This window comes from Protopterus annectens, chromosome 1.part0, assembly GCF_019279795.1.
Source record: "Protopterus annectens isolate FY-2018-M chromosome 1.part0, PAN1.0, whole genome shotgun sequence".
NCBI lineage: Eukaryota > Metazoa > Chordata > Ceratodontiformes > Protopteridae > Protopterus > Protopterus annectens.
The window spans coordinates 204,926,553-204,998,641 of NC_056725.1; positions in this window are offsets into that span (position 1 = coordinate 204,926,553).

The following is a 72,089-nucleotide window of genomic DNA, read 5'->3' on the forward strand; positions in this document are numbered from 1 at the left end:
CACTTATCAAAGCAAGGCAGTTAGAATCAGTGAGAAAACCTTCACAAAGTCCAGTCACTGTTGGAGTCCCCCATGGATCTCTGCTAGGCCCACTCTTGTTTGTCATTTATTTCTCATATATCAAAGCCAATGTCAAAGGTATCTGTCTAACCAAGTTTGCAGATGATTGCAAACTGGGAGCATTCATTTAATCCCCCCAAAGTTGAGAGCATCCATCAAGAAAGTCTAACTCAGACAACTGCTTGGTGCCAAAGCCATGTCTAAAACTCAATGCCTCAAAATGCATTATAGTATCTTTTGGGAATTTGGCCACCCCGGGTAACTATGCCATCAATACAACACCCTTTAAAGTTGATTCATTAATCAGGGATCTGGGAACCCATGTAGACAGCAACCTAGCCTTCAACCAACATTTGCCCAAGATAGCAAGAAAATCCTTTTATGCTGCTCATCTTATGAGCAAGGGCCTGGTCTCTAGTTCCAGAGAGGTCATCATACCACTGTACTTGGCCCACATCAAACCCATCATACAGTATAATGGCAGCTTTGTTATGTACCTGACCAGACACATGCAGCAACTGGAACATCCACAAATTTCATTACAAAAAAAATAGAGTAAATACAATGTCCTGCACTGGACACCTCAAAGCATTGTCTCTTTAGTCAGTATCATACAGACTTATGAGAGGTGATCTATGCCTGTCATACAAGGCATCTCTGTACCCTGTTTTGATGAACCTTTTGCACATCCTCTAAACAAACAACATCAGAACTACTAGACCTAAATTTTGCTTATGACATAAATAAGACATGTTGGAGAGACAGATATGTTTCTCAGAGAATTCCCATTGTCTGGAACAGTCTTCCCAGCCATTTGAAGCAGAGTTCCTCCCTATCCTTATTTAAGTGCAACTTGAACCAGTGGATGGGTAATTGGAAATTCACCCTGGTCTGGAGTTTATGTCCCCAATGGACAGAGGCATTCAATAAATCCCCCCTGTATAAATCAAATTTCTAGGTAATATTTGAATTATACGTCTAGCCTTATAAGGGTTCTAGTGATCATTAGCCTATTATACATCTATAAATGTATGAACCGATAAAAAGTTGTATAGCCTCACTAATACAACACGATGAAAATTGGCATGTAATACAGTTAGGTGCAAATATTTATCCATGATAGTGCTCTAACAACCATGTTTGTGCACTTAAACATTGGGCAGGAAGAGTGGAATTCAAACACTACATAGCAGTATAACCCTACCAACATTGCTGATACTGTTAGATGGAAAACATTAATTCAACACATGAATAGGTAAAGTATGTACACTATGAATTAAACTGACAGACACTATTTATAGCATACCATATACTCTTAAGATAGCAAAAACAGTAAAAACTATATTTGTATACCAGGAGAAGTAAACACCAATACATCAAAAATACATCACTTACATGTAAACCACACATATAAAAATAATGTACAAGTAGAACACAATGATTGTTATTTTGGTTGTGTCAGCAAACATCGTCTAACCTCAAAATAAACCATTAATTTTGAATGATATGTACAAATGCAGTTTACACAAAAGCATTTGCTGAACAAAAGGTATACACACTACATTAACACTTAGAAGATGTACCTTGTGGATGCATTATGGAAGCTTGTCACCAAATTTGCATGCATGGTTGCCATCTGAATAAAAGTTTCATAATGGAGATAGAGACATGCTAATGGTCTTACATGTGAAAAATAAGGCTGAAGATAATACATATCTTCATATAACTATTGAAATGTGATGTTACTTGACAGCAGTGATTCTGTGTTATGAGGTTAGACAGCAGTTAATGCCATGTTAACTCTGTTCAGAATGTAGTCACAATAAACAAATAAAAAATAAAAAAAAAGTTGCGGTCTTATTAGTAACAATATGTTTTTTAAGGAATTCTACATGAATAAAGCAGCAGTGTGATTTAGTATTACCAGCATCCATGCATCTTTTGTCACAATAAACAAATCATGTGATCAAGCAATGTCATGCAAGCCTAGTTACCAGTTTGCATAAACTGACATTTATATGAGTGTCCAATTGTATCAGACACTAAGGTAATTGATTACCAGAAGCTGGATTCAAATGTGTGGCATTCACCTACACTCATAACAAAGTACAGAACCCTTCCTGCCTAGTTACTGATTATCTGCTATTTGACAAGAAGTTAATGGAATTCATCTTTGATCTGTGACTATGCAGCTGAAGCATGAAATATCATGTGTCCTATAATAATATACATGTTGTATTTTGAATAAGATGTGAGACAGGTCCAACACAACATCAGAATAAAGATGCAACCAGCACTATGCACCTTTTGCATTGATATTAAACAAGGTTAGTGGCATATTCACATTAAGTATTGGTGGATGAGATTTACAATTTCCCACAATAATATACAAGAATTGTAAGAAGTGTCACATAACATGCAGCAAATAAAGGATAGAAGGTCCATAAACAGGAACTTTTATACACCAAAAACTTGTATTAATGCTATCGTAGCTGTATACTGTTGAAAAAGTTAGATGTTTTGAGAAACAGATGAGGACAATTAAATACAAATATAAACAAAGTTAAGTCTATGGTCATGCTTGTGATTATGTAGCCATATATACATTTGCACAGAAATTCATATAAATGCAAAACTAAGTATAGCAATATCTCTATGTATCTTTGTCTCCATATGTATATACATATGCATGGAGATACATATATGCAAATGTATATATATATATACAGACATTAGAGAAAGAGAGATATAGATATCCATATATACAAATTTATATATGTGGATATAACCATAGAAAGATGTGAGATAGAGAGGGATATGTGTGTGTGTGTGTGTGTGTGTGTGTGTGTGTGTGTGTGTGTGTGTGTGTGTGTGTGTGTGTGTGTGTGTGTGTGTGTGTGTGTGTGTGTGTGTGAATATGTGTGTGTGTGTGAATATGTGCATTTCTGGCAAGTAATAAAAATAAATTGCATATGCAGACTGGTGTTGTGTGATGGATGGTCCTTTATTCACATTACAGGCATGTATGAAAAATGTCAATATCCATGGCATAAGTTGGTAAGGTAATACAACAATAAGATTACCTTACATAACTTGCAAGTACAAAAATATGCCTAAATGCCTACCATACACAAAGTTGGGCATTACAAAGATTAAATATATGATATGGAATTTGAAACCACAAACGCAAAAGAAGTTGGACTACAATGATTTGCATTACCAAGAGTGTTAAATTTTCAGTTATACTGCAGTCAAGGGATTAAATATCCATATTTGCTGCAAATCAACTGTGATTACAAAACTCAAAGGGAATGCATGAACCCCCTGCTCTGTTAATATATTTACTTAACACAGACACAAATTAATGTATGTGAATATTTATTAATATTTAACATGGAGCATACATATTTTGTTTTTCAGTAGATGCAATGGAATCACAAGGATATCTCAGGTAATGACATAAATGGTATGGAGCTATCTCAAGAGTTTTGCAGATAATGAATAAATGCATAGTCATCTGTGGCATAAAAGAATCATGTACTGCAACACATAGATTACCTTATATAAGTTACGAGTAACAAACCTGTCTAAATGTTTAACTGGACATTCCAAGAATTAAAGGATTGCTGTGGGATTCAAACCTTCAAAAGCAAAACAAGTAGGAGTGCAGTTACTGACATCACCTAGATTGTGAATCCTTCAGCTATACCACAGTTGAGGGGTTACACAACCACATTTGCTGTAAATCAGGTGTGATTACAACACAGATTCATTGAATGCATGGTGACCTGCATTGCACTTGTATTTTCTAACACAACAAAGATGTAAAGCATGTGACTAGTTATTACTGAGCATAAAAGTCTAATCTTACATATTTTACCTTTCCATAAGCATTGCAAGGGAATCACACCTACATCTGTGTTAAGAAAGTATTTTCTATTGTACATTTTTGAAGAATTGCAGAGTCATCTATGGCCTTTGCTCTGTAGGTGTTAATGCACTCTGACAGTGAAACACTTACATAGATTATTTTATACTTCAGCACACAGCCATGCAACATACATGTATTATATTTAATAAATCAAAACAACTTTGTCCATAACTGCTCTGCATGTCAATGATTTGGTCAAATTTCAACCCACAGACATTCAACTTCCATTACAGTGTTACTTTGCTTTACCAATTGAGCTAATGGACATCACAGCTGCCTTCAGCTTTGACCATCTTCTGTTAATGATTAGCACTCTTAATGGGATGTCTCAAATAAAATAAGTCCTTAATAACACATGCTGTTACTTAGAAATCCTGCACTCCTGCATCTCTGGCCCAGCTTATTTGTGGATATCTTCAGGATGCACAGTTAGGTGACTATCAAAATTTAAATAGTACATTGTATTTTCATTACAGTTACCTTACTGATAATAATTCATATATAAATGAAATATCTATGGACCCCCACGTCATTATCTTACCACATATGTTCAGTAAGTGATAGTAGTAATTATTAGGTGGCAAGGTGTAGATTATGACACTTGCAGGCATCAGGGGGCTGGCATTGAACCTCTGCAGTCCTGTTGTGAAGGTCATCTTGGTCCCTCTGGTGAAGACTGTTATATCTATGCTGGGCCTGCATGTCCAGTTAACAAAAATGGTTTCAGAAAATTGCTCACTGAGGATCCAGTTACATCTTTGGAGCGCCCCCGCAATCCAGTTCCATACACTGACCTGGGTGAAGTTTCTTTGGAATGCCCACATCCTCTGCTTATGTCCCATGTAGACAGTTAGCATCTGGAGGGTCTCTTTGCAGTCCAGTTGGGCACTTTGTCATGCATGCCTTGAGCTCCTGTTGGTCAACATATTCATGAAAGTGGTGGAAACAGTTAACAAAAATGGTTTCAGAAAATTGCTCACTGAGGTTCCACTCAGTTTACAGGGAACGATGGTATGATTAAAAAAAGTATCAATATTATATTTTAAAAGTGATGCACATAGGGTGGCAGCAGTCTACTGGTGGGCAACTGGGCATGTGTTTAACATATCTACATGTAATGATAACTATTGGGCAGTTAGTGCAGAGGGTTGTACAGTTATGCTGAGCTGTTGGTTAATGCTCTGTGATCTTAGAACTTGCAAACACCTTCACTGATGTGATTCCAAAACAATGTATGCTAATGGGGCTCATAGGATCATAGGATCATTGGAAGTTACTAGGCTACTGGCCCTGAGGCCCTTACAAGCCTGTACAAATGGCACTTATAGCTGGTTGCACTGAGCTAAACTCACTATTAGGTTTAACTCTCTGACTGCAACTATCAATAAAGTACATTATCATAAGGTCAGCTGCTTGTATGGCTCTTTAAAATTACAGAGCTTAGTATAGCTCTACTATGTTCATAGTATCCTGTCTGAACCTTCTCAACCATATGTCATGTATTTTGTTTTGAAAGTGTCTGGACATCAATATGTCAGTTACATAAAGCGTGGGGGCAGCCTTCTCCAATATACATGCATATGTATACATATCCAGCATTACCAAGAATGTTTTCCCCATATGCAATTGTAAGGCTACAAGCAAATCAGCCCTAGTGAACTGCTGATAAGGATGGAATCTCCTCATATCCATTGGCAATGTGGTTTCACCTGTACGTCTTTATTACTGTTTGCAGATAATGGCAATTTTATGGAGTGCCCACAAATTGTACATTGGAAGTATGATTTGTGGATATTCACTGATGCTTATTCCTACAGTAGAAGCTTTTATGCCACTCTATGGGAGTGGGGGAACATCAAGATGGCTTAGCGTGTAACTTTGTTGTTTTCACATCTAGCTAATTGCTGCTGAAATTTTCATTTTCATAAGCTGTTCTTTCTCTGCCCTGCTTCTTTAACATATACAGATACATCTATTTCTTAAGATATAAATGACATGTGTGCTGACCTTTCTCACTGACTATATTGACATCTGTGATGTATCCCACATGGTTGATGTTGATTTGGTAGGTGTAGCTGCCTGCACATATAACTGTGATAAAACCATTTTGTTTAACTGAAATTATGGTTCACTGGTTATGTGATTGGCTCTTAGTTGACTTTTCCACCAACCTGGGTTCTAATCATACTTCTGCATGCAGGGCATACCCAAAGATGTGGACTGGATTAATTGTACTGCACGTATAGGCTCAAGAAGTCATGACATATACTCAGCTGTCAAACATGCTGTGTATGTTCCTTATGCTACCTGCACATGATCATAATAAACTTGACACTAATTGTTTTGCTTAGCAGTGAACTGTATATGAAGGGAATTACACTGATATTTACTTTAAAGGTTCATCTGTCAATAAGTGCACCTCCTGCATACCATCTGATATGTGCATATCTCTTTTTTACAGATGTCAAACCATAATCAGCACAACTTTTCTCAAATGGAAAATAAAATTATTATTGAGGCACTGTGGCAGTATAGATGAAATTTGATAGGATGGATGGGCAATACTGTCTATATACATAAGTTTGTAGGTGCATAACCAATATGGTTAATGCTGAAGGTGGAAAGAACTGCTCCAGGGAGGCCTGATGTAGCCATTAACTCATTCACTCCAATGGAGCTCAGGAAGATTGCACTGTAACTTCCAATGAGTGGAGCCTAAGTCTTTTCACAGAATCAAATTATGTCCTCACATTTCAAACAAATGTTCATATCTCTGGAACAATAGGGCTTATGAAATAAGTATAAATGGCAAACCCTTCAGCACAAACTATTTTTATAGTGGTAGTATTCTTTAGGTTCTAGGTTTTAAACTGAACTTTATAAGTCACAGTAAACACAGTAACTATTACATTTGTAATATTTTGCAAGCAATTTACAGTATCTCAGCAACCACTCAAGTTACTCATATACTTTCAGCAGTGTTTTATTCATCTAGCTGAGAGCTTTCATGTGAAGCTAAGGATTTCTGTCTCTGTTACATGGTTGTTGAACTATTTAGAAAAATGTGAAAATTATATCAAAATAAATGAATATCATAAAAACAACTGTTAGTATCTATTTACCTGCACTAGAGATCAAATATTAATGCAGTTGAGTTTGCCATTGTGTAAGTTTTAAGATGAAATCTTTTAAAACCTTGTACATAACATGGCTTTGGAATTATTGATGCAAATATGAACAAGCAATATTTGACACCTAGAGGTGTCAGTAAGTGTTAACTGCAGATGCACCTGGATGTGTCACTCGGATGTAATGAGTTAACAGACTGAGCTACTGAGTCAGTGCTGTAGCAGGTGTATTCGCCAGATATATGTGCAGACATAAAGGCTGTGACATGTTTGCATCCATCAGTATGTGCATGTCTGCCAAAGGCAGTTGTTCTGCAGCAGAGTCTCAGTTGAACATATGTACTGTGCATTGTTGTCTTAGCAGGTATGTTTAAAGATGTTGCAGATAAAAGGGTACATTTACCTGCTATCCTAGGCCTCTTGTACTCCCATTATTATTTATTTGGCTGTCTACTGGTGTATTTTTACATCAGATTCCCAGGTATACTCCCATTTCTCCCATTAGGTTTAAATTTCAGTCTGCCAGTGGCAATCAATATGTTTTGCTGGAAACACCTGCTGTAATTAAGATCTGTATGGCCTAGAGGGTTAATGCAGTAAGCTGTAGTTGACAGGGCCCCAGTTTGAAACATAGCAGAGATGATTAATTTTGTACATGTGCCTAACACTGTGAGAAACACATAAGATTATTAAGGCACATTAAAGCTCATTTGCATGGTGTGCCTCATTGTGCGGCTTCACTTAGCCATGCTCAAACCCACACTAAAAAATTAAAAAGAAAAGGAAAAGGGGGTGATAGGACAGTGGTGAAATGGGGGTAAGTGGGGAGGAACATAGTGAAAGGCAGGTATGGATGTGCAGGAAGGGTGTAGGAAAGAACCATAGCCCTCCATTCCTTGAACAGCAACAGCTGTGCATTTTGACAGATTTTTGTGGATGAATTTGGGCTCTCAAAGTCCAGAGAGATGGGTGATGACAACATAAATGTGTTGTCAAGCTAATTGGACTGAATTTGTTATGTCCAGTGGACATGTGTGTGAAATGGAGTGCTATGTATGGGGCAATATTTTTTGTGGGACCGGTGCCCTTTTTATTTATTTATTTACTTTACATTTGTTGAGTGGGCTAGTCTAACTGGATATATGTCCATTTTAAGTAGAGGTCTGGGGAGATAAGCTCCACGATAAAAAAATAAAATAAAACACAGCAAATAACATATAACAACAGCAGTCATATATACAATGGACATTACTTGTTAACACAGAAATATTCAGTGAGGACAGAAATCATAACAGTGTAAAATGCAGGTACAATACAACATACAGGTACAATACTTAATAACAAAAGAGGAAGTTTAATGCATAATTATATTGATAAAGAGTTCTCCCAATAATAAGTAATGACAGGGGATGGAAATAATGAAATGTAGAGGGAAATGGTAATTGTGGTTAATAGGGAAGTTAGAACAGTTAATGAGAAGTATAGGGTAGGCAGAGCATATTTTGGATAGACAGATAACTAGTCAGGTTTAGTATAGGGGCATAACCAGTGTGTTTTGAGGAAATGTTTCAGTTTGTTTTTGAAGAGTGATATAGAGGAAAGTGAGGAAAGGTCACTGGGAAGAAGATTCCAGGATTTTCCAACAGTATTAGAGAAGAGAGAATCCCCAGCCCTGTTGTTAGATTTAGAGGTGTTTACTAGACGTTTCTGAGATGAACGTAAGGACTTCAGATTATTATAGTGGGTGATGAGGGTAGATAGAATAGGAGTATTGGAAGGTTGATAAAGAGTCTTATGGGCAATGGTAAGTTGGTGGTATTTAAGCAGATTCTGTAGTTCAAGCCATTCTAGCTGCTTTAAATTAAAGCAATGGTGGGTTCTAAATGGGTTGCCTGTTGCAAATCTGGCTATGTTATTGTAGGAGATTTCCATTTTGTTGAGGTTATTCTTAGACAGATTAGTGAAAATGGATGAGGCATAGAGGAGAGTAGAGATTAGATGAGTGTGAGCAATAGTTGTTCTGGCTGTAGGTGAAAGGAAGGGTTTAATCCTGTAAAGAGAGACAAGTTTTTTGTTGATAGTTTTTGCAGTATTGTTGATGTGGATGTCAAAGTTAAGGTTGTTGTCAATGGTGATACTAATAGTTTAGTAGTTGGTCTGGTGATATAATCATACCATTAGTGGATGTAACTGAAAAATCTATAGGAGAGGAATTATGAGTAGGATTGAAAAGGAGGAGTTTAGTTTTTTAGGGGTTCAAGAGAAGGCAACACTGTGTGAACCATTGTTCAACTGTGTTAAATACTTTTTGGGTAAGGAAATGAAGTTCAGAAGTGGGTGTGCCTGGGCATATAAGTGTGGATTCATCTGCGTATTGTATGTATGTAGCTTGGGGGATTGCTAGATGAAGGTTATTGATAAATATGGAGAAAAGGAGAGGTCCTAATATGGACCCTTAAGGGACACCATGGTTAACGGGCAGCTGGGTAGATAGAGTGTTGTGCCAAGGCACAGCCTGTTGTCTTTTATCCAAGTAGGACTGGAACCATTTTAAAGTAAATGCATCTAATGACAGGGATTTGAGGATATTTATGAGAATTTGGTGATTTACCATATCGAATGCTTTGGACAGATCAATAAATAGTGCAGAGGAAAGCATATTAAAGTTTCATGTTTTTGTTAATACAATCAGTAAAGGAAGGGAGGGCAGTGGTAGTGCTGTGGGAAGGTCTGAAACCATGTTGACAGCTGGAAAGTAAATTATTTTGGATTAGGTAGTCTAGCAATTGTCTATGGATGCATTTCTCCATGATCTTTGCCAAAGGAGAAAGAAGGACTATGGAATGGTAGCTGGAGAATTCAGTGGAGTTTCCACCTTTATGAAGGGGGATAATATGGGAGATTTTCCGGATGCTAGGGATGTGACCTTCACTAATAGTTCTATTGATCAGAATGGAAATGGGGTAGGTAATAGCCTTGGCTGATTTCTGCAGATATTCAGCAGGTATTTGGTCTGCTGAAGGAGCACATGGTTTAAGTTTTTGGATAAGGGTAAGAATATATGTTGTTGGGACTGGTTGGAAGAGAAATGGAGGGGTGGGGTTGTGTTATAGGAAGGTAAAGTGAAATTATTAGGTTATAGCTGACTGGCTAGTGTTTGGATAGCATCAGTTAAAAAGGTATTGAAGGCATTGGCAGTATGCATGGGATTTTCCTGGTCTGTGTTTTGTGGGTTTGGTGTAATGGATTGACCTGGATGTAGTAATTGGTTAATGCTTGCCCAGAATTGTTGTGGGTTATTATGGTTAGCCTGCTGAAATTGTAGGTAGTAGTTCCTTTTATCAGACAGTGTAGCTTTCTTAGTGTCATTTCTTAGCTGTCGGAAATTTTGTTGGTCTACAGGGTTTTTAGTCATTCTCCATTTGGCCCAATATTTATTTATGAGATGGATTTTATGTTTGGTTTCTTTTGAAAGCCATGGGGTGGGTTTAGTCTTAATTCTGATCAAGCAGGTTGGTGAATGGTGGTCGAGAATGGCTGGGAAGTTAGAATTAAAGTATTTAAAAGCTTCTTCCAATTGGAGGTATCTTAAGGGAGACCAATTGCATGCTCTTAGCTCCCTTTGGAAGAGATCAGGGTTAAAGTTCTTCTTGGATCTAATATTCCTGATAGTGGTTGGAATGGGAGCATTGGTTTTATGCCTGATGATGTAGGTAAGTGAGTGGTCACTTATGTCATCAGGGAGGGTTCCAGATTCATATATCTGGGGATGGTTATTTATGAGAATCCATTCTAATATGCTTACTTTCTTGTTGGGTTTGCTTATCCTGGTGGGGGAGGTAAGATTTTGAGAAAAAACAAATAGGTTAATGTGGGTGGTAGGGTGGATGCTACTACAGCAATTCCAATCAATGTATATCACCTAGGATTATGGTTTATTGGAGCAGGTGTTGAGATAGCCAGCAAAGGATATGTTCTATGGTGGTATTGTTATTACCAGGAGGTAGATAGATACAGATAATATAGATGGATTTGGCATTGTTAAGTTGAAGTTTGGATATAAGAATTTCTGCATTGGAATCTAGAGGTGGTTTACAGTCATACATGGTTAACTGTAACCCTGATTTAAATAGAATAGCTGCCCCCCCCCACCCTTCTTGGCTACACGGTCAAGTCTCAGGATATTATATCCGAGTGGGATGATTTCATTGTCTTTGGTTACAGGTTTTAGCCATGTTTCTGTTGAACAGAGAATGTCAAAAGAGTTGACTTCCAATAGAGCATGGAGTTGAACAACTTTGTTGTTGATGCTACATATATTGAGATGAGCTAAAAGGAGCGAGTTAGATGGTTTAGTAAGGGAATAAATAATGGATTGATTGGGGTTATGGAATGCAATAGGAGTTGTTGTTGGGCCTGGATTTGGCTGAATGTCTCCATCTTTTATTGAGAGGAGTTGAATTAGAGAGCTTGGATTTGGGAATCTGCTGTTTAGGAGTAGAGATTTCCTGAGATTGAGAGTGTTATATCTAATGTGGAGTATTCTATGATATTTGGTAGTAGATAGCTGAGTGTAGATGTTGTGTTAGCATGGTAACAGAGGATTGGTAGGGAAGGAGAGTTGGTTAGCTTATTTGGGTAGTGAAGGTGTGGACATAATGGGTCTTCATAGGAGGTGAGTAAGTAGGCAAAGGTTTAAGTTGGTAGAAGTATAAAAATGAGTAAGAGCTGTAAATGTGCTGGGGTGGGTAGTTTATACATTTGGATGGATTAGTTATTGGGTGTCTTGTAGGTATGGAAGTATACAAGGTGTGGATGGGGAGAGGTAAAGGGTGTGGTTGGACAGAAGGGGCGTGGTTAGAAAAGGAAGAAATGGGAGACGATGGCCAATGGTAAAGTTCCCTGAGATTAATGGGAAGAGGAAGGGGTGTGGCTAGTTAATATAAGAGTAGGACCCCTGGGGTGCGTGGTAATTGGGGGTAGGGTAGGGGAGCAGAGTGAGCCTGCAGGGCAAGCGGAGAGGGTAGATACAGGTAATAAAGCAGCTAGAGAAGAAACAATCAGCAGTACTGGCTGCAGAAGGTAAGTTGGATAAGTCAGAAGTGAGTAAAAACAGGGATAAGTGAGCCTAGAAAAGGTAGTTGTAGACAGTAGTAGTAAAGGGTGAAGTGAGAGAAATAATAGCAGGTCTGGGACTACAGAAATATTAAGGTAAGTAACTAAGAATAACAGAGGATAAGCAGGAGATGAAGGCTGGGATAAGAGTACCACCTAGTGGACAGGTCTTATATTGAAGGTAGATATGAGGGAGTTAGCTGGATTAAAATTGGGGAGGAGTGAGTGCTAGGAAAAGGGATTACTATGGAGGATAGGGGGGTGTTAAGGTAATAAAAGAGAGGAGGTAGAGGGTGCTGGCTGTTCTGGCTCAGAACGTGCTTTAACACCTGTAGCAATGGTACAATGGTAGAAAGTATTACTGGCAGGAATTAGTCAACAAACAGACTTTTCTTGTTTCCTTGAGAAAGGGTGCAGGGAATTAAGGCACTGAGGTGAAACCGTTGGTAGTTGAAGAGGGTCCTTTAGGTTCCTAGAGACTAGTGCTGGAAGCACAAGAAGAGCAGGGTAACTTAAGGGAGCAAGAGAGACAAAGTAGTGGAGAGAAACAGGAGTTAGCACATGGCAAGGTAAGTATGGTCAAGTTACACAAAACATTCACAGAGACAATAGATAAAGGTAGTAAATATACATTTCCACAACCTTGGTAGCAGCAATAGAAAACACTTTTAAAACAGTTATGTAAACCTAAGCAGAAACAGTATAAATAAAGTTAGCAATAAACATTCCCTCCTACTTTGCAGCAGCATAGAAAACATTTTTAAAACAAGTTCTGTAAAGCTATGCTGTAACAGGACACTATTCGTAGGCTCATTAGGACTGCAATCTACCTTAAGTTAAGCTATTTCCACCTTTGATGTAGTGCAACATACAGAAATTATGTCTAACAGTTCGCAGTACAGCTACTACAGCTAGTCAAGGGGTTCTATGCAGCAGTCATCAGGGACTGTTAGTTGTGCTCATGTCAGTAATTCAGCTCCTGGTACTCTACAGAGCTAGAGAACCACTAGAATTACTCAAATACGAGTAACAAACTTCTAATTAGTGGTAATCAACAGATCTCAGGGGCAACTACCCGAGTGATCCCGTATGTACAATGAGGCTCCTGGGACACTACTGAGCTAGAGGAGCACTTATTGTAGTACTATGAGGGTAAATCAACACAATGAAACAACCTCTGCTACTCCAGTTTGCCCATTAAAGCATTTAAATGCCTGGGGCACTACAGAGCAAGAGATCACTAATAAGTACACAACATGGATAAGGCAAGGAAAATTGTTGTTCTTGTCTCAGCGTTCAACAAGATATTAAAGTAGACTAGAAATATAATGTTTCCATTAATTAACAACATTGAATGAGCCAAATGATACTGAAGGGAGGTACATAGGGAACAGCTAGGCATCAGAGTAAGCTCTAACACCCTTAAAGTGTCTCCACGTGGGTGGCGTAGTTCAAAAAGCCATTTACAGGCTTAAAACATCGGTGTTTGAATCAAAACACTGCTGAAGGGAAGTGTGTAGAGAACAGCTAGGCATCAGATTAAGTTTTAATGTGGCGCAGTTCAAAAAGCCATTTACAAGCTTAAAACATCCAATAGAATGCAGGCACACTCAGAAATGGCTCTGAGTGAGTGGTGTGATACTAATTAGCTGATACTGGCTTACTAAACCACAAATAACATAGATATAAAGCTAAAACAAACAATATGAGAACAAGCACAGCTAGGCATGAGAGTAAGCTCTAATACCCTCAAAGTGTCTCCACGTGGGTGCTGTAGTTCAAAAACCCATTTACAGGCTTAAAAACATACAATAAAGTACAGGCATGCTCAGAAATGGTTCCGTGTGGGTGTGTGATACTAATTAGCTGTTACCAGCTTAATAAACAACAACTAAAATAATGTACTCCTAAAACAAGCAATAAGACAACTAGCACACTACAAAAGGCCCCACAAGTGAGGCAAGAAGCAAAGTAGCCTTTACAGGTTGACATCACAAGCGAACTACAATTATTCCATCAGCAGCAGGTTAGGCGTCATTACAAAACAAGCAAACTAGACATATTTCAGCAGCAGCAGGTCAGGAGATGGTTATTAGGCACACAGTTCTCACATAAACATGCAACATTTGGAATGATGAACAACAGCAAGCAAAAGCACTACATAACACAGGCAATAGACGCTGGGAGAGGAGCAGACAGCAGCCAGGGCTTTTCCCGATTACTAAAGATGGTGCCTCACAAAACCCAGGGTATTTATGGGAGTACAGAGGATAAAGGTGGAGAGGGGAGTAAGGGGAAGAACAGGTACAGGTAGGAGGGACAAGAGACGGACAACCTCAGAGAAGACTGTTGGACATCTTGCAAGATGTGCAAATGGTATATAATGCAAGAGAAGTAGGAATGGCAATGGCTGAAACAGATAGGGACAAGGGGACAGGGAGAAAGACAAGCAGTAGAGAGGTGAGAAGGAGCTAAGTTCTTGAGCAGGAGACAGGTAATGAAGCAGCTAAAGAAGAAAGAACATTTTTTTTTTTTATAAGGAGATAATGGAATATTGGGGAAGGGATATAGTTACATGTGGGGAGGTAAATTGGGTAGGAGAGGATGCAATTGCACAGACAAGACAGCAGACAGGGGCGGTGTGTTACCCATGAGGGGGGTAAACACCTTGGATGGGGAGGTGTTATGGAACATAACACATAAGATGTATATGCTTACAGGCAGCAGCACCGTGACTCTCATCCACACCCATGGGCAGTAGACACTGATCTTTCACTTTCCCACAGGTGGCTGTGTTAGATGCTGGGTGCCAGGGCCAGCCTGCCTCACCAGGTTTTCCAGTGTGCCCTCAATCTGGCACACGTGATGTTCATAGCTCTGATGAACAAACCTGCACACCATGGCTGGTAGTTGATCTTGGGTGACTACCGTCCCTCCACCACCACTCCCAGGGGGGCCTGGCACCATCCCCTGAGGCAGTTCCACCCAAAGGTGGTGCAGGGCATATGGAGGGGGCACCACTGGCCTGAGTCCCAGATGTGCCAGGACCCAGTGCCATGGCCAGCTGAGGTAGGATAGCCAGATCAGCAGGAAATGGCCAACCCTGTTGTGCTGTGGTAATGGAGGTATAGCAATACATATAGGTTAATTATGAACAAAACCCATTGTTAGTAATAACAGCATGCCAGAATATTAGAAATAACTGCATTACATTTCAATGCATATTATGTGAAACACGGCAATAAATAACAGAACAGTCAGTATATTAACATCATGTCAGTAACAGTCATGGCATAAGGCAAACAGAATAGGTAATTCAACAATATATGTTAATATGCAACCCTTTTAATACATAATAATAATAAAGCACATACCCCAAAATAAAGTTTAATATAACAACATATGTTAATAGTAAATAAACCATAACCAATGAATAACAATAATAAATATATGAAGATAAGGGGTGAGGAGAGAGAGAAGTATGGTCCATTAATACCATTATAGGCTACATAGTTGACAAGAGTTTTGCTATCTACTCCACAGTTCTACTCTTTCTTTATGTCTAAAAGTGCCCTATAGCTGCTGTTGCATGTGCATAACTCTCAAGCTATCCATGGGACAGTATGGGTGAAGCAGTAACAACAGCAGGTACACAACTACACAGAACACTTGCACATTAGGTGTACTTATATAACTACCAAGATGTACTGTGGGCTGATGTAGTGGTACTTTGCTATTTATATAATCATGTCAATGATAAATCTGTGACAGAGTGATTGCACACTAGTAATTACATTATGTGACAGCATGACACTTCAGAGACATGTATCTGTACAGTACAGAGAGTAAATAGCTATCATGCCTTGCTTGGCAGGCATGGGGATAGAACCCAATAGCAGTGATTGCAGAGGACATCTGCATTGAATGTATTAACTGACTGCAGCAACCTTTAACAGACAATCCAGGCATGCAGCCATACCAAAGATTATACATTTTATTTCTTTTCTTTTATTTTATTATTATTATACTTAGTTCCTTTATTATATGTTGTATTTTCACATTCCTGGCAATGACTGTAACAGTGTGTGACATCTAAACACACAATTATTCATCATAATATGGGCTACCTTACCCATTTACCTGTAGTTCCTGTGGAGAGAAAATCTGTAATCATTACGTAACTGATATATTTTGTGCTACATAGCATTGGATTTAAACCCTTGTCTATGTGTAGCAAAATTTACTTCATGCAGGGCATTTAGCAAGCAGAGATACTGAGTCACTGCAGGTTACTGACTGACTGATATTTGCCTAGAGCTGACCTGGAACCAAAATATTACCTGGTCATAGTAGTACAGTTTTATACTTGACTGTAGTGACAGTTGAACACACACATGCATGAAATTCAAGTATGACAGAGATACTAGGTAACCTATACATTACAACATAACAGCATATTAAAACTTCAAAAGAGACCACAGCTCTCTCTGTTCTGAGTCAGGCAGAATTTTTCCCCTCCCTCCCACCCATTTAAGTTGTCTTGTTAAATACCACTGTCTTTCTAGTTGCCCGCCTCTTATGTTAATCTGACCATATATCTCATTTCTCTCTACTTTCACTGGCTTATGTGAGTAATTACAAAACCATCACTTTTGAAATCCCACCCCTTCAATTATTTAAATTTATTGGCCATCCTACAGTATTTCATAGTACCAAAATACAAAAGTAACCACCCCTTTCAGTCCATCTTGCTGTTTTAAAAATAGTAACTCTCCACTAAACCTTAACTTTTTAAACAGGTAAAACTCAAGTTACCTACTTTCATATCTAACTTCTCTAGTGCACACTGCAGAGTGCATTCTTTTCAATCTTACCTTTAAGCATCCCTGTTACTAGCACTTTCTCTAATACCTAAAAGATCATCTCTACTTGACTCCAAGTAGACTTTTCTCTATCTGTTAAACCTAGCACTTGCTCCTACAGTACTTATTACCTTGATACGGCACTCTTATAGATAGCACCCCAAAAGGCAAACCCCATTTCTCGGTCACCACGTCCCCGGAATCTCTTTTAAAGTTTTTGTCTAGTCCTTCTAGCATGTCGAGGGATCAGTTGCTAGTGTCCTCTCCTGCTCAGCTGGTGAACCTGGGAATATTGAGGCAATGTTACAATTGCCTCATGTACACAGACAACCCTCTCCTCCTCCCACAAAACACAAATACATGCGAGAGATGCAACTATACGGCCAAACTGGAGGCTGAGCTCTCTCAACATAGGACTGGCAAGACCAGTCAGGAGGAAAAGGTTACCACATACACTATAGACCCAGTCTCACATAGTACCATCACAACCTCAAATCATACACATAAACACACAAAGACATACTCGGCGGCTCTGATCAAAAATCTACCAAAACAGCAGAGGCCACCAAAGCAGACACCCAAACAACCACCACCTCAGAACACAACACCTGCAACACATAGACCTCACAGTCAGAGTGTCAAACAGAAACAGCCCTTAAGGCCAAACACAATGCCAGACACACTAGTCATTGGTGACTCCATAGTCAGACACACTGACGTCCCGCTCACCAGACTGAGTAAGGAGAAGGTCACAGTAAGCTGCCTGTCGGGCGCTAGAATCCGCCACATAACGCAAGCACTCAGGTCTCTCAACAGCAGGTACAAATATGACTCAGTCATTGTCCACACTGGTGTAAACGACCTGAGACGTACCTCCTTGGACTACATGAAAAGAGACATTGAGGAGCTCTCTGATTATGTAGCCCAGGCAGGTATGACCCTGACCTTGAGCAGTATCCTACCTTCACCAAGAATGATGCCACAATACAGAGATAAGATGATCAGCTTTAACAATTGGCTTAAACTCTGGTGTCATTCAAAGGGGATCCAATGTCTGTCTGCCTGGGATGACATGCTGGACAAGCCACGCTGCTTCGCAAGGGACGGCTTGCACCTGTCACCCCTGGGATTCCGGATATTGGCAAAGGCTCTTGCCACCCCCATAGTGCCTTTTTTAGGCAAGGCTCAAATTCTAAATCTACCACCCTAGAACACAAAAAAGGAAAAAACTAAGGGTAATGCTGCTCAATGCCAGAAGTCTAAATCTCAAAATGCACGCACTCGAGGCCCTTCTCAGTATGGAGAACATTGATGTCTGTGCAGTGACAGAAACCTGGTTCAAGGCTCCTGAGAGCACCCCAGCACTATCAGGTTTTACCTCTTATCATGCGTTCCGCCCCAAAATCCGGACAATACCAAGAAAGGAGGGGTATCCATATTCATCAAAGACACCCACACCTCAAGACTGGTGGCAACGCACGATGCATCGGAGACCATCCAGGTGCAATTAACCATAGGCAAGACTGCTCTGCAAATTGTAGCATGTTACAGGCCACCCTCACAAACTCAGGAACCTCACATGGCCTTCCTGAAAACACTAGAGGGATAAATGTATCACCAAACACCATCATACTAGGTGACTTCAATTACCCTAATATAGACTGGGAACACTACTCAAGCCCAAACACCCTAGCCCAAAAGTTCCTGGAATTCATAAACTCAAATGCCATGGAACAACTAGTCACCATCCCCACAAGAGGAGAAAACATACTTGATCTCATCATCACGAACATGGGAGCACAATGTTCAACACCGGAAGTATACCCCTCACTGGTGAGATCAGATCACAAACTAATCTCGCTGGAGGTCCTCATCCCACCCCACCTGAAATAAAAGACCACAGTAAAGAACTTCTCGAAAGCCGACTTCACACTTCTAAGGACTAGTGTGGTCTCCTTTAAGGCCCCGAGCCGACGGAAAACAGTACTCAAGCCGCTGAATCACTTACAAATGCCTTCTACCAGCACCTGCAGGACTGCATGGATAAGGCAATCCCAAGCAAAACAAAGACTCTTTGTACCAAAGGCAAGCGTCCACTCTGGTGGACCCCAGCCATAAACAAACTCTACAACAAAAGGAGGAAGCTACTACAAGATAGAGCAAAATCCTTAAAAGGTAAGACACCCTTGATCACTATAAGTAAAAAACTAAGAGCTCTCATAAAATCATCCAAAGCAAATTTTGAGAGAGAAATAGCTAAAGACTCAAAAGACAATCATAAGGCCTTCTTTAGCTATGTTAGAAACCTGGGAGGAAACTCCCAGATATGCTCAGAACTAGTTCAAAATGATGTGAAGATTACTGATCCTACAGACATTGCTAACATACTGGCTGACAGGTTCAGTGCAAACTTCTCCCCCCCTCCCCCCCAAAAGGAGAGATATCTATACCAAGCGATTGCAGCCCCCAAAACATCTCCAACGCCCAAGTGAGAACTGCTCTCTCCAAAGCAAAAAACACAGCATCCATGGGACCTGATGGTGTCCCCGGCTGTGTGCTCCACGAACTCAACGAGGAATTAAACCCACAGCTAGGACAGCTGTTTAATCATAGTCTTACCTCTGGATACGTACCCAGAGAGTGGCGCACTGCAACTGTGGTCCCACTTCACAAAGGCGGTGCCTCCACCGACCCTGGAAATTACCGGCCCATTAGCTTGACAAGCCTTATCTGCAAAGCCATGGAGAGGATCATAATGGACCTCATAAATAAAGACATAGGAATTTGCAGACTTTGGATCCATCCCAGTTTGGCTTTGTCAAAGGCAGATCATGCCTTCTAAACTTGGCTGACTTTTTGAAACAGTCACCAAAGCCATTGATGAGGAAAGGCAGTCCATACAGCCTACCTCGATCTGGCGAAGGCCTTTGATACAATACCCCACTCGGGTATCATTGAAAAACTCATCAGCTTAAATGTTAACCCATACATCACAAGATGGGTTGCAAACTGGCTGAGTGACAGAACCCACAGGGTCAGAGTTGCTGGCGCCATGTCAGACTCAAAGCCTGTCACAAGTGGTGTACCACAGGGCTCAGTCGTGGGCCCACTCTTGTTTGGCATCTACTTTTCCAAGTACAAGCAAACACAGGAGGGTTATGGCTGACAAAGTTTGCAGATGACTGCAAACTGGGCGCCATAGTAGAAAACACATCTGACACAGATATCCTTCAGAAGGGTCTCACAGAAACGGATAACTGGTGCCAGAGCCATGGCCTAAAGTTAAATGCCAAAAATGCATAGTCATACCCTTCGGGAAAAACAAGGTTACCCCTAGCTACCAAATAGGTGGCAATCCACTGAGTACAGAAGAAGTTATCAGGGACCTGGGGACCCAGGTTGATAGTAGTCTGTCATTCGACACCCATGTAGCTAAAGTAGTTAGGAAGACCTTCTACATTGCCCACCTTATCATGAAGGGATTCTCATCTAGATCAAGGGAGGTCATAGTCTCCCTATACTCATCACTCATCAGACCAATGATTGAGTACAATGCCCCATTCGGAATGTATCTGACCCGACACTTGCAGCAGCTGGAGAGGCCACAAAAGTTCCTCACCAAAAGGATAAAGGGTCTCAAACATCTGTCCTATGCTGCCCGACTGAAAGAACTCCAGCTCTATTCAGTCGCTTACCGCTTGCTCGGTGGTGACCTTTGCCTAACATACAAGGCCATGTCAAACCCAGATTTGATGAATATGCTTCACCTCAAAAAATCTAGATCCGTCAGAGCCACAAGGGCGGGAGACTTAAACCTCGACACGGCTATTAATAGGACGTGCTGGAGGGATAGATTCATCACCCAAAGACTCCCTATGCTGTGGAATAAAATCCCGGTATATGTGAGGCAGAGCACCTCGCTGGCCTTGTTCAAGAGAAATCTTGACCAATGGATGGGAGATCGCAGATATACCCCAGGGATTACCTCAGTGTCACTGCTCAACAGAGGCACTGCAAAATAATGGGTATAGTTCCCCATACTAAAGGGGTGGCGTAAGCCACAAAACTATGGGCTAGGCTTGTAAATGCCCTCGGGCAGATAGCCTAGTATGAACCTATGAACCTATGAACCTATAAAATGAAAATGTAAACAATATATTGTTAGTGTGTTGAAATATCTGTGAAGTCAACAAACAATATCTGAGTATGGGTTATTTGCAGTCTACAACTATTACCTTGTGATATCTGACTGCAGCACCGTACTTCACAGCCTGAATGCATGTAGCTGACATGCACTGGTGAAAACAAGACTATCCTGATGTACACAATTTACCTTGGTGTTGTTATTGATATTGATTCATGTGTTGTTGCAGAACAGTTTTCACAATTAATTTCTTACAAAACAGCTCTGAATCTACACTTATTGCACAACAGACTTTATTAGATATACCTTCATGCAGGTACTGATATTGTTTCATGTTTTTATTGCAGAACAGTTGTCATAATTGATTTTTTGCAAAACAGCCCTAATTTCACACTTATTGCACAACAGACTTTATTAGAGATACCTTCATGCAGTTACTGGTATAGTTTTGAGTTTTTATTGCATAACAGTTGTCATTATGCAGCTGTTGCAATACAGCTGTAATTCCACAGTTATTGCACTACAAACTTTATTGCATATACTTTATTACGGTTGATGCTTTACTCTCCCCTGCTTATGGCACTGCAGTTGGCAGTATTCACGTATTGCAGTATAGCTATAAGTCCACATTCATTGCAATATCATCTTGACTGTATATACCTAATTGCAGTTAATGCCTTACTCTTTCTTGCTTATTTGACTATAGACAGCAAAATACATCTGCACTCACCACATTCACAGCACAACCTGGCCAAGTGCCCAGCATGCACCTTGATGTTGCAAGCCCTCTCCTCTGCAGCTGTTGGGAAAGAAGCACACCAGTTTATCAGACATTCAGATTGAGTATTGGTGAAACAAAGGTAAAATTACTTACAGACTTGTGGGGCATTCCCTGCCTGTGCTTCTCGGACCCAGGTGTCCAAGAGATCACCCTTTCTACACTTCAGGTCATCATGGTGGTGATGACCCTGCTCACCTGTGTGGGGGATACATGTCACACTGGTGAGTTCACATGCCAGCCAGTCCCAGGCCTCGGCCTTGCACTTGAGCCATGGAACCCTCCCTAGAGCAGCCAGTCATCATTGTTTTTCACTCGGATTCCAACCATGACCCTGGACTCATGAATGTCCCACCGCTGTGCCCGGAAGTGCACATCCTCTCCAATGCCAGCCATAGTCACTACACAGGTAGAACTCCAACAGATTATGCTGTATTGCTGTATTCCCACCTAGTGGGCTTAATATAGCTTGTTTTCCCACCATAAATGCCATTTAGCAACATTTAAAAATACCACATGTTGCTTAGCAGCACGCAAACTAGCTCAGCTCAGTCAAGCGGTGATTCATGGTGTGCAAACCAGCTAAGTGGTGCCAATCAATGCATAAACATCATCAGTCATTATTTTGTTTATGCAGTGCTTAGAAGGTCTTAACAGGTCTTAGCAGAGCTTAGATGAGTGCAGCAGGCCACTGTTTAAAAATAATTTGCATGATTTGTATTTCGAACATAAATGCTTACTTGCCCTTCCATGTACTCAAGCCCTGCACCTACTGCACATGAGGCTGTACCTCTACCCATTTACCTATGTAGATAACTTTAATTTTGTATTACCTTTACATATACCTCTGAGCTACCTTTAAGAAGGGCTGAGCACCATACAGCACTGCAAAAACATGCTCATCTATGCTTAAACTTGACCTTTACATAAATAATTGAATACATATGGTTTTTATTTTAGATGTCTGGCAGGTGTCTCAGCACTGCTTAGCATTGCTGCACTCTGCGCCATGCCACACAAACATACCTTTCAAAAAATATTTTAAAAAATTAAATTACATTGATATAATACAATTGGATGGTGCAGGGAGTGTGTTACTCATCTGTGGACACAGCTAACAACACACTTCCTACACTGATTCAATAATTGTGTTCCATGGCTCTCCCTTGTCAGTGTGCCATGTTTAAAATGCATGGTGCGCTGCCAAGTGGGAACTGTGTATACGGACACTATAGCATTTCATGTAGGCTCTACACTATGCCTACATGGATTTTATTAAATCTAAGGGAGTAACTATTATCTTTGTAATATTTTGTAAACAACTTACAATATCTCAGCAATCACTCAAGTAGCACACATAATGTCAGCAGCATTTTATTCATCTAGCTGAGAGCTTTCATATGAGGCTAAGGAGTTCTGTCTGTGACACTTGGTTGTTGAGTTATTTATACTGTGAAAATTGTATCTATATAAATTAATATCATAAAAACAACAGTTAATATCTCTTTATAATAGACAGAGGTCAAATATTAATACAGCTGAGTTTGCCATTGTGTAAGCTTTAAGATGAAACCTTGTAAAACCTTGTGCATAGCATAGCATGGCTTTGGAAACTACTGCTGCATATATGAACAAGCAATATTTAATGCCTAGATGTGTTAATAGAAGTTAACTGCAGATGCACCTGGAGGCATCACTCAGATGTAATGAGTTAATCTGAAATGTTCCTTCATGCATTCAACAGACTCTACCACTATTAAAGGGAGTGGAATGCCACTGGAGGTGGGCAAGCATTGCTTCCCCTGATGTGATGATGATCTTCCTGGTCTTCCAGCATAACACCTGGCAGGATTGTCATATACCCAAGGAAGGAATTGAAGGAAGAATTGAGGCAGGTGTTCCAAGATGTACAATCATGTCCACCATTCACAAACACAACATATTGTCATTCAAGGATAATCATACACAAATCTTTCCTTTTTATGAATGTCACACTGGTAGAACTATATCATGTGCCCAGGAATATTCCAGATGCAGAAAGACATGATAAGTCTAATGGCATGTTATACTACCTAAGCAATACTCAGATAATGTCAGCACCATGTGTTCTTTTGTGTTTTTCACTTGAACAGGCCCATCAACATCAGTATACCAATGTCACACATCAGGTACGTGTCTCTGTACTCACTTGCCTGCCTCTGCCTGCTGTCACCTGCTGTTTGTGTTCCACTTTAACTTACAGCTCGGCATTACACAGGATGATTTATTCCCCATCTGGTGAGCACAGACCTGGTAAAGCCTATATGATTGGTATAGTGCAATATTGTTTAGGATAGCTGTTATCTTTATGACTAAATTGATCTTGTTCACTTTTACAGGACACTTGCAGTCCACAAAATGCCACCAGTCATCCAGTATGGTTATATCGTATTTGTCATCATTATACATCATTTTCAATGTGATTCTGTGTATGTGCTTACTACTAATTTGTTGTGTATGTGTCGCTTTTTACATGACAGTAGCATTTCATCCCTTCCCACCAGTGGTGGAGTCAGATGATGACTTGTCAGGTGTGTGATCATGTATGTTTGTTTTAACATTGTCCTTCATATTTGCTTGATATGTAACTTACATGGCTAGTCTCTGCTCTACAGGGCCCCTGCACCACCCACAACCATGCCGACGCAGTAAACTCATATCAACATAATTAGTCAGTGTAGTTAGATACTTGTCCACTTATGTCCATCATATCCTGTCTCTTTTGAATTCTGTAAATGTATACAACATGCCTCATCTGTCTTTATTTACAGCACATCTACTTCCTGCTTCCTCCATTAGCCCATCCACTAATCCTGAGTTGAGATGTGATGCCTCGCTCTAATAGTATGGCCAATGGCACATGGGGCACTGCATTGGGTTCATTGTCCAACCCGGAAGAAGACAGTCAAGTGTTTCATTGTATAGCCTCCTATCAGGGAGGATAGTGTGGCTGGCCATTCTGATGATGTAGGACCATCAGATATTGGACATGATGATGACTGTGACCAGCTCTCCCATGTTTAGTTTGACAGTGATTGTGATGCTTCCCCACCATGGACTGATACTGTCCATTGGACTACACATGGGAATGTAGCTGATATGCATGGATGCTTGTGAGAGGGTGTATGCTTACTGTTACAGGTGCATGAACATTCACAGGAATGTCATGCCACAGACCTGCATGCACTTACCCATGCTACTGATTATATAGCAAACCAGCTGCATGTGTTACATGAAGGTCGGGAGTGCAGACATGGAAAGGTCATGGCAGCAATGGCTTCACAGCATGATAGTATACATACATACAAATATTTCAAGCATGGGCATTAATGCCCTTCTAGCTTGCTAATATACCAAAACACTTGTTCCCATAAGTGTCTAGGCTGTTCTTAAAAATATCTAAACTAGTAATTGCTTTAATGTAATTTGACAGTCTGTTCCATGCACCAGCTATTCTGTCTGAGAACCAATTAGTACATTTCTCATTCCTATGGAATCTTCTACAGAGGTTGTCCGATGATGCTCTAGTACTTTTTGATAACCCCAAACATTCCTAGAAGTAGTTGTTACTAAATGCCCTAAATACCTGAATAAGATCTCCTCTTAGATATCTGTAAGAGACACTGTAGAAGTTCAGCTATTTTAGTCTATCATAATAAGTTAAATGTTCATATCCATGGAGACTCTTGGTATATTTCTGCTGTATGTTTTCCAGTTTACTTATGCTTGTTTTCTTATAGGGTTTCCATATTGTTATTCCATACTCAAGTTTGGGTCTAATGTAACTAATAAACAATGACTTCATCATTTTTAATTTCCTAGACTTTATAAATCTTTTTATACAACCTATAGTTCTATAGCTATCATTGACCAATTGGTTGATATGATTAGAAAAACTCATAGCTGAATCTACCCTTATGCCCAGGTCCTTAAATGAGTCTACGGTTTCAATCACTGTGTGCTGTATTAAATATTAACTTTTCAATTTATGTCTCCCAAATCTCATATGCTTATTTTTTATGTATTTATCAGCATATTATTCTCCTGTGTCCAAATGTTATTTTGCAGAGATGCCTTCTCTGTAACACATGTAATCAGTTTACCCAAGTTCAGGTCATATGCATATAGACTATAGAACACCTCAGATGAAAAAGTTAGGTCTGAAAGATACAATCTAAACAAATAAGGGCTTAGGACAGAGCCCTGTGGGACACCCTGATTGTAACCAAGGATTTCAGCTGTCCAGTTGCTGTATGATACTTGCCATGTCCTATTTGTAAGCCATGCAGCTATCCATCTTATCAAGAGGACATCAATACCTAGTTGTACTAATTTGTTGATCAGTGTTTTGTGTATGACCCTGTCAAATGCTGAAGTTAAATCTATATAAATTACTTCACAACACAATTTTTCATTCATAGCTGTTATTATATTGTTATAGAACATCATGTTACAGGTGGTAATAGATCTATTTTCAACATATGCTTGCTGTTATATAGTTTCAAGTCCCAACCTATCCAATTCTGACAATAACTTATCCAATATTACCTTCTCCATTATTTTTCCACAACATAAAAGTAGACTTAAGGGTCTGTATGATTGGGTTTACCTCACTCCACTTTCCCTTAAAGACAGGTTTAATAAGAAGTGCATGTCTCCAATCTTGAGGAATCTTCCCATATTAATATGACCTAGTGAATAATAGATATAATATTACCATAAGTTCTTGCTGAAGTGTTCTCAGGTCATTGTTACTAATTTCTTCTCCTCCCTGTGCTTTGTTGGGATCCAGTTTGTACAGTTCTTTTTCAATATAATCTAATTTGATTGCAGTATCTGGGGTTACCTGAATGTCACTAGGACAACTTATGACCCCTTTTGGGGAGCCAAACTGTTTTACATAAGATTTTGTAAATATATCTATAATCTGTTGTGTCTGTGAATATATTTTTAAATCTGCACACAGTTTATCAATTTCTCTGTCTTTACACCTTCCACATCTTATGTATCTATAAAAAGATTTCTTATTATGCTCAATATCTATTGCATGCTCTGTTGAAAGCATTGTTACAGCAGTGCTGGGAAACTGCCAAAGTCCAAACTAGATGTCATGTGCCCTAACCCTCATAAAATTATTATTTCCAGTCAGGACAGGCAGGCCACCTCTCAGTAAACCCACACATGGCCCTCAGACATCATTGCCTGTGCTGCAATGTGCACACACATCTGCTGTTTGTGGACCTATTCATAACACAGCAGTCAAATCTATATATGCCTCTGTTGCTCTACCCCTTAAAATGCTGCATGTTCCATGGCTGATATATACTGCCTGTTATTGATGCTCTGCAGAACTGAACATATATTTTCATCTGACTGACTGATGTAGTTGCACACACCTGTACATTATAGTGTTGCCTTAAGTGTGACATTCCATGTCAGGCATGTCCCATAATATTTGTTTGTGACATGTCAGGTATGTTGTATTTAGCAAGTCCTTAGCATATCAGTATTTCCACTGTTGCTGTATGCTGCATAGTGTGTTGTATGACACTGTTACAATTCCCTATGACATGTGTGATGCATCTCAATGTTATTGTACCACTCCTACTTGTAGGTTCTGTTAGTTGTGATACATACTCAAACAATGAACAATCCTAATTTACTGTGATAATGGCAGTTTAACTGCTACCTTCCCACACTAATTTTATGCATGATGAAATCCTACCTAGACAGCGACACTTTCTCTTGTGTGTATCTCAGGCATACCACACACATGCCAGTGTGCTCATTTTTGATAATGTACCTTGCATAAAGTGGTCCTGTGGTGAACATTCCTATGTAGACACCCAGATGTGTTTCTTGCTGTTATGTATAGGTGAATATTGTGGTTATGATATGTATAATGTTCAGTCGGGATATCTGCTGGGCTGTTTCCATTAGTATTGTTTTGTGCTGCTGTAGAGTGACAACACTATGTGAACATCATAGTTTTGTCTGTGTACTTTTATACATGTAGCTTGTTATGACTCAAAAGTGTAAGTAAGACACTGTCCTGTTGCCTGAGCTAGAACATATGGTCACAACCACCTACACTTATGTCAATTTCTCCCCACCCCTGTGTCCTCCTGACCATCCTGTTTCAGCTCTGATAGCTCCATGTTAGACATCTGAGGTTCTTGAGGTAGGTCACCCAAACCTGTGGCTGACAGGCCACTGTGCTTTGATATTAGCATGTTGTGCAGCATGGCACACATGGTGAACATCTCTGGTGCCTTTTCTAGGGTATTGGAGCACTCCCATGAATGTGTCCAAACATCTGAATATTGCTTTCAGCACAGCAAACACATGCTCAGTGGTGTTCCATGTCACACTGCACACTCTGTTGTATGCATCTCAACAAACATTGATGGGGCTCTGTATGGCATCATAACTGCTGTCACCCATTTGTAGGAGGTTGAAAACGCATATTTAGTCCATATGCTGACTGTTGACATATATTGATAAGGCTTACATTATAGCAATGATCTTGTACTTACTGTGTTGGAGCCCCTGCAGGATTTCACCATGTTAGAAAGCAGCTCTCAAACTGCTTTCCCTCCAAATTGCTGCAACATGCATAATGCTGGGCTGCGTTGCTGTGATATAGGTAATGCAGACCACATGACCTGACGATTGAGTGATGGGCACCCATTTCAAGTGATATACCAATTCATCATTAGGTAATTCTATGGGTGCAGTCAATTGCACTAAGGACACAGGTGAAGTTGGTAGTGGCATAGAATTGTTGCAAGACAGTTCTGTGCTCCATGATTGTTGTTGGGCAGCGGTTGTATGCACCTACTTTACTGCACATTACTTCCAGGAACTGTCCTAGAATGTGACTTGTGACTGTCTGGGATGGCATCAACCATATGCCACTGAAATGTCCCAGACACCAGTATACTGAGACACATCCTACACACAGCTTGCACCAGCTCTCTAACCTGTATCTATCAACCAGCTACTGTTCAGAGAGCTGTCTAACTGTAGCCTGGTTCAGCCCCTTGCTGGCTGCTTTCTGGGATGCACTGGCAAATTATCCTCTATTATAGCTTGCTGTACCCCTGCCTGCTCTAATGCATTAAATACAGCTTGCATTATTTCTGGGGGTTATTTTTTCAGAATCCAAAAGATTATTTAGAAAATTGTAGGACATTCTAAGGCAAAGAGTAAATGGCCTTCACAAAGTGCTTTCATAAAGTTGCTTGTGCACTAGTCTGTCATATTTTATTGTCGTTAGGCACACACATTGTGTTTTGGAATCTGGCAGGCATGTGTGGAGTCCACAATTATATTATCCTTTGCTAAATAAGTAATTATTTGCTTTTGTTTTACCATCTGTTATGGAATCTTGTCTGCTGCTGATTAGTTGACATCTTCCTTTGGTAAGCTGTGTTGTCCTCAACTTTCTTTTGGAATCCGGCCCAAGGTGTTTCCCTTGTATGTAATTTTGGAGTTAGTATATATATATATATATATATATATATATATATATATATATATATATATATATATATATATGTGTGTAAGGATGATATAGGGGTGGCTTTCCTTCATGCAAAAACATTGTTTTTTGCTTTTATGTACTTTTCTTTGAAAGTGGCTTTCAGTGTTATTATTCTGTGACAGCAGTGATTTAAGTAAAGGTGGCTTCAGTGATACGACAAGGGCCATTCAGGATGACTATAGATAAAGGTCTGAAAAAGAAGTAGAAAAGGGCAAAAGTGAAAAAAAACAATATGGCTACATAGGAATGTGTGGTTAGCAATCAAGGTATGTACAATGTATACAAGTGTTGAAAGGGAAAATATGGGTAGGTGGTGTAGGTACAATTTAAAGATGCTAGTAGGAAGGTAAGGAATTTAGTCAGGGCAGCAAAAGTATTAGATGAAAGGAGGTTGGCAGAATTAGTCAAGAAGTCTAACAAGAGATTTTTTACATGTATATAGTAGAAAGGAAGAAAAGAAGTGAAGGACTGACCTCCCAGACCAAGCAGACATGAATGGGAGGTTATAGAAGAATGGGGAAAAAAGCAAAAGTTCTGAGTTTATATTTTGCTTCAGTCTTCACAGTGAAAAACAAAGAAGGAATGACATGCTAGAATATAGGTAGATCAGAGGGGGAAGAGCAGTGAAACAATGCCAGGATAGAGACAGAGGAGGTAGCTATAGAATTGACTGCTCTTAGGGATGATAAAGGCAGTGACTTGGTCTAGTATTTCTCAGAATCCCCTTGAGTCTTATGATAAAGGCAGTGACTTAGTCTAGTATTTCTCAGAATCCCCTTGAGTCTTGTCATTTAGCTGGCAGATCCCCAGACAGAGACTGGCAAGAGATCATTGGCCATCCTTTGCAGAAACACTTGGGAAATGGAGGACTGCAAATGTGGTACAGGAATTTTAGGCACAGAAAGTCATTAACATAGTTCTAAGGAACAGTTTATGGCTGTCCTAGATACAAGAATCTTTCAGACAAAAGTATTAATGTGTCATGGCAAGAAGGTGTTATCAGTCAAATCTGATCCAGGTTTATGGCTGGTTTACAGTTGAACAACACACTATAGTATCCAAAAATGTAGGCAACATGAAATTCATCAAGGCCTTTGACTCAGACTCACACAGACAGCTGATAGAAAGTCTGATGAAGCTGGATGTAGAGTTAAGACTGAAAAACTTGATTGCAGCAAGATTGAAGAACATGGTACAGAGGATTATAGCGAGAGTGGTGATGTCTGGAATAATAAAAGTGACAAAGGAAGTACTTCTGGCTTTAGTATTTGGCCCAGTACTCTTCAATGCATCCTTATCAGACATGTCTAAGTTAAAATAAAACAAGATCATCTTCTTCGTAGATGATTGAAAGATGGGAGCATCGATGAAGGATGTGGGAAGAGTCTAGGGAAGCATTTGGATATATTGACCATATGGCCAGAAGGTTTGCAGATGATATTCAGTGCAAATAAATACAAACTAGTAGACTTGGACCAGAAAGCCCCTGATGCAAAGATCCATTCATGTGTATTGGAACTGATAGAAAAGATTAGTAAAATAATCTGGAAGTATTGATTAAACCCAGATTGGACCCCTAGCAGCAGAGGAGGAAGTCATTGGCTGCAGTAAACAGAATACCAGAAAGTATAAGGTGATAAATCTCAAAATAAAAGTAGCAATGTTTCTGCCTTGCAATGCCTCAATAAGGCCTTACCCTGAGTATTGTGTGCAGCTCTGCAAGCCATGCAAGGAGAGAGTCATGAGATTGCTGGTAAAAGTAAAGAAAAAGAGAAAAAAATCAGAAAGATAACTGGGATAGAGAAAAGTGGAGAAGTGCGGCATGATATAGTTGCACAAGATTGCATCACAAAGAAGTAGAGGGGTCATCTTGAACACCAAGGTCTTGTGGTGCAGGAGAAGGCTATAGCACAGGCAACAGACTTTAGGGACTATAAACTCCCTGCATCTCTGAAAGTACTTCTTAGAGACTGAAGTAGACACATAGAACTGCCCATAGTAATGGATGAAAAATAAGGAATTCAGAGATATATTCAAGAAGATAAGGTACCTAATCATAGACCATCCCAACCAGTACAAATTACTTTAATGCATCTCAAGTCATTCCCAAAATTCAAATGGAATTATATCTGTCTGACACAATACAATTTGCTTCTTCTCAAATTAACATATTTACCTATTACACACCTAGACATAAATCATGGTCAAGTACTGCTTACTTTCTAATTTCTATTGCTCTTCCTAAATATGTAGATAAATTTATCACTGAACCTCACACAATTTCTTATCATACCAAGATGCAACTCTCTCTAAACGTCTATAGTAACCCAAATACAATTTTCAAAAAGAATAATAAGACACTTAACCCTCCATCTTAATCAAACAAGAGATAATAAATTATATAAACTCCTCTGTTAAAAGAATTCTTACAAAATATTTCTTTAGGTACCTCTAAAGTTGATATTCAGTTGGCCTCCTATGTTATTTCCCAGTGGTTAATTGTTAGGTAGCTTCTTTTATTTGTTTTACAAGCAAGAGGATATTTCATTAATAAAGCAGCATATTAAATGAGGAGCTTACAAATTTGGAACAGCAATTATTACAAAATTATAACCCAGTTATAGATGATAAGATCTAAGAATGTAGCAAGCAATTAAAACTAATATATTGTTCTCAGTTATCATGGTATGAATGTTTATATCTTGTTAAAATATTCAGAATGGGTTCAGCCTCCATCCAAATTAATAGCAAAATTAATAATGTATAAGAAATACATTCTCATGTTTCAGGAAATAGTATATAATAACTCTGATTATAGTGATACTTTGGAATTAAACTCCATTTTCAAAAATACCATTTCCAACTACAAGAGAGAGAAAGACTCAGATACATCTATTCTACAACAACTAGATTTATGCCTTAATCATTTGAAATTCCTTCAACTAAATGCCTGCAATAAAGAAATTTTGGAAAAGCCACAACATTTATCTGAGATAAAAGAAGCTATCAAAAAGTTAATAACTGTTAAAGAGCCTGGTCATGAAGGTTAGTCTTCAGAATAACATAAACAAATTGAATATCAATTACCAATGTTTTATTAATAGTATTTAATGTCATAAGTTCAAATGGTATGCAAGATCTTTATACAGACAGGTTGAAAACTATAAGATAATAATCTGGTTTCTAACTATATACACCCATACCTTTAATAAACCTAGAAATAAAATATATGCAATTGATTTTTCTAAGAATTCTAAAATCTCCCCATTTCAATCTGTTTTTCAACTTGTAGACAAACCTCAGATCAAACAATGACATTTGAATCTCTACAACTGTTAAAGTTAAATTAACAGGCTAATATCTGTGGTTTTGCAACTGATGCACTGAAAGCTTTTGACACAATCAACATGTGTTTCTTTTTTCAGGCTCATCAAAAATTTAGATGCCCCACTGTTTTTATTCAAAATATTAAGGTATAATATGATAATCCATCAGTTCAGTTATTTATAAATAAGTATTTTTCAAAACTTTTTTTTTTAAATGAAGTAGACAGGATTGTCTGCTTTCTCCCTATTTGTTTAACTTCTATATTGAAGTCTTATGTTTAGAGCTAAACCAATCAATCATTTACGTTGTTTCTTCTCCTTTAAATATTAAAATACCATTAACTCCTTTTGTGGCTGATATAAATATATATTTAACTTGTCCGATTATGGATTTTCTAAAACTACTTCCCGTGATATATAAATTTTCAAAATTTGCAAATTGTAGATTAAACTTACAAAAATCATGTTTTTTTTTTACTCTTCATAAATCCAGACTGCATAATATTGGCTTCAGCAAAATTGAAGGCCAAACTGTATATTAGTCAGTTAAATATTTAAGTATCAATGTTGCTATTTCAACCCATGCTAATTTTCTTCATAGTGCAAATAAAACAATCAAAATATTGTCTCAGATATGCAGAATTTGCAGTTTACATTCTTCTCTTTCTTATCTAAAATTGCTATTATTAAAATGAATATTTTTCTAATGATTTTATTTTACTTCATGTTTACTGTACAGACCATTCTCAAAAAATATTTAGTCATCTAACCAGCAAATTATCCAAATTCTTATAGCACTCAAAGAGTATTAGAATATTCAATTCAAAATTATTTCATTTTAAGTAGCAAGGTGGTATGAGCTTTATGTGTACTATCTGATAATGAGATATTTCAGCCTTATAGCATTTCAATGGTTAAGTATTTAAATGTCAATTCAGCAACATGGAATGCAACATGGGTACATATTGGTATAGCTATATTAAAACATTAACTTGCAATCCAAAAGCAGTTCCCTAGTTTACATTAAAGTCTATTAAAAGATTAAAACTTAGTTTAGTTATTAAACAACACATTGACCATTTTCAAAGGTTACCAAAAACTTTAAATTTAGATCATATAGCTTTGCTATTTCAACTCATTCACAAGAATCCTTATATCTTAATAAACAATCAGATGGTTGATTTCACATAGTTTCAACTGCTGATGGACTCTACTGTTCATTTTATAGATGATAAGCTTAACTCCCCTAATCAAATAATTTCTAAACTAAATTTATCCAAAGGCTATTCATCTACAGTAACGTTGCTTTTAAACAAATTAAAAGCTTCTATATATCATAAAAATTGAAAATTCTTTAAAAAATCAGATCTATTTATTTTCCTTACTAATATGTCCCAAGATCTTTAATGTGGGTGTTGCTTCTTATAATATGGCTGTGTATTTTGTAATCATAATTTATGCTGTTTTAAACAAAATAACATGGTTCTAAACCATTATGCACCACATATAATATTTATGTACAAGAAAAAAATCATGATTCCTACCTTTATGGAAATTCATGGAACTCTTACAAGTTTGTACTCTTTACAAATCAAAATAAAAATTATATGATCTCCTTGAATCTAAAGTATATATTCTTCAAAAACTCTATTATACTGACTTTATGACAAATAATGTATATATTATGCCAGTTCATAAAGCTAAATACAATATTGATTTTTCTGATGTCTGTACCTGAAGTAGATGTATTCCATATTTTATGGGAATGCAAATAAATACATCAATTGTGGCTAAAAATGTTTCAAAGAAAGTAAAAAAGTTCTGGTATAAAATCATTTCCTTGGCAATTTGTATTACTGCATTTACCACACTAGAATATAAAGTCTAGCATTTTGAGAATGTTAATAGTTCTTTTCAGCATGACAAAATTCTACATAACTAAAACCTGGTGCTCTGTTTCTACTATATTATGATCTAAATTTATAACATCATTACTCAAATATCATAAAGCTATTAAATTAATTTATGTTAAAATAAAATAAAAACACTCTCAAATCTGTTTTCCAAGAATGGGGATAAGTTCTATACACTTTGAATTATGACATCTGGGAAACTTTCCTTCTGTCTTAATGTTGGAAATCTATATGCATTAATGATTTCATATAACTCAGTTTGATGTTGAGTGTATATAGGTTCTATATAGTATAAATAAATGTTATAAAGTTTATTGTATGCTTTCATTTAATTTTATTCAGAATCTACATTTGTTATAAAAGTCATGTTATATGTGTGTTTACTATTTTTGTATGATGACATGAATAAAAAATATTTTTGAGAAAGAAATGTTAAGTGTTCCACCTGCAAGTACTAGTTGACCCCCAGGTTTCAATAAACTCCGTGAAGGAAAAGTGTTATTCCTACATGAAGAAAATGGTGTTCACATCCACATACCCTTCTCAGCAGTGTGCCTTTCATATTAATGAAGGGGCGCTACTGAGATGGATCTGGGACACAAACACTGAATGAGTGCAGGGGGTATGTTGCAGTAGTCCTCACAGATCCAACATGCCACCTGCACTTTACAATACACTGAAAGCAGGATTGTCAATGGGAAGCAATGCAGGGTGTGTGTGACAGATACTGTCACACACCCCCTGCATTGTGAAAGTGCCATACAGCATTTTACTATGCTTTCAGTGTCAGCGGACACTGAAAGCATGATTATCAATGGGAAGTAATGCATGGGGTGTGTGACAGTAACTGTAACACACCTCCTGCACTGTGAAAGTGCCATATGGCACTTTACAATGCTTTCAGTGTCCACAGACACTGAAAGCCAGGAGTGTGAATGGAAAACAATGCAGGAGGTGTGTGACAGGAACTGTAACACAGCCCCTGTATTGCCAAAGTGCCATATGGCACTTTACAGTATTAGTGTGCTCTCAGACACACAGCCATACCTGTAAACCTCTTAGTGCCAAAAATCCAGACAAAGGGCAACAAAATGGGGGAACAAAGGTCTAAAAATAAGAGTATATCTTAAGTACAGTTATTATACACTTAGAACATTGATACAGTAACAGGGTTTGTTTTAACATACATTTTCTGAAGGATTAAAAGTCTGAAACTCAAATGTATGCCATTATGTAGGGACATCAATACTGAGATCATCTCATTGATTTGCAGAAAACCACAGATTTTATGAGGAACAAAACAAAAATATGAGCCAAACATCTGAACAGTCTGGGAAAATCTGGACAGTTAAGAGATATGCATGCAGCTCAACCTCTTCCACCAAGAAATCCGAATAAGGCCATGACATAAACATGGGACAAAAGTCCCAAAATAGGGCAAATCTAAAACAAAACATATTGCACATACAGACTTAGAAAGTTGATTGAATGACAGGTAGTGCATTACCAAATATGAATCAACATTAGTATTAATATATGTAATTAAAGTGGTTGTATTCATTTTTTTCTATTATAAGTGAAGTTTAAGTGTAGCTGAGTGGGTTTGTGCATCACGTCATGGCACTTTGCTCAGCATTGCTTAAACATCTTATAGGAGCTAAATACAAATGTATAGCTAAAATCCTCAATGGTGTGATAGCGTAGTGGTTAGAGTTCTGGCTTTGCATGCGGCGGTTCATAAATTGTGTACCAAGACAGGCCCTTCATTTTTACATGGGAAAGCACTGTTATTTTGTTTTTTTCTTAAATGATGTAGTAATTGATATTTGTTCCTCATGGTAGTGTAGCTGGTCCAAAATTGAAGTGTCAGTGGATATAACATGTGAAATCACCCATGTATACACAAGTGTCCTATGCAGTATATTCACACCCCCAAGGTAATGTAAGGAAAGCACATAGGGAGATGTCATGTAAAGTAAATTATACACACTTAATAATATATTAGTAATGATTAATTTGCAATTCTGAAATATTTTTTTAAAATGTAAACTGAGCAACGCTTAGCAGTGCTCAGCTCTGCTTAGCTGGCATGAGCATTGCTTAGAAGTCTCATTCTAAGCAGTATTCAGCCCAGCTGAGCGGATTTGCACACCACTAAGCACTGCTCAGCATTTTCCCCTTTAAGCACTGCTCAACTCAGCTTAGCAGGTTTGCACACCCCTGAGCTATGCTCAGCATTTTCAAAAATAGTCCAGTGACAGCAAAGGGCAGAAATATGACCTTATTTAAACCACACAGGAAGGAATACAACCTGTTGTAGTTTGATCTCTGCAAGAACTATGTCTAGCATTGGAGAGGGAGCACGCTTTTGGGCCCAGCACTGGGATATCTTGTAGTCCAGGGTCATGGCTGGGCTCCTTGTTAAAAACCATGACCATCCACTGCTGCAGGACCAGTACCAGGGCTCACAGTACAAAGCGGAGGCCTGGGACTATTTGGCACATGATCTAACCAGTGCTACTGGAATCCCCTGAACTAGTGAGCAGGTACAGCATCATTATGTCAACCTAAAGCACAGGAAGGGGGCACTCTGGGCCCGATGGATCCAAGAAGCTCGATATGAGGTTGCCCCAGTAGTGAGTAAGTATCTCACCCATATCAGTACCAAAATCTAGCCTGAGTATGTGATAGACATGTATGCTTAAAATGCTTTTTCCCCCCTACAGATGCAAAAGAGAGAGCTAGCAATCTTGAGGCCTGTGCTGACAGATTGGAGAGGTTGCAACAAGAGTCTGGTGAGTACAGATTTATCTTGCAGTATATAGTGTAATAAATAAGGAGGAGTGCATTGTTTACTGCCAGTAGGTATAGTGTGTTCTGTGTGTGCTGAATAAATAAAAAAAGTTTGTCAGACTAATAGCAATCTACAAGATATGCAGTAGTACTGAATGTAGAATATCAACTGTAAGAAAGCACTGTATCATGCTAATCAAATAACTGTTGTGTTTAATCTGGTTTGTTATTGAAGAAATAGAATGTGTAAAACAAGATATAAATGAAATATGAAATATAGGTTCATAGGTTCATAGTTGTGTAATAGGCTAATGGCCCTGGAGCCATTACAAGCCTAGCCCATAGGATTACCCTGGCCTGTATGTCCTGTACTAACATCTAAACCTTGATTAGTAATGTGTAATGGATTACAGTGTGTCCCCTGCAGCACTGTCTTGTGTTAACCTTTGCTTTTCAGATCAATGTAGTCCTGAATGTGGGTATGCCGAAGCAGGCAAGTATGAGAGTGTAATAGGTGGGAATTGCAAATATATGATGTCCAAATGTATACGGGTTGGGTATGCGACCCAACACACTGCTTTACTCCATACATATCACACATGTTCACATCTACTAGGAGTTAAATGTGTACACCTGCTTTCAAAGGATTAATACAGAGTACAAGAACTATCTGTCAGGCATGTATGCTGAACTGTCACTACAGTCTTTGGTGACACTTCACTTAGATTACAAGGTCAGACTGTCTAACCAAGTGAATATTAGTCAAAAATCAGTCAAGCAAGCAACAGCAGCTCCTCAGTAGCTTACTGTGTTGAGAAATAGAGATGTTTTTCATTTTTGCAGACACAGACCACTGTTTGAATCCAGGGAGTGGAACTAAGATGTGTGAATATTTACAGACAAGTAATCCTGAATATGTCTTCAAGTAGTCAGGTAGTGTTAACAGATATTTTCTCCACAGGTTTTACATGTAAAGAAATTATTGTAGTAGCTGTATGATGGGTATACTAATAAACTGTGTGTCCAAATGTTCCAGTGTCCAACCCCATGCCTGCAAAAGACAGCACAATAGGAACATACACCATGCACTCTTCCTGATACATGTCTCTGAAATGTCACGCTGTCACGGCTGGTGATCACTGTTGTCAATAACCTTGGACATAGATATGAATCTAGTTGAAGAATATCAGTACAGTACAGTTTAACAATTATGTATGTGTTACAGAAGCTATGGACCACAGGTAGATGTAAAGAGAGGGCAGATTTGTAAAGTATTGAGCAGTAATGTTGTGAAAAATAGAAGCCTATGCAGTTGTTAATAGACTTTTCTTCTCTCCCCCATGCCTTATTTGCAGCAATAATTATTATCCATATACTATGGGTATGTTGTTCTCAAAATCTAATGTTGGGACTTATGTTCTATTATTGATCATACATTTAATTGTTTACATATTAACATACCTTGTTCAAATACCATTGTTGGTAACCTGTTCACACACATTTAACTGGCATGCTGTTAAAATTTGGACTGTTATTCCATATATGTATGTGTTCTTTTTGCTAAGCAATTGTGTGAATGCCACTGTTCTAGGTTAATTGGAACACCCATGCATGCTGTTTTTTGAAATGTTTTGTTCATGACTAACCAATACATTTTGTAAAACCTCAACATCATAGCATGTTTGGGAAGGCTGATCCCGGCAGATCCATCTGTGCCACCTCATCTGGCCATGGAACTGGGCACTAGCACTTCTGGGACCCAACCTGGAACTGCCCCCTCCGTTGGTCCTGCACCACCCTCGGGTGGAACCACCTCATGGGACGGGACCTGTTGCCCAACTGGGTGCGGGCATGGAGAGGAACTGGTCACCCACAAGATGTTCTGGGGTATGGTGCACAGTGTCATCCACTCTGGGTTGGATGGATGGCTGAGCCAGATTGAGGGCAGAGCGATGCACCTCAAGGAGCAGCCTGATTCTGTTGTCCAGCCCCCAGCACAGCCACCTTTGGCCATGAAGGTGCAGTGGTGACTGCCCATTGTTGGGGATCTCAGTCCCACTGTATCTATTTGGGGGCTCATGGACCTCTGTTTCCCAACCACCCTCCCCATCCAAGGTGTTTGTCCCCCTCATGTGTCATATACCACCCCTGTCTGCTGTCTTGTGTGTCTTGCCTGTCTGCGAATGCAACTTATCCTACCCAACTGACCTCCACAAACATACTTACAGCCCTTCCCCCACATCCCACTCTCACCTAAAAAAAGGGCATCTGTCCCACAAAAAAAAAATCATTGCCCCATACATAGCTCTACAATTCGCCCCCATGTACAGTGATGTAAATCAATCAAACTCAAATTACTCTACAAATGTATGTTGCCAACACCTCTCCCTGTGGAGTGTGAGGCTGTAAATTCCAAATTTCCCACAGCATTCACAGCTGTTGCTGCAGAAGAAATGTAGAACTGTGGTCCTTTTCTACACCCATCCTGCACATCTCTAGCTGCTTTTCCTAATGTTTTACCCCCTGCTTGCCCCCATTTCACCACTTTCCTATCACCCTCTTTTCTTTTTTTGAAATTAGTGCTGGTTTAAGTGGGAATAAGCAGTGTTAAGTGAAGCCAAGCAGGACTAAGCGCCTTTGGCATCGCTTAGCATCACGCAAACCCATGCAAACTCAATTAAAACTAATTTAATCATTCTATCTCAATAAGCCACTGTTTTACCCAGCAACAAAATAACCAGCCCTGTCAGATCTCAAACCCAGGACCCTGTGAGCTACAGTTCAGAACAATGTACCACTACACCTAATAAGCTGTGGGAATTTGTAATGCTTTTACATACATCTCATGCATTATAGTCATTTAACATAAGGGAAAAAATACACATCCCTGGCAAGTGTTAAACCCAGGACCCTGTACACTCCAGTCACAGCAGCTACCACTACTCCACATGACCTGTGCAAATTAGTAATGCTTCAGTAAATATATCATTCAGGATGGTCATTCAACATTAGGAAAAAAAATCAGTGGAATTAGTACTGTTTTATATATATATATATATATATATATATATATATATATATATATATATGTTTATATATATATATATATATATATATATATATATATATATATATATATATATATATATATCTACATACACTCAACCTCTTAGTGCACTGGAGCTGGGCAAAGCCTGACAAAGTGGGGGGATAAATGCCCAGAAATAGGAGCATATTTTAATTATTGATTTTATAAGCTTAGGAAGTTGCTATAGTAACATGGTTTGTTTTAACATATATTTTCTGAAATATGTCAAGTCTGAGACCCAAATGCTTCTCATTATTTAGTGACTTCAATCATCACATTATACCACTGGTTTGTCATAAATCCACAACAGTTATGGGGAATAGACCAAAGATATGACCCAAACATCTCAACATTCTATGAAAATCTGGATAGTTGAGAGGTATGAGTGCAGTCATATAACATTAGGGAAAAACATTGAGCTGTCAAGCATTTCATCCAGCACTTTCTGAACTAAAGTCAGAGGAACACAACACTGCACCAAATTAGCTCTGGGGAATTGCCGACACATTTGCAAATATATCATGCACTACAGGGATGTAACTGCAGGGAAAAACAGACATAGTTGAGAAATTGTCTACCCAGAACCATTTGCACTACAGTCAAAGCAATATACCAATAAACCAACTGACCACTACAGTATATCAAATGTTTCAACCAACATATCCTGATTGCCAGTCATACACATACTGCCCCAAATCACACTGTACTTGGAATCCTGAGGTTCTAAGGGACACATCTCAGTCTGTCCCTACAAACATACACAGCTGATAGACCACCATCAACTGTAGCAGCATGCACAGTCAGATAGAAATGGATCTATAACACTCACATTTGCCCTTCTTCCTACTCAGCCCAACAAACATTTACATACTACACTGCTACACAGACTTGAAAATCTGTTAACAATGGCCAGACATACAAAACTCTCAACTGTACACATTTTCACAGAATGTCCAGGTTTTGGTCTCATATTTATGGTCTCTTCCTCATAACATTTCTGGGATTCTGCTAAATCTCTGGGATGATGTCAGGAATGAAGTCAATAAATAATGATATACAATACTTCTCAACCTCTTAGTGCAAGAAATCTGGACAAAGCCTGACATAACTGGAGGACAGAAGCCCCAAAATATGGACATATTTAAATATTGGTGTTATGAATGTAAACATTTGCTGGAGTGACAGGGTTTGTTCTAACATATACATTTTCTGAAAGATATTATGTCTGAAACACAAATGGATGTCATTATTTAGTGACTTCAATCCTCAGAAGATCCTAGTGATTTGCCAAAAAAAAGTTGTATGAGGAACATACCAAAAATAAGAGCCAAACTTCTGGACATTCTGTGAAAATCTGGACAGTTGAGAGGTATGTCATATGCATATCACTTTCAGACATCACATCACTCAGAAAATGCATGCCCAAAAATCCTGTTACTCTAGCAAGTTTCTAACTGTAACAGCAATACTTACAAGCTGTCCCTAATGTTAGAATATTGTCCCCCATTTTGTTGAGCTTTCTCCACATTTCTTGTGCTAATAGGTTGATGGGTATGCAGATAAAGCATGCAAAACTGTGGACAGAGCACATCAACCCAAACAGTGGACAGTATGTCTACCTACACTCTGTGATGCTGTAGTTCCCTCACCTTCAAAATGTCCCCATCACGAGCAAGAAAAAGGGGCAAGGCCCACATGAAAGACTTAATTATAGAACTGTGTTGCCATGCTACTGGCTAATGAAAAGACAACACAGCTGTTCTGGATGCAGTTAGCAAGTGGGACACACCGATTGGTGCACAGGCCATCACCTGTTCATGAGCATTACCTACACAATGCAAGCTTCTGCCTATGCAAAACAGGTCTGAACCTTTGTATGAAAAGACAGACTGGAACTACAGAAACCTCTACCTCTGGAGTACTCTCAGAAAACACTACAGCACTACAACAGGTATTTCAAACAATTAAGCATGCAATGGAATGCAGATGGGGATGCAATCATGGGAAATAGGAAGTTAAACAATAGGTCTCAACAAGACTTGCTGGACTGACATATTGCTGTCCATCACCCATGCCCATTCCTGATAGCCCTGTCTGCAGTGACATAGATCATATCTCTGGCCCTTGAGTCACCCCAGCAAAGGTCAACTCACACATGACTACTACTGGAGTGTCTCTTGTACAGTACTGACTGTGACACTGCCAGACCAGCTACCTGAGATGTTGTAAATATTCATATGTCACTTGTGAATACAACTATGATACATATGCTTGTCTTACAAATGTAAGAGACCTATATAGGTTATGTGCATAGTAAACCACTGGTGCAGAGGTGTGTGTTGAACTGCATGTTATATACTGAGCTCATACCCTACTGCATTGATAGAGTATTCTCTTGTTCCTTTAGTAGTTATTATCACATATCGTTAAACCATGTCGTTGTGTCTGGTCTGTATAGCACTAAGCTCTTAGAGTACTTCATATGCACATAGTGATACTGTATAGCTCACTCCAATAGCCTTGGTCTTGCTCACACTTACCATTTTGCTAATAGTCAGACTACACAGTAGTCTTTGTCACCCTTTGTTCAGGGCCTTACAGTAGCTGTTAAAGAGCTGGATTGTGGCAGTCAGAGCTACCTTAAAGTCTGGGCTGAAATGCCCATAGGTAGCAAAGTTGTGCCAGACTTTACCAGGAGAGTGTGTGTGTGTGTGTGTGTGTGTGTGTGTGTGTGTGTGTGTGTGTGTGTGTGTGTGTGTGTGTGTGTGTGTGTGCGTGCGTGTGTGTGCGTGTGTGCGCGTGTGTGTGTGTGTGTGTGTGTGTGTGTGTGTGTGTGTGTGTGTGTGTGTGTGTGTGTGTGTGTGTGCGTGTGTTTGTGTGTGTGATTCAAAGCTCTAATAGCAAAGTGTGTGTGTCAGCTACTTGGACAGGGACCTGAAGTACTGGTTAGGCAGAGAGGCTAACAGATGTTTTGGATTGACTGCTTTGCTGGGATGTTAACCTCATCAGTGTGACAGTGGGGAGTGTTATTGGGGATGTGGAGAAAGAGGGAGAGAGGATCCCCACACTGACTGTGACTTCTGTGTGCTCTGAAGGGTAATTGCACTTTACTGTGCATGCACTTGTCATCCTGCCATTGTGTACATCCCTCACTGGTCGTAGTGGCAAGTATTTAGGCTCCCTGATGATTGGGCCTGTGCAGGGGCGTCACACTGACAGTACGTACTAGTGGATACATATGGCATATCACAGTATGTACCATCATTGAGCCCCTCTCAGTCTGAGAATGAAATACAGGGTTATTTCACAGATTGTTCAGTTCTCCTTGACCATTCCTGACATACTCTGCCTAGGTGAGTGTGTACTCCACACCTGTATCTGATTGCCTCATGCCTATGGCTAGCATACTTGGTGACCCCTGCAGCAGGACAGCAAGTCATAGGTAGTAGTAGTGGGTGGATGCTGGCATTGAGTCAGCAGAAGTGCATACATTCTGAGCATACAATGTAAGGGAATGGATACAGTACCAGATACCCAGGTACCATCACTGTGCCCCCAGGCATCTGGCATACTAAAGACACATTCCCCAAACTATATGGACAAATCATTTATTGTTCATTTGGTGTTCAGTAATACACATTTGTCTGGCAGGGGCTCTACATCTTTCAAGCACATGTACACATTCCACAAACATCTGGGTGCTGAAGATGTACGACACCTATGAGGAGGTCAGCCTACAACACATATACTCTGATCTCAGTTATTGTGTAGCTCAGATATTCCTGGAATTTCCACATGCAGCTGTAAGAGCACTCACCTATTTGTGGGATGTAGGCTTGAAGACATGGTATTGTAATGCTGCCCATATGGGACACACAGCAGTCGATGGCACTGATGTGTGTGGACACATAACAACACAGTCTGTCACAGCAGACAGGCCACTTATGGTATTCCACGTACCATACCAGGTAACTAGGCTGTGGGCCCTGAGCAGCCATATCCTTAAGCCATATGTTAGCCTATGTGTATGCAAGGCAGCAGCTGATGTCCCCATCCAACAGGGACACAGGTGATATCCCAAGGGTGTATGTGACATTAACCATCCAGTTGACCATGTTCCGCTTGCAAAGGTGTAGGTAGCTACTGTGCCTGATCTGGACAGGGTGCTCATTCCCTCACAGGGTGAATGTGTGTGACACACATCCAAGCTATCAACAACACCAGTGCAGGTTACTCACCAGATGGAGGCTGTTTATGTGCGTGTGTGTGTGTGTGTGTGTGTGTGTGTGTGTGTGTGTGTGTGTGTGTGTGTGTGCGTGTGTGTTGTGTGTTAACAGAGTGGATCATGACATGCACTCATGCAGCAGACCCAGCAATGTAAAGTGTGTGATTGCCTGGCATGACAGAGTGAGGTAACTCTTGAGGGGTATGTATGACACTGGGTAGAGGTTTGGCCTCATAGCCTATAGGTGTACAGTACATGTCTGATGGGCTGGTATGCCCTGATAGGGACCTTCTGTGATATCTCCAGCTACTGCATGTGCGATTTGATGTGACTGGTGAATGGAGGATTATGTACATTAATGATCCTCATTGGGGGGGACATGAAACATCAGGATCAGGAGTGCAATGGATGCTGTAATGCTGTTATGGTGAAATTACCTACACACATACTATGCTGATAGATGGTAGGGGTATGATGTGGGTGTTGGCGGTGGATAGTGCTAGCAAACGTGGATGTTCAGGATCTGTACATAACAGTGGCCAATGTATGAGGTCCTGTGATGTGTTTCCCTGTTCATGTCTTTCAGGTGAAATGTCTCAACAGTGGCAGCAAACATTTTCAGACGCTGAGACTGCAGCAATCATATATGCCATAACACTGCATCACACAGTCATGTTTGGGAGAGGGAGACATCAGCTGCAATAGCGGATTGCCCTGTGGTCAGACCTAGTGGCCACTGTGAACAATCTAGGGCAACATGTCTGAACCTATGCACAGGTCAGGCACAGGGCCACTGACCTAATCAACCATGCCCACCAAAGAGCTGCAGCTGTGGCCAGGGACCAGACAGTCACAGGTGGGTGGTCCTGCTGTGCAACCTCCACTTACACCAGCAGAGAAGTTATTCGCCAACCTTGGACCAGCAACTGCACCCCAGGAAACCATGCAATCCTATGCCATGGAGGTGGGTAGCACACAGCCAACAGGCAAGGAGTGTCCAGGTAAGGCTCCAGTGGACATCACTTCAATACTTTATCATTCATACTGGGATCCTTGGAGTATCTTGATGCATATGTCAGGTCAAACTGCATTTGCGGGTGGGGTTTTGTAATGCACACAAGTGCACATCTATTGTGAATGACAGCAAATGGTGTAGTATCAGAGCTTGTATTGTACATGCTCAGAAATGCATAATTTATCCTGTACCAATGCCACATGTGAGTGTGCTAACAATACCTCTCCCCCACAACTACATAGATCTCTCTGGTCTGGCTGGACAACAGCTGCCTGAAACTGGAGAGTATGGAAATGTCTTGTTGTGGCTCACCAATACTCTAGGGATGTTAAGGGCATACTGTTACTCTTAGCAATATTGTGATATGTTCACTTGTGGTGGGGTTAACTGCAGTGCATCACAGTGGTCATCACAGGATCCTATTTGCAAGAGTTGTAACATATTGGCACATACATTTCTGTAGGTGTTGTCACTGTGCTATACAGGGGTACATCAATATTGTATACATGGGTGCAGTGTGTGTTAGGTGAAGGTCCATCACATACTACCACTCCTTATGTATTTCAGAGGTGTATATTAGTAGCAACATTAAGTGGACATAGTTGCAATGCATGTTGCTGAGGGCCTGTCCAGAGTGTTGTGCATGTCATCATTCAGAAATTGTGTGATCTGTATAATGCCTTTGTGCCACCTTACCTGTATATATCTGTGAGTGTGTGTGTGTGTGTGTGTGTGTGTGTGTGTGTGTGTGTGTGTGTGTGTGTGTGTGTGTGTGTGTCTGTGTATCAGCAAACATTATAGAACAGGTATTAATTTACATATGCTGTCTTCCCCTCACAGGTGAACATGGGGGTTGGGGTCTATCCCCCTCACAACCTGATATCAGTGTCTTAGCAAACTCTGATAATGATGGTGGTCATAGTGAAGCACAGGTGGGGTTGTCAGGGGCTGAATCTGTGCCATTGGTTGGCATTTCACTTTCACCCTCAATGTTCGCACACACAGTCAACATGCCTCCACATAACCAGTCCCCACAGCCACAGATAATGGACAGTTGGAGGGGGTGGCACGGAACAGGCTAGTGTGGTGACTATGGCAAGTGTGAGTGTAGACACTAGCTATAGCCAAAGAGCAGATGAGGTCCCACACAGGCAGATGGACAGGGTGCTCAAAGGAAGACTGCTGTCCATCAAGCCCCTGTTGCAAGTGTCAAAGCAGGTGTCACCAGACGCATGTTTCAGTTCATCATGGAGGCACAGGCACTTCTGAATGCAACACCAGACAGAGGTCAGGGTCATGAGTGCAACACTTCCTGCCATGTGTGACGACCTCCACAGCCTTGGTGATGCCATACGTTATTATGCTGATGTCAAGAATTGATGGTGGGGTGAGACATTGTCATTACTTGACTATGCAATGTCAGTGTTTGAGCATATGATGGGAGCAGGGCATTGCCCACATGGATGTAGGTCAGCAACAAGATCAGCTGAGAGTCCATTTGGCCATGCACATTCACACTCTTGTAGTGGCAGTACCACCAGCACTACTGAAGAGAGGGTGCTGTCCACAACACAATGGATCAGGTCATGGGCACGTTGTCCTGGCCAGTCTCATTAGGGACACAGATCCAGCAGACAGCAGTCACCATCAGGAAGTAGTACTGCATCTAGCCTTGGGCCTGGTGGTGCCATTGAGACTCCTGGCAGAACCATTTCCTGTGTCCATGGCCAGATTTGGTGAACTGTACATCCTGCCATGTACGGTCCATAGCTGTCCAACACACCCCTGTGTAGGGCAAACACATGGCTTGACTGTGTGCATACAAACACTCACACATCTCTATCATAGGCAGGTCACCATCAGACACACACAGCTCCTCTGAATGGTCCAGTTTAACACCACCCTTCCAGACACACACACACACACACACACACACACACACACACACACACACACACACACACACACACACACACAATATCAACCGTATGGCCCAGCCTAGGCTTCTGGTAAACCCACACCACACCCTGTGCATGTGATGATACTTGTGCCATATCCCTGTTATCTATACCATCAATGCAGGGACATGCTAATATGGGTCTAATGCACAGGGTGAATACAAAACAATGTAGTAATGTAATGCTGTGTAAGGTGCTGTCTGCTGGCAGTTGTTATGGGTACACTTCAAAGTGTATGTACCTTTTTAGCCAAGATGCATTATTGCTGTTAGCACTGCTGACTGACTGTAGTCTCACATACTGTATTCTGTTTGTGTTCCAGGTGTCTGTGTGTCTCTAAGCTGTGGGCCTGCTGACATTACCAACAATGAGTCTGGTGGAGTGGAAACACAGGAAACACAGTAACCTTTTAATAGCCAAGGTACAGCTGTATATGTACATGTTTACCAGATGTGTATGCATGCAACAGTGTGTGAGGGACAATGGGGGCAGACTGTGTGACCTTGCATACATACCTCTTGACACTTACAGCTAGCCTTCATACATGTCACCTGGGTGTTTTGTAGTACCACAGACTCATACATACAGAGGAGGTTACTTGAGTACTGGCAATAGGTCCCTCAGAAGCCTAGCCATTACTTTAACTGCAACATATTCACCTATCAGCACCTGTTCCCCTGTTATTTCTTTCCCATCCACTGAACCTTGATGCAGGTGATGAGGGTATGCATGGTACTGTGTTTTACAGGTTTGGGGAGTGTATTCCTGACACAGGTCAGCCTGTGTTTGCCTAACCCGACAGTCACCAGCATGTATGTCTGCTATCTCATATGCGAGTCTGGCCTCTTGTGCTGGTAGTGCATACAGAGTCATAGTATTGTACATGGGGTGGCTGTTGAATGGCTGAGCACAATCTTTACAAATGATAGTGCTAGATACACAACACAAACACCACAGTGGTAATGTAGAGTTGCAGTGTCTGCCACTACTATTCAGGTGGGTGACAATTGCAGGGGCTTTTAGGATTGCCAGTGGCGGGTTCAGAGGCCCTTAACATGGTTGAGCCATCTGAAGCACACACACTGCTGCATGGGGACATGCATTGAAACACACATGCACACAGAGTTGACACTTCTCATATTAGATGACTTACCTATCTATTTATGTACAATACACAGTGATATGACTATGGCATGCACCACAGTGCCTTTGTGTTTGAAACTGTGTAACTGTGCATGTAAGGTGTATGACATCTGTAGGGCTGAAACTAGATTGGCAATGGGGGACTTAACAGGGTGGAAAAGGCACACAAAACAGTAGAACCATCGCATACACACAGTAAAGATAGCCACAGGGGATATGTATACAGAAACACATACACAGTTGCCAATAGGCAGATTAGTAACCATACATATCCACTTGTATGTACTATAGTGCTACGGACACATTACAAGCACCACAGAGCTTATATGCCTGGGACATAACTTACTACCTCTTACAAAAAGTAATCTTGAGAATGCCTTCATGGATCATGGGATAAACCACCCAAAATAGTGCCTTGTCTCATATATTGCTCTTTCAAACATGGACAAGTGCTAGAGTAACATCCTTTCTATCGGCATGTTGTTTCAGACAGGTACAAAGTCTGATGCTGATATGTCTGTCACTACAGTAACTGTGACATATTTGGCAATGATTTCTTATAAATGACCATTGTTAGGAGACACAGACAACATATAGATTGCAAACATCTAGATATTCCATATACATCTGTACAGATAACTGGTATGGGCGGTATAGTTTAACATGGTACATGCAAGGCAGATGCCATTCACTGTCTCTTTAAAGTAATGCCATGGGGAGGGGGTCAACAGGTCTTAAAATGGTAATACCAACATACACAGGGGATATGCTTCACACAGAAACACACAGAAACACACACAGTACTATAGTTGTCAGTATTGAGATTAGAACCCCTACCTATCTAATTATTTGTATTACACAGGTATTGCACACACCACATAGCTTATAGAGCTGAAGAGTGTATACAGGTACTTCTAAGGTGAATGACATCAGTGGGCCTTGTAAAGTAGGGCAATGGAAAATGTACTGGGTGGGACACGCCTCAAAATGGTATAACCCACACTCCAACGGATATGGTACCCACCCAAACACACACACACACACACACACACACACACACACACACACACACACACACACACACACACACACACACACACACACACACACACACACACACACACACAGAGCATATAGTTCTCACATGCATACACACTATCACAGTTGCCGGTATTGAGTTAAGAACCCCTCACTATCTAGTTATTTGTACTACAGTGTTATGCAGTTATCAAATGCACCATGGAGCTTAGAGCTGTCCAAAGGTACTTCTAAGGTGAATGACATCAGCAGCCCTTGTAAATAGGGCAATGGAAAGTCCACTGGGTGGGAAAGGCCTCAAAAAACTTTAATCTACGAGCATACACACAGTTACATGCACACACACATTAGCCAGAACTGAGATTAGAACCCCTATCTATAAAGGTATTTGTATTACAGTGACACAGTTATTGCATGCACCATGGAGCTTATAGGGCTGAAGGATGTCCAAAGGTACTTCTAAGATGAATAACATCAGCAGCCCTCATAAAGTAGGGCAATGGGAAATGTACTGGGTGGGAATGGCCTAAAAATCTTTACCCTACAAACACACATACACACTTACATTTGGCAGGACTGAGATTCGAACCCCTACCTATCTAGGTATTTGTACTATAGTGTTACACAGTTATTGCATGCACCATAGAGCTTAAAGGGCTGACAAGTGTCCAAAGGTACTTTTAAGGTACATGACATCAGCAGATATTGTACATTGGGACCTTTGGATGTGTATTGAGTGGGAAAGGCCTCATAATACTTTAACCTACAAACACACACACACACACACACACACACACACACACACACACACAAAGGCGGGTAATGTAATATTACAACTACCTACCTCAGTACTATTACACAATGGGGCTCACCTTCATGCTGGCACATGCTACTGGTTACAAATAGTATGCAACTGTCCACAGCACATTACTCTATGCCTTTCAGGGTATCCCTGTCTATGACTCACTCTTTGTGTGTGTCTCCCTGTGTCTCTGACTCTATCACTATCTGTCTCTCTCTTCTTCATGTCTATGTGCGTGTGTGCTTGAAATATTGTTATATATTGCCCATGTATATGTCTGTGTATCACATGCAACAGATGCAGATATATCACATATGGGCCACCTACAGCTAGCTGAAGGTAACCGTGTCTGATGGGTGTGGGTAAAGACAGTTAAGGTGTACATCTGTCTGTATGCAAAGACATATATGCAGAATACAGTTATATACTCCAGTGTGGGTTTAGACATGGGCTGTAATTATTGTAGTGTATGAGCATGCCCAGTATGACCTTCTATAGTAAGAGTGCAGCTCCATTCCAGAGATAGTTGTACTCCTGTCCAGGGTTTTGTGTGCTACAGCCATACCTGTCAACCTGTTAGTGCAAGATATCTGGAGCTAGCCTGCCAAAATGGAGGATCAATGGTCCAAACATAGGGAGATACTGTAAATATTGCTCTTATTAATGTATAAGGATGCTAGAGTAACAGGGTTTGTTTTAGCAGATATCTTCTGACATAGATGACATCTGACACTGAAATGTTTTGTGTCATTACTTACTTACTTACTGCACAGACCACAATTGTGAGCCAAACTATAGACATTCTTGCCCAATCCGGCTGATTGTGACTTGTGGCTACAGCTGATTGGCTGATGAAGCTGTGTAAGCAGTCTAGCACCTCAGTAATATACTGGCTGGGGATCTCCTGCTTGTGTGGTATTCTTCTTAACTGAAAAGCCATATCCTGGTGTGGGTACAGAGTGCATTTTACTGAGCAGAGATGTCCATTATATGTGTGGTACATTCCACATAGTACTGTGATTTCCAGCTATGTCAGTGGCAGAGCAGTACAGAGTAATGTGGTGAACCACTGACAGACATTTGTTTATAGGTTGATAAGTTGATATGAGGTTACTGGGCTATTAGCCCTGAAGCTCTTATAACCCTTGCAGATGAGAGTGTAGCCCATGTTAACACATGTCAGCACCCACAGCCCCTGTCTAGCAAGGGCACAGGTGGAATCACAGGACTGTAATTTCTGTTTCTCATGCACTTATACAGGGAACACTACACAAGGGGTATTGAGGCACGCGGCTTAATGTGGACAAGAAGTGTAGTCCACAGATGGGGGAGTCTGTGGGACACATATCTGTTACACCAACAAGCCCTATTGATATTACAGACCAGGTTGATGGTGTGCCTACAGGTTTTTTGAGTGGGCCTTGCCTTCCAGATGTGCAACAGTCCCATCAAGACAAGGTCCGGATTGCTTTGTATGCCAGACAGAGTTCATCTCTGAGGAGTCTGTATGAAAATGAGTAGAGAGACAGTGTTGTTATACTACCTGTGTATGATAGGTGTTTCAGGTCTTGGAATCTCCTGGTGAGGAACCTCTGTGGTCTCTCCAGCTGCTGCATGTGCTTTGTGAGGTACATGCCGAAGGTGGTGTTGTACAAAATAATTGGCCATATAAGCTTAGAATACATGGATCTTATGACCTCTTTGTCCCTGGATGAGATACCCTTACTTTTGAGTTGACCCATCTATGAAGCTTTCTGTACAATGGAAGCAACATAGTGCTCAGAATTCAGGTTGCTACCAACCTGGGTGGCCAAATGCCTCAGTACCAATTGTGTATGTAGGACATTGTTGTTAATGTGATAATATGTGGGGACATCAGTCTTCCTGAAGAGGCAGATGATGCATCTGCAGGCATTCAGCTTGAGCCATGTTTCTGGCAGCAGTCATTTGTTTTGATGGACCCTGTTGTAGGATGTCCACATCACTTCGGGTATTGATGACTGTTCCCAGCTTGCAGTCATCTGCCAACTTGGTCAGCCATAGGCCAGTGTTTTTAGCCTGCACCTCAGGGAAGTATATCCCATATATCAGAGGCCCCCAGACAGATCCCCATGGTATGCCATCCATTATGGGTGTACTGCTTGAATTGGCTACCCATATTTTGATCATGTGGGTTCTATCAATGAACCAGTTTGCTACCCATCTGGTAACATATGGATTGCTGCCCAGTTGACAGAGTTTATGTACTATGGCCAAGTGGGGAATAGTGTATAAGGCTTTGGCCAAGTCAAGATGGCCAGAGTGCACAATTTATTCCTCATCCATGCCTTTGTTGGCTGTCTCAGGGAAGTCATCCAGAGTTCACTGACATACCTCCCCTTGAGAAAGGCAGACTGTGTGGGGTCACATATTTGGAGTTTGTCAGTGTCCCCATTAATGAGGTCCATAATGATCCATTGCATGGCCTTGCAGATCAGGCTACTTAGGCTGATGGGCCTTTAATTTCCCAGATCGGTGAATATTCCACCTTGGTGTACAGGGGTGACAGTGGCTGTCCATCACTCAGCTGTGACAAAGGCAGTACTCAGGCTTGGGTTGTGTAGGATGCATAATGATGCTGCCAGTTCATGCCTGGGTTCATGTAAGTTGCAACTTACATGATCCCAGGTACATCTGATATCATTCACACCACCATGGACTAGGCCAGAGTGATAACAGTACCTGTTGTGGAGTGACCTGAGTGCATGCATGATATGTCAGATTCTGGCACCAGACAGACAAGTAAGCATGACTTTCTCCTTATCCAGCCTGGTGAGAAGCACATCTGTGTGTCTCACAATGGAGTCTCCTATAAGTAATATGTTGGGTTTATGGTAAGGCTTTAGTGGTTGCGGGACACTGGTGTGTGGACTATGCATGTTCTGTGGTGTGTAGGTTTGTGGAGTTCTCATGTGTTTTTGTCTCTGAGATGTCCTTTGTTTGCAGTTTTGTTTGTTGAGGGCCTCCACTTACGTGGGTGTATGTTGTGTGTTTGTGGGTGATGTTTACTGACTCCATACCCTGCAGGGTACCTATGTTACTGCACAATTTGTTCTGGCATGCACATTTTCCATTTGTCTGGCCAATGGTTCCCCTTCCCCTTATGTGTGTCTCTTTGTCCTTTTGTAGTCCAGTCCCAGGCTTTGCCCACAGTGGCTGCTGTTATGCATTTGTATTTCTAGTGTGAGTGGGGTAGACACCGTAACATCACACACAGAGTTATGGGCTTCACACCTCTGAGTGTACCTGTTTAGCAGATTGTCCATCATTGCACCACTACATCTGCTGTGGTCCTCAGATGGTTTGTGTTGCTATGTTATTATGAGGCTACATGTTGGTCCTAGCTGTCAACCTGTCACAGACTGACATCTGGACAAGCCTTTATATGACAGTCAGGCACAGGCCCACACATGGGGACAGGTGTTAATAATGCTCTGCCAAACATAGACAGTTGGGAGACTGGTTTGGTATTTGCTTGCTTTTTCTTATGGATATGATGTCTGCTTCCCCACTGTCTGCCATTGCTGTTTTGACTTGACCCTTTCTTGTTTTGCAAATAGTTGGCAGGCAAATGCAATGTTAGTGCAAGCAGAACATATATAGGTGGCATACCTGTAGTCCTTCTGTGACAGCCTGTCATTCCATGGGTATGGATGGTGGCCAGTGACTTGTCAGTGCTGACACAGTAAGGTGGCAGCCATTTATAACCTGGCAGTACATTAAGTTTCAGGCACCTGCTGTCCTACTAGGCACCATACCTGTCAATCTGTTAGAGCCAGAAATCTGGAGAAAGCCATAAGTAATTGAAGGACAAATTGCCAAAAATAGGGACAGGTTTTAAATATTGCCCTTACAAACTTAGATAGTTGCTACAATAACAAGTTTTGCATTAGCATGCATTTTTCTAAAGGGTATGAAATATGAAACTAAAATATGGTCATTATTTTCTGACTTTAGTCTTTAATGATTTGCTAATGATTTGCCAGAAAACCACAATTTCATGAAAAATAGGACAATTATGATACAAAACTCTGGACATTCTGCAAAAATCTGTACAGTTGAGAGGTATGCTGGTCACTATGCAGGTTATTCTGAGCTGTGTACTGTCCATATGAGTGGCCCCCTGTCCCTGACTTGTCCATCTTTCCTGCAGTAACAGATATTGACTTCTTGACAGTGTGTACAGATCCTACTGTAGGTGTAGCTGACATGCAAAATAATTGGTGCAGAAAGTCTTGCAACATGGACCCTGTCAACCACAGTACTGTACCTAGGCCACTAAACAACAACAGCAAGAGTAAGGGCTGCCCAATTCCTGACAGTATTAACCACGCATATAAATAGCTCATTGACCCCTGCATATTGTGGATGTGCAACAAGTTATCAAGTTGATTAGGACAGCCCTGGGAATGTGTGCTCTGTTGCTATTACCCTACAAAAATACATGTTACTGCATTTATATGGAGACGCAAGTGTGTTGGGGGCATACCTTTCAACTGTACACATTTGCACAGACTGTGCAGATGTTGACTTACTTTTTGATTACATTTAGCTTAGTGTTGTGCCTGTCTTTGAGAATACTGGCATATCACTAAACACCAAAGGTTGGAATGTAATGGTATACATTTGAGTTTCAGACTTCTTACCCTTCAGAGACTTCATGCAACTGCAAGACCTGCTGTGACATCACTGTGTAAGTCTGTAAGAAGACTACTTCATCATTGTCCCTATTCGTGGGTCTTTGCCAGACATTTCTTTATGGTTTTCTATGGCTGACTTGCTGAGAAAGGCTGAGGGGTGAGTATGGGACCCCAACATTGACATCCATGCATGTGACCTATCTATGACCCTTTTCCCAGTTTATTTGTCCCCTACATACACTGCAGTGAGTTTTGTCACCTAGGGGACTACTGCATACTCTGTGGAAGCCAGTATTGGGCAGACATTTCCTGTTATCCTACATAGCTGTCAGTTGTCTGCTGCTACCCAGTAGAGCACACCATTCCATTGCATACATGCAGCAATACCTGAGATATGCAACCAAAACGCACTACTCCATTCATATATTGTTAAGAAGAGTGACTTACCTTGTGCCTGCAGCAGTTGTGAGGATGGTGCTTGAGGTCCTCCTCCGAGTCCCTCTGTGCCTGTGGAGACCTTGGCAATGGCGGGGGGGGGGGGTTGTGTGCCCCTTCCCTGTGATGTTCCTGCTGCAGCTGTTTCTGCAATATCATATTGTGTAGCATGGCACGTACTATGAACAAGTGTGCACATGTGGCTAGAGAATACTGCAAGGCTCCACCAGATATGTCAAGACAGCAGAACCATGGCTTGAACATCCCAAACACATGCTCTATAATGTTTCTAGTTTGTGCGTGTGGCTGATTATGGCATTCTTCAGTGTGTGTGTGAGTGTGTGTGTGTGTGTGTGTGTGTGTGTGTGTGTGTGTGTGTGTGTGTGTGTGTGTGTGTGTGTGTGTGTGTGCGCATTTCTAATGGGTGTCATCATCCAAGGTTCCAGAGCATAGCCAGCATCCCTCACATGATATCCATATGGGATGTCCCTCTAGGAGTCATGATAGCTGCCAGGGCTGCCAGCACACATTCATGATAATACCCTTGGCATTGCACATGGCCTGGCAGTTGATGGATTGATAGCCCTTGCAGTTGACATACACTCTACCATCGGGTTCCTATCACGTAGTCAAACTTTTACAAGTTTGAAACTCATATGGTCGAGACTATAAGTTCGAATTTGTAAAAGTTCGAGTGTTTGAATGGAAATCTCCATAAGTGGAGGTTTCCATTTTGTTCAATGGGGTGTGATCTCAGAGTTGGTATATATAAGTAGCAGGGGGTGTGGGGGCTGCAGCCCCCCACTTGATGGATGCAGGGGTCTTGCCTCCCTGCTTAAAACAGTTTATTTTGTTTTCTGTTGTTTTTTTTTTTTTATCCATGGCCAAAGTTTTGTAACTTTGAACATAATGGTTTGAACATTAAGTATTCAAAGTTATAAGACTTTGACTATGTGATATAAACCCTTTACTGTCTTCAATGGGTGGTGCTTTGATGTGGATGCGAGTGCAGTCTATGGCACCCAGTACCTCTGGGTAGCCTGCTACATGCTGGAAGAGACACATATTGCTGGTTCACTCCTCAGGGCTGCTGGAGAAATAAATGTGCTCACTGGCATGTGGTAGCATGGCATCAAGGATGCCTGTGAGACCCCCATGATTTCCCCAGTAGGTCTTTTGAAAGTACCTGTCGCTAGTATTCTTAAGGTTACACATACCTGGGTTTCAACTGGGATGGGTTCCCTTCTGTTAGCTCTGGGTCTGAGGTGGGGCTGCAGTGCTCGGTGAGTTGTTGAAGTATGTCCCTGTCCACCCCATAGTGCTCTAGTATCTCCAGATCATGTAGCCCCTGGAAGGTTACCTTGGGTCTGAACACTCTTCTCCTCCTCAGTCTGGGCTGGTTGTCAGCATTATCCTCATCACAGCCCTCAGTCTGTAGCAAATACAGATGTAACAAAGCAGCAGCAGCCCCTATCATTTCGTCAGTTAAAATTCCCAAGTGAGTAGACCAATGGTGCAGAGTTTGTGGGAAAAAACAGACTGAAAGATGTTTGCATACTTTATACTGGTGTGCTGCAGATGCTGCCTGTGTGATTGGCTGACTATGATACATTCCACCTACCAGCTATATTACTGAGGGGTTTGAATGGAGTCGGTATTAGTGATTTGTAGTTCATTTCCTTTATTCTGCTATTTCCTTTTTTCTTTTTCTATTTCCACTGTGTTTAAGCCTCATGGCATACCATGCAAACTGTTTTAGCTAGTGTAAATATTGCTGAGCAGAAAAGGCCCTCCCCTGGACATGAGCATGCTCATCATTTCTTGAACCAGCTAAGAACAGCTAAGTAGCCTCAGACACACCCCTTGCTTTGCTGTGCTTAGCTGAGCGCAAATAGGAGCCGTGGAGCTCCAATGTGCTTACACCAAGCATGACACACCCCCTTTTCATGTCAACTGCTACTTCTGCTTACACCATCGCATTATAGCTCCTACACGGTTAGGTACCCACAGACACGGTCTCCTATTTTGCTATTCAATAAATTTAGCTCATTTACATACCCTACTGCCTTAATCCGTAGTTACACCACTACACCGGAGCCTATGTCCTTAGTAACCACTGTTATCTGTCAATGGTATGAGTCTGCATGCTGCCCAGTATAATGGCAAAATTCATGTTTTATATTTAAGTGACTTTTTACTTTTTTTTATTTTCTGCACGATCGTGTTTGCGCACCTCTGCACTTCACTTAAATGGTCGAAATCAGCCAAAAAAAAAAAAAAAACTTTTGATTTTTGCAATTCTAAAACACTTAGCCATAGTTTTAGCCATTGGTATGCTTAATAAACATAATAAATGCTTTACTTTGAGCTGTTATGCCCCTGTTTTGATTTTTGCAGAAATGTACATAGTTACTAACCGCCGCATGCATTTCTGCTGCAGACACGGCTCCAACACAGATGCCTGTCTGCTTGCTGGATCACAAATTCACTTCATTTGCATGGTTTTCACCAGCAAATGAGGTGATTTGCATTATTCTGTCGCGTCCATGCTAGAATAGTGCTGGAAGGCCTGTGCATGCCCCCAGCCTTGTTTACTGGATTGCACAGGCTCCGAACTCCATGTTCGAGTCATGCCACTATGCTTCCATGAAGATTTGCTCCATGTAAGCTTTATTAAATCCCAGGGGTCATCTTTTATTTCTAGGAACTAAGAAACTACTAATACTGCATTTAACATGGAAAACAGTAGCGTATACACTAATTTAGGTAGTGAGGCATTGTGGTTTCATTCCTTTCATGTCACAGTTGGGGTTTTCAGCTCTGAGAAAAAATGTAGGGGCCCTCATTATTAACAAAATAAAATACAAAAACAACACAATTTTTACATCAAAAATGCATCATTTGGTATTGTTTATAGTAAGGACCCTATATCGAACCACAAAGGTTTGCTATTTACACTTGCTTCAGAACATGACCAATGCACGTTAAATTGTTTCTGCTGCTTTCTCAAAATATTTAATATGAGTGTTGCTTCTTATAACATGACTATGTAGTTTGTAATCATAATTCATAATGATTTTAACAAGTAACATGAGGATACTTTTGCTGATATTATTGGTGAGGTCATTACTACTGTAAGCTATATTATATTTGTTACAAACTATCCTAGATAATTTCAGCATCTTTTATTGAAGTAACTATGCTACCTAATTTGTAATCATCTATTTTATCATTCAAACCACATTTCCCAATTTTATATTTAAAGAGAATGGTCTAAAAATAGGTTGCCCCAGTTCTGAGTCCTGCTGCAGAACACCACTATTTAACTTCCATTAAGGTAAGACAGATACCCATATCCTGACCCATTATACCCTGTTGTTTATCTGGTGATCTACTGACTAAACTACATAAACACTGACATTTAGTGCAGTTATTTTTTTTTTTTACTAATTCCCTTTCCTTATGAAGTACAATGTCAGAGTCCTTAGCAAAGTCCAGATAAGCAGAATGCATTGATATTTCTTCATCAGGTACTGCTGATTCCTCTGAAGAAAACCACAAGATTCAAAAGACTAATCTTCATTAATACTGAAACAGGTGCAAAGCTGTAGATGGGGAAATTGGTGCCCCTGTCATTCCCCCACTGGAGCCTCTTACTCCTACTAGGTGTCTTTATTAATTTCCTTTACAAAACAATCCGTTGATAACATGCATAGCACCCAGGCTGCTACAATGTTAACCATCTCTGCTTAAATAATTAACAACATTGGTACTCAGTGCCACTGATTTACATGGAATGATTTGACACCTACTTTATGGTACTAGTCCTGCTTTCTAAAAGTCTGCTCCTGGAGCAGCTATTCCTTTACTCAAGCTATGGCTCTGAGTAGATCTGTAGGCCTTCCTTGCTACTTTGTAGAAGCTCCACTCTTGTTGTCTCCATGTTTTTATGTAGAATACGGGTTAGGTTGATGCATCTAATATTATTTGTGACTGAAATAAACCCCATTTTTGTATTGTCACCAACACAGCCGAGCACCATAGCTCGGGTTCATCACCACACACAAGCACTCTGTTTATCGTATATTCTTACACTTTCCATAACAAATGCAAATGACTAATCATTAATGATGGGAGTAATCTATTTATTATATACCCATATCAATTTTTTCAGAATATGGTGCAAAACGTGTTATTTTAGCAATTAATTTTGTTGATAAGCATCCCCCTTGAAACTGTTTTTTTTTAAACTGAAAATGTCTGACATTACACAAATGAAAGACTGAATCCCAAATGCCCGTCTGCTACATTAATGTATAAGCAACTATTTCTTCCATGCAAAGTGCAATGACAGTCGTGTATTATATCCTAGTAAGACAATTTGTCAACTAGCTACATCTAACAGAAGGAATACCCAATATTTTAAATTAACTCGTGATGGTCTAGCAGTGCAACCATAATGTAAGCAAGTAGGTATTCATCTAAAGAAGTATGTTGTGTTGGATTACCCGGACTGCTTTTCTAATTTATGCAAATCATTGACTCTAAGTTCACATAATTTTATGGGTATGGTTATAAAGAAAAACTGAGTTGATAGTGAAATTAAAACATAGAAAAATGTCATAAACCACTTGCAAATTTACCACCAGGAATGTATAGAAAAATTAAATTAACTATAAAACACTCACACACACATACACACACACACACACACACGTATATATATATATATATATATATATATATATATATAGCATGAGGACTGTGTCTGCAGAAGAACAGACTCTAAGAGAAGGAATAGAGTAGAAAGGTGCACATTGAAAATACAACAGGAGTCTGTCTATGCCAGTTTAAATTGTGAGCACCACTGCTGGGTTAAGGTGCCTGTATTCGGATAGGGTGAACCAAATTACATCACATGATTATCACAAGGTACTTTAAAAGTCAAGGAGGGGGGAACTGGAAATGGTAAAACAGATGTAATTGGACAAGGATGCACAACTGAGGACGTAAAGGTTGTCTCACAAAGTGACACAAGTAATTTATATAACTATCCATACAAATGAACAAAAGAAAGCCATTGAGGGATAATAAAGAAAAGACAAGATATAAACAAAATCAAAGTGCTTAACAGAATTGAAGAGGCAGAGTCAAACAGGAATAGAAATAAGCATAAAAAAGTCAATGAGTAGTCCTGAAAATATAATGTGAGAAAAGTGCAAGACATGAATGAATTAGGAGACATAAGTGGTTATCAGAAAATAGGCACAGCAAGCTAAAGTAGGTCAGTAGTGGACAAGGACACATGGATGTTGAAGAACTAAAAGGTAAATAAGAAAGAAGGAAAAATCAGAACGAAGGGAAAAAGAGGGGGAAGACAACCATGTAGTGTAAGCACCAGCACAGAACTGGCAAATACAAAATAAGAAAAGGAACAAGAGCAAGACAAAGGGACATTTTGTAAACAGAACAGGAAACAAGTAGTTGAAAGGCCAGAGTCCAGAATACACTTTCAGTTCTGAAGGATAAGTCAGGCGGCATGGGTAGTTCAGCAGCAGTGATGGGGTAGGAAGGAAAGGACCACAAGGGCAGAACAAATATGAAAGGGATTGGCTGAGCAGAGTGACATGGAGTACTTGAGGGTGGTCTTCCAAAGCAATAAGGCCGAAAAGCATAAGACTGTATAAACACTGGGGAGATACAAGAAACAGCACAGAAAGTACATGAAAGTGAGAAGATACTGAACTCACAATGACTGGAGAATTCGACCACAAACTTGGGGGAGAGGACTGTCACATTTTAAAAACAGGTTGAAAGTACTAACAGGTGGGAGGCTTTTAAGATGAAATGTTCAAGTACTGGCAGCAGGTGAGTAGAAATGGCATAGAGATAAAGGGGAGGGATTTTAGTGTAGCAGCTAAAACAGTGCAAGATAGATAATTTAGAAGGAGAAGGTACAGTCAGATGATGAAGTAAGACTTGGAGGAGAATAAATGGAATTGAGGATGGAGAGATATTTGGAGGGAGATGTATCCAGAGATAAGTGAATGCACACTCATTAGAAAGATTTACCCCAGACCAGCAGATAAAACAGAAAAGTAGATCATAATGTTACTTTGCAGCAGCTAGAAAGGATAGAAATATCAGACAAAAATACAAATCAGACAATGCAACAAGAGTAATGAAGGTTAGATTATAAAAACCAAACCAGAGAGGCACTGAAAAGAGATGGACCAGTTACAAATGGAAGGAGCAGGGAGCAAGAAAGGATGTTCATGGCATGGCAAATTAGCCACTCATGAAATTTACAAAAAAGAGAAAGTTGGTGTGAAGGGGTGAAAGCTACCATCAAGAAGATAATTTTGGTGGAAGGATAGAAAGAAAGAAAAATGAATAATCTGGGCATACAGCAGCTAGAAGGAATTCTATCAAAGATCTAGAGACATTTGGAGGAACAAAAAAGACAGAGAGGAGCTTATAAAGAAACAAATTACAGGGTGGAGTCAGACAACAAGATTCTAGCAGTTAATAATATAGAGATCTTATACCGGAAATACTATTTGAGGGTGTTGAGAAAGTCAGTAGGAAAATGTCCAGCAAAGGAATGCAAATCTAAAAAAGAAAAAATGAAGAACCCAAAACTGAAAGACAAGAGAGGTTAGACAGACACTGAAGGTGGGAAATAAAGGAAATATTCAGAATGTGTTATCTATATCTTTACAGGTAGCAGTGAAGTAGGTAATGAAAGGTAATGACTGGTGGAAATGGAAGCTAAAAGAAGAATGATACGGGAGACGGATTCCATAAAGTCTTTGTTTTAATTAAGGAGTGATGTAACAAACAGTATTTAAACGTGATACGCAATGAAATAGTAAAATTAACAAGGCTGATTTTTTTTTTCTAATGGACTAATGCAGTATATGTCGGCTTTGCTTACAGTATGGTTATAGGTACACATGCACAGGTGGGAATTCCAAAGATAATTTCAAAATTGTACTCCAAAGTTTCGGGGGTAAGTAAAGGGCAATGTAAAGAAACAGCATGCATCTGTGATATAAACATGAATTTTAACACTGTCAAGAGAGATTTTCATCCAGTGCACTAGCTTTATTTACAGGTTGCATCTTGCATATAAAAGTGTTCATCAACATTAACAAATGACAGGAGCACACAGGCCTAAAGCATGATACAGCTCAATGGATGTGATGTAATAGACAAGTCAGGTCATTTTCTCCATATGTAGAAATCCCTTATAGTTGGAGGTCTTATATTATTGTGTTATTTGATGTGATGTACACTAATAGACCTCCTTAGCATGAAGTGTTTCTGCATCTTATTCATATCATAATGAGAAGTTTGATAGAGACTGATAGCATGCAGTACCAATATTCACAAAAACTACCTTCTCCAATAGTATTTATTTTATTTTACATTTGTTGACCGGGCTAGTCTAGCTGGATATATGTCCATTTTCAGTAGAGGCCCGGGGAGAAAAGCTCCAAACAGGAAATTGACAAAGGAAAACTAAGCGATTCTACAGAATAAAACTAGGCAATACTAAATAATTTGAACTAAACATTTCTATACAGAAAACATAAAATAAACAATTTTTTTTTTTTTTTTTTTTTTTTTTACAAATCACACTAGAAATGAATGAGCAATTATTAGATAAAGGGAATAATAAATGTATCTTATTCTCATTATAGGAGAGTAGGAGTAGAGTTGAAGGCAGTGGATACAGGTGTAGGGATAGAGTTAAGAATATAGAATAGAAGAAAAAAGATATCAGTGGGGGTTAGTACATCAAAGTGTACAAGTCTTGCAGAGGAACACAGCTACATTGGTGTAGAAGGTTGAAGACCTGACAATGGCCCAGAATTGGATTTATTTGTGCAGCCCTAGTACCTATAGGAACTGGGAATCATGAGGATATTCCAGCGCAACTCTGCTTGTAAGGAGGAATAATGAGAATGTGCTGGACTAAGGAAGGTAGTGCTTACGACCAGGCCTTGGTCAAGAATGGACCCATGAGTGGCAACTGTAGGAGGTAAGTGGGCAAATCAAAAAAGAGGCCCATGCCTGATAGCTGGCATTGCTTTCTGGATGGTGCCAGATCACACACAGGAGTAGGGTCTCCCACCTTGTTTCAAACTATCTTATGTAATCATCTGGTTGGTAACCCCAAACATTGGGGTCAACCATCACTTGAGCTCTACTGCATAATTGTGCTCTCAAGAAGATGAGGGCTTAGGAGAGACACATGCAGAAAAGTCAGTACCACCTATTTAACCACCAGAGGCTTGCCAAAAAAATCATGCAGAGGAACAAGCATATGATGCAGGACTCACCACCAGAGAGACAGACCAGGGGAGCTGCAGAAATGGACTTTACATGTATGTCATGAATATCACATTAGCAAGAGTACCATGGAGTATGGTCATGTCTGTATACATATATAGCTTTTATTTGTCATTGTGTAATAGTCTGAGCAGGATGAGTACATTACTGAACAGTGTACTATGTAAAGCAATGTAGAACTAAAGCCAATAGTGATTCATGCATACTAGCACTGTGATGGATTGTGCAACTGTAACAATACACTCACTTACCACTCCTGAATAGTACCAGTAACTGTATTACCTCTTTTTACACACAGCTGTTACAGAATTCGTCATGCTGGTAAAACATAGTTATAAGGCTAGGGACTAGGCTACAGGACAAAGAGCATTCACAGTTGTGGTTAACATATTACCCAAGTACCCATAAACACTTGTACACCTGTAGAAAAGTTCATCAGATTACCTAATGGTATGCAAGTTCTACACAATGTACAAACAGCAGTAAAATATGTCCATTATGTATTATGTTTATCAGAAACTATAGAAGCCTCATGTGCAGTGAATAATATAGCAGTATAATATGTTCTATTGGAGTTTGACAGTTTGCGCAGTATGTGTTGGTGTGCATTGTCTACAGTTTATTGCTACTTGAGTTTGTGTTGTTCTTTTAAGCTCTGTTAGTTGTGGTTGAAACTTGAAGCTGTCTAATCTGAGCAAGTTTTTTTAGTCTTTTTTAGCTCAACTTATTTTTGCACATAGGTCAAATTAAAAATACTGCAGTCATGCATCTACTTAACCTGCTATTTCTGGGTACAGAGATGCTCTCAGCTATAATTTGCATATTACCCAAAAGTACGTACTATATATGATCTATTAACATAAATGCATTATGATGTGTATTCAGAATGTAGTTAGATGGCACTATATTTTAATACAGTCTATTAGTCACACTGTATAAGCATACAATGTTGCCATATCAATTGAAATAGCTATTGCATATAGTCAAAGCACATCTTGGTTGCCATAGTGTTAAGGTATCTACCATGTAGACACAAGGTGCAGGGTTTGATTCTCACATTGTTTAATTGGCTAGGCTTAAAATGGTCCCCAAGGTCAGCTACCCCGGTACTAATCTATGAACTATAATTCAGTGGTTTATACAACCTCAGCAAAAATACGTGACAGATTTATCCATCATCTTATACAATCCATCATCTCAATAAAGTAAACCAACACTATGTGTGATTCAAAACCTTTGCTAGAATCCAGCTATCACTCAGTCTATTTCTCTTGAAAACCTACATCCATCCTATCAGTAAAAATAAAAAAAACTCCTTAAACTGAAAACCACAACCATGGTGACAGTCTTCTGCCAGAATATTTGAAAAGAACTGTCGAGGGTCTTGTCTACCCCATAACCATCATAACAAGTAAAGAGGTCCATTGATGATTGTCATGTCCTCAGTATATGGAAAAGGCATATACTGCAACTTCATAAAGGATGTTCATCTAATGACTATTCTGGTTTCAGGCATATCCATACCTCTCAACCTAATGCAGGAAATCTGGACAAAGCTTGACAATATGGGGGGACAAAGGTCCAAAATAGGGAGACATTTTAAATATTGCTCATATAAACTTAGATAACGGGGTTTGTGTAAACATAAATTTTCTAAATGATTTGAAGTATGAAACTCAAATGTATGTCATTATGTAGAGACTTCAGTCCTCAGATCATCCTATTGATTTGCCAGAAAACCACAAATTTTATGAGGAACAGACCAAAAATATGTGGCAAAAAATCTGGACATTCTGGGAAAATCTGGACAGTTAAGAGGTATGGGCATATCACTATACTGTGTCCCATATCAAAAATACACAATTATTTAACTACCACAGTGTAAGTAATCTTCTTTCATCAACACAGCATGGCTTGCACCCCAATCATAGTAACACCACTGCCTTAATACATTATACTGACACCATCAACAAAAATAAGAAATTCCAGAAATCTAGCTTCCTCACTATTTCTTGACTTGTTGAAAGCATTTAACACCCACTCCCATCATCTACTACTACAATGGGCAAGGTTGGTTCTGCTGAGAGGTGGCCAGCCTCTCCTATGTGGCAACTGGCTAAGCACAGTCAGGGCACTCAGAACCCTGCTTGTACTACAGCACTACCATAGTATTGTAGAGGCCAGGGATTCTACTGACCATGAAACAGATAACATACTTTCATTCTGTGCAGCCAATGATGCCATTACCTCAACAGTTATGTGTTCCCATCCTATATGCAGCACACCCAGCTTGTGTGGAACATGATCTGTGGCATGCCACGTGCAGGGATGTTGGATGCATGATGTTGCTGGGAACGTTCATTTGCCTATAGAGTAGGTGGACAGCCTTTGACATGTGTCCGTGTGCATCAGCTACATGCCTACATCTACTGTGATGGGCAATATCAATGTGTTGTGGTGAACGATCAACATCAGCAGCAGTTTCAACATGGGTCTGTTGTTCAAAGACCTCATTCTGTCCACCATCCAATCTCCCCTCATTGTCAGAATGGCTGAACAAGTTTCCCTCCACATCTGAGGCTACAGCTGTTTCCATATCACTGTCATCATATTGGTTGGACTGTATCACCATGTCACTATCCTGTGTGCCAGAGGTCATGCTGCCATACTGAGACACATCAGGTTCTACATTATGATCAGTGGACAGACTAATAGAGGATACAGGTAGTGCATGTGCTAAACAAATAGACAGATCAGGACAATTTGCTTATGTCATGTGCTGTATATCATTAAAGATATATGACACATATATCTCACTGCAATACTACAGCTACGACCTGATGAATACAAACATAATACACACTTGAAAAATCCTTGTGGGAAGATGGCATAGTAGGAGATGGAAGAACTTCAACTGTTGAAGGGAAACAAAGTCGGCATTATTAATCACATCATTGCCAGCATGGACCATTCAAATAGTGTTAGCACATACAGTAAGTATTGCATAGACATACCACTTGATTGTGCACTTCATGATGATGCACTCTGTCTTATGAATGTGAAGAAGGACATAGTATTAATGGAGGACAACAATAGAAGTAGCAGCAATGACATATATGAAAGGTTGGTAATAACATACCACTGACAGACTCCTGTTTTTGTGAGTTTGTGTGTTGTACTGCAGATCCTGCAGTGGGAAAGTAAAGAAAGAACAGCACAGTAATGTATGCAGGCAACATAATACTGACATCATGGCTTGTATGACACTGTAGCAATGGCTGTGGATACTCACATGATAGACATTGCACCTGTTGGCAAGATGTCACTGTGTAGAAAAACAGTGACATCAGTGTCATGTATTACAAGTTTGCTATACATTCCTACAAACTATAAACTTGTTGTGGTAACACACCTGGTCTGTCTGTACTTGCACCTGCATGGCTTGGGCCCCAGTGGATGTACCTGTAGTGTAAAATGTTAGGGAAATATCAATATGACAGTAAACAGCAGTGCTATGACATGGGGCTAAGATAACAAAAGGCAGTGGCCACAACAACACTGTATTGAGACACTCACCTGCCATTAACTGGTGCTATGTAGAAGTAGATGGACCTGTTAACATTAAACATTAATGCAGACAGCTTTGCACATGTTGCTCACACTATTCTGTCTGTACTGCACTTGTATGACTACATGTCATTGCACTGATGTTCATCGTCATCACCGTGTGTGGATCTTTGTGCACAATTCAATTCTACTGCTGTAAATCAAAAATGGCAATACATGACTATGCATGCCGCAGCACTATGTGATGAATTACTCTATAATCATCCCTGTCATGCAAAGTAAGACATGCATATTTGGCCTGAAACTCCTGTTTCTATCTCACCCCAGGGTATGCTTCACTCCCCACTGGCCATATGCAGGGATACAAGAAATATTGAGATCTCACTGGGGAAGGTCAATGGTGTGCCACCACTGGTGCCATCCCTTGATCTCTCATAGTATCATAACCTGTTGGCTGCATGGGCGATCATGTCAGAACAGCACTTGCAACAGGTGTAATGAGATCTATTGTGACCTCCAACCACATTAATCATAATGGTGATGTCAGCCCACACTTAATTTCTCCATGTTGTTTTCCTTGCCCACCAAAGAAGTTTCCATCAATGTTGTCACAGAGCATCTATTATAATTTCATTTTCCTATGGGGAGAAATTGTTGCCCATAGGTCTGCTTGCCATCTGAAAGACAGTGATATGCACATGTTCATATTCATTTGGGGGCCCAGTTATGCAGATGATTATATGAACAGTTTATGTCACTGTAAAAACTATGCATTCCTGTGCAATGCGAAAGTCTGTGAAACACTCACTGTGACATAAAGACTTACAACAATGTCTGCATACATAGCAGTTATAAAATCAGCATAATCTGTAATATCTGTAGAGGCTATCTGGGGGTTTCAAATCCCTTAAGCTATATATTCATTGAATGAAGGTGCAAACATAACAGCATCATGCCACGGGAGTCAGCATTCATTTTTATATTAAAATACCACAAAAACATATGTGTACAACAGAAATGTGTGTTGCTGTAGGTGTCATGCAATTGATGCCTAAACAGGCAAGTATTAAAAAACACCAAAGATCAACTTAATCAGTACTGAGCAGTGAATGCCATCCACTTCAATACAGAGTATCTATAAATTATTAATTAAACAACTTTTGGAAAGTGTCAGAAAACATCAGTATCTGTAAACAGGCCACAGAGAGTACAAATCCTTTTTATAATGAACCAGTAGTTATGATACTTGTATTAAAAAACATCAGCTAATATCTGTAATAGCAAAAGGACATAGTACATATGAAACATGTCTAAATCTCTAGGTTTCTGTATGCAAACCGCAGAGTGTATGGATTTGTTTGCAAGACATACAGATAATCTGTAAATCCATCTTCATGTACTGTTCCTTACCCTTTTACTAGATAAATCTGTCAATACAACTGCATATGGGAATTATTGCATGCTCTTAATGCAGAAGACAAAACCTGCAAGCATACAGGTAAATCAAACACCACTTTAGTAAGTTACAAGCATTTCCATAACAATACATCTAAAGAAAAAAGTAAACAAATCCAAACATGTACATTTGAGAATGAGTAATGTTAACAGATGTAATGTTCTACAAAACAGAAAGGATAGCCGGTGCCAAACTACCTCATCAGCTACCTATGACTCAGGTATAACTGAAAGTAAGAGCACCTAATGTGCATCCATCTTTTAAGTACTATTTGCGCCATACATAATTAATGAGGTTCATTAAAATTTCAGGTTTTGGAATCCCATTTGTTCACATCCGCATAAGTTCTCAAAATTCAGCACATTAGCTAACAGCTCAGCATAAACAAGAAGGTACTCCACACAAGTATACAATAGGTATTGATAAATGGTATCATGTGTAGCACATACTCATTATTTTCCAGTGATCTGATAGCATAAGTGCCACTTATTGATTTTGATACATTTACATATCAGATCATTGTTACCTACAAACTGAATGGGACTTCAGTAGGTAATTTTTATATCTTACTACATTTTCCATTGAAGAATTGACATTATTGAGATGGCTATTTCCAGGAGGCTTTGCTGTATCTGGGTGCCCAATTGGGCTGAGGAAGAGACTACCCAGATGCTGACAGTCTCTGCTGGACTGGAGCATTGGATAAACATCAGGTCAAGGAACATTGTGATAATCAATATTTGGAACTGGATTATGAGGCAGCATCAATGACATATGGGGATCTGCCCAACTGGAGTGCAGGTTCACCAGTGTTATGATGACCCTCATCAGAGGTATACAGAGGATCTTTGCCAGAGGGTCACCAAAGTGTGGAGACAGCCAGTGAATGCCTACAGTAAGTGTCACATAGCATGTCTCAAATATATCTGATACATGGCTTTTATCGTAATTAAGTGGCTGTTCTGACAATCAGCTCATCTGGTGAATTAAGACAACATGCTGATAGTTCTCCATATAACTATGGGTTCTATTCCCATGATGTTAATTTATTTACTAATGTTTATAATATACATAATAGTGAACATTTGAAAAGTGTCTGTTTTCCAACATATAAAGACATAATTTCACACATCCTGTATAGTCATGTATCACTGATGCCTACAATGCCTAAGTCACTGATGACTATACATTTCATAGTTATCTGTTATACTACAAAAATATCACCTACTTTACCTATATATGTGCAAATGGTAACTCATAATTAACTCCTTTACTTCATTCCTCATAAAAAAGTGAACATTCTTACTATAGTCCTGTTTGTTTAAGCCAAGAGAAATGCCTGTCCAACTGCTTACACATATGTTTTCATTTATGTGTTGATAGCTATTATTTCTTTAAATTATGATGGACAATACATATTGGAAGTCGATACACAGGCAGTACCTGTTTGTTAAGAAGAAACATGTAGTGCCTATTAGCTTGGCTTGTAAAGAAGCTGGCCAGCCTATGCTGTGGGTTTAACTCCACATAGGGGAAACATCATTGTATTGTTATCTTTGTTTATTTTACACATTGTCAAATATTCTTCTCTACATAACTGCTTATTGATTTTAACATGTATTTTGTGCATGGTTGTGATATTTATAAAATTCCTGCAAATACAGTGGGCCAGATTTATGAAGTCTTGCATGGAGTCTAAGAGTAGAGTAAGACTCCATGCAGCCAACATGTCTGCCGAGCGATCCAGGAACAGCCAGCAGGGGCGTGCAAGAGAGCTCCTAAAACGACTTTTACACGGACAGGGTTAGGTTATGCAAATTACCTCATTTGCTGCTGAAAGCTATGCAAATGAGGTAAATTTGTGATCCAGGAAACCCTAACCTGTCTGAGTAAGAGTAGTGTTATTTGCAGAAATGTACTCCGTTGTCAACTGAGTACCATTCTGCAAATAGCAAAACGGAGCCGTGACAGCTCCAAATAAAGGATGCATCCAGTTGAGGAAGCATGCCAATGGCCAAATATATGGCCATTGGCAATTTTTCCAGTTGCAAAATAAAAAAAAAATATATATTTTTTTACCTCGATCTCTGAAGTTTAAGCATAGCGCAGCACCGTGCAAAAGTGCTGCACTCTAAAAACCATGAAAAAAAAAATAAAAGCCACAAATAGAGATTTTATTCAAAATATTCAACTGCCATGCAAGTGAATGGCAGGCTAAAGACAACATGGCTACTGAGCAGAGGTTACTAAGGGGGGAAGCTCAGTCTAAGAGATGTAACCAAGCATTAGTAGGCAATCCTATGCAAATGAGGGTAAGGATAGTGAATCCCAATTTTACATGGCATATGAGCAAAGTCTGTGGAGTGTAAGAGTAGGATAAGGGGAGTATCAGAGTAGAAGATATGTGACATCATGAGGGCAGTATGTATGAAAGAATGTAAGCTCATTGGAGCAGAGTGGCATGTGTTTGCTGTCAGTTACTCATCACTGGAAGAGGCATGTCAACAGGTATCCTAACTAAAGCCATGAAATTGAAGTTGTATGCCGTGGATAACACTAAAGTTTCTTGTAGAAGTGCCTGCAATGTGTTTGCATGCAGGTGCACGCCTGTAAATCCGAGTAAGACTGTGTGTGCGTGTGTGCACCTGTGTGCGCGCGTTTAAGCCGGAGTAAGCATGTGTAAGGTTGTT